Source organism: Helianthus annuus, chromosome 4, assembly GCF_002127325.2.
Source record: "Helianthus annuus cultivar XRQ/B chromosome 4, HanXRQr2.0-SUNRISE, whole genome shotgun sequence".
NCBI classification, from domain to species: Eukaryota; Viridiplantae; Streptophyta; class Magnoliopsida; order Asterales; family Asteraceae; genus Helianthus; species Helianthus annuus.
The window spans coordinates 9,028,847-9,100,935 of NC_035436.2; the positions used below are offsets into that span (position 1 = coordinate 9,028,847).

Consider the following 72,089-nt stretch of genomic DNA (forward strand, 5'->3'; position numbering starts at 1 on the left):
TTTTTTAGTAAAGCAATTTTATTTTTCCGAATCTGTTTTCCCCCCTCAGCTTTAACTCGTAAAGCTTCCCAAACCGACTTTGACGATCCATCATGAGTGAGCAATGCGAATATATCATTTCTGATTGCTGACTGGATTAATGCAATCATTCTTTGTTCGGCAGCAAATTCTGCTTTGTCATCTTTTGTAAAATTCTTGAATGGTAGTTCTTCGTTTTTGTCATTCTTTGGCCTTTCGTATCCAAACTCCAGACAGAACCAACTTTCATGAGCATACACTTTTGCCCAATTGATGAAACGTTATTTCCACCAGATATAGTCTTCAATGCTATCAAGAGTTGGTGGCTTTGAATGCGTTCCATAGAAGTTATCATGCTTGATATTCTCGTTGATGGCTTTCGTAATGGTTTTCGGGGTAACATTTGCAATCTCGGTCGATTCGGACGTGAACGCGTTGAAAAACGTGTTGTAGAATTCCTCAGCCATGATGCTCTTCAATTACCTGAATCACACAAAACAAACAAACAAACACTTATCAGTTCAAACACTATCAAACAACCGAGACAAAATACTCGAACTGGTGAATATTTTTGTGCGGACTGAAGGTTGACAGACTGTGCGAACTGAAGATTGACACACCGTGCGAGCTGAACTTGATGCAAACTGGAATTTAAAATTTTCAAACCGTGCGAAAAAGCTATGACCCAGCAAAATCACACGACCTGGAACAAATTTTAATCTGTACGAGCTGAACCTTTGAGTGATCAAACTGTGCAAGTTGAATTTAAATCCAAATGTCTTTGACAAAATTCAAATGAACTAGCCCCCTCTTTTGGACTAATAAGCTTTGAAATTGGGCCAAATATATCGTTCACATGGGCCGTTTACAACAAAAAATCTAAGTGAGTGAAACACTTTGATTGGGTCAATGTGATTGGGTCAAGTTCCACTATTAGTTAAAAAACCACTAACTGACAACAAATTTCAAGTATTGATATTGGGTCGGTGATTGATCCTCTATTAATGGGACAGCAACTTTGATATTAAATTGCTAGTGGACGGCGACTACTATGATTGGCCCAAACAATTAAATGGGCGGCAACATCTATAATCTTTCATTTGACCACAACAAAAACAAATCAATACACTTTGATTTGGCCGCACTATTCATTCAGTCAAAACACATGAATTTTTTTTATTTAACAAATGACCAACTTTAGTGTACATTAATTCTGATTGAACCATTGAACATCACTAACTGACAATATTTGAATTTATTTAATAGCATGTCAAACATCAAAACACATAATTTGGACTTTTATTATTTGGGCGGCAACCTTTGTTTGGCACATTAACACATGACATTATTTATTGGGTCAAATTTCTAAAATGGCCGACAAGAATGAACAGACAATTTAATGGGCGGATTTTTTTATTGGGCGGTTAAAATTTGATTATTGGGCCGAATTATTAAATGGGGGCGGTGTAAAAACTGTGATTGGGTCTTCACTATAGTGGGGCGGTGTAATAGCTGTTAGTGATTGGGCCTTAAAAGAGGTAGTGGGGCTTGGGCGGTGTAAAGTTGGTTGGCTTGACTTCACGTGAACAACTTTTAGGCCGTAGATTTTGTAGAGCGGTGCCGTCAAAAACAACTTTTTTTTTTTTTTTGAACGGCGAAACTTCTATAAAAATTATAGAAAGGATACAGGCCAGCAAGAAACTGAAGCCCAATTACATGATTATGTCACGGATATTAAAATCACACCACCTATCCCACTGTAGATTATAAAACTTTGATCTACACCTAATCCATAAGAAAGAGTTCTCTTTTACTTGTTCCACCGTTCTTGTGATTGCTATGCTTCTGTCGTTGAAGACCTTTTCGTTTCTCGACTTCCAAATCTCCCACATTGCCGTCATGATTACTACCCCTATCGCCTTTTTCCATTCCTTCGATCCTTTTGCATCTTTCACCATATTGAGTAAACCTTGAGTTGACAATCCATCTTCAGGGAACGGTAATTTTAACCACCTGCAAATTTGCCACCAGATGGCCCTTGCAAACAAGCATCGAGCAATGACATGGTCTGCGTCTTCCTCCACTATGCCGCATCTGTTACAAGATAGATCGTGCATTGTGACACCGCGTCTCACCAACGCTCGTTTTGTTGGAATTTTATTAAGATCAGCTTTCCAACAAAACAAGTTTACTTTTGACAGAACCCAATTGTTCCAATGACTCCATTCTCTTGCATCTTCCATTTTTGTTGCTTCTGCGATCTGCATTCGGACGTCTGCCACCGAAAAGGATCCATTCCTGTTTCCGTCAAAAACAACTACTTGTTTGAAGGTGCTAGTCTGTGAATGGGCCGTTATTTTGAAGGTGGCCGACAACTGTTGCAAGAACAGGCAGTATGAAGAAGATGACACAAAAGCGATCCACTTTGGAACCTTATAAGCTGCCCACAACCATTGACCTATGAGCGAACCAGCTGTTACACAATGAGCGGACCATAATCATTATTTTGGAGCGATCCTCAACAATTACACCAATGAGCGATCCACCATGTGTTCGAAAAAGCGAACTAAACAACTAATATGGAGCGGTCCTGAAACTTTGACCAAAAAGCGGTCCAAATCTGTTCAAATAAGCGAACCAGACATGTTCATACGAGTGGACCTTCAACTTTGACGCGAATTCGAACAAAAAAATCTCGATTTCTCCTAAACGGTTTGGAGTTTCGATCTGAAACTTGGTAGGGTTTTAGATCAGGTATAGGCGCACAACATATCCAAAAATCAGCTGAAACGGACCATGAAAACCTGTTCAATTCGATGAAAAACATTAAAACTGTAAGAAATATGAAAAAGATGAAGAAGAAGATTAAATCGGATCTGATTCTGATGAAATCCTGTGCGAAATCGTGTGAAAGATCAGTGCAATCGAGCTCCTGCTCTGATACCACTTGTTAGGACCGGTTTGACTCCGAAACGATTGCGTAATCGAACGTGTGACATGCGGAATCCGTACACGAACGCGAGCTAACACACGAGACGTAATATAAACGTGATTCTATTAACGAATCTGAAAATGTACAGCACCTGAATCACGAATAACGAACTTTCTCTCTCTAACTTCTAGCTCTCCAAGTTGTGAAAATGACAAAAGCTCCAAAAGTTCTAAACTAGAAGCCCTAGAGATCTATTTATAGGCCAAGGCATTTAATGAGGTTTCCCATTAATTACAGTTATGCCACCTTGCCTTTTTACTAACTAAACTTAAAATATAACAATGTAACTCTCGTTTTCTTCGGTTTTCTGCTACGGACTAGATTGATGGAGGCGATAGACAGATAATGTACTAACACGGGTGCTGAGTCCAAACTGTAGACTATGTTGCTAAGGCAGGTAGACAGCATTCCACGTGTAAACATAACAACAAGCATTCATTTAGTCACGTAATACATGCAATCGGTTAGCGTTCAAATAGTGGCACTGCAGGAATCGGAGAAGACATCATCGGCGTTACCGGTTGAATAGAAGTAGTCATGTTGGTAGCTTCCACAAAGGAAGTGAATGGAAGTGAAGAAGACAATGACAGGAGAGTTACAGATAACTCCAAATTTAGAAGACCTCTGGAATCTGATGGAGCAGAGCTTGATGTAACCGTAACTGAAGCAACTATCGGACTCGAAGACTGAAGATCCGAAACAGTAACGCGTCGTCTCTTATACGTCTTGAGAGGAACGGGCACACGGACAGTATCAGAACCAGGACGACGTCGATCTTCATCATCATCATCAGAAGAAGACGAGCTAAAAACGATTGAATCCAAATCGTTCGCTCTATCATTCCAACTAGCTAAGCATATACTCTAGTCGGAAGAGGGACCGAAAGAAGCAACCTTCGCTCGAAATAACTCAAGTTTTTCCTTTTCAGAAGGTGTAATACGATTTTGAAGCTCCTTCATAACTAACAAGAGGTATGGTTTTTCAGTGAGCATGTCATCCACAGAAACTTCTTCCATAGGACGCTTCTAGGGGTGTTCAAAAAACTCGTGGCTCGCAGCTCGCTCGAAACTCGCTCGAAAAAAGCTCGAAGAAAGCTCGGCTCGAAATTGGCTCGGTTGTAAACGAGCCAGCTCGGCTCGGCTCGGCTCGATTTGTAAACGAGCCGAGCTCGAGCTTGGCCTGGCTCGGCTCGTGAGCTCGTGAGCTTGCTCGATAAGGTTTACATCCTTCATTTTTTTGTCCCACATTGCTTGGAAAACAAAAACTAAGGGAGTATTTCCCCTATAAAAGAAGGTAAAGACAATGTACAAAGTGAATTAACTATTTATTCTTGCATATTTAGCCATATGGTTAAATTAAATTGCAATTATGGCCCTTAGTCTATGAAAAAATTCATTTTTAAAGGCTTTTTAAGTAGTAAATTTTGAGGTTCTTTGTTAGTTCGAGCTAGATCGAGGCGAGCCGAGCTAGCTCGAATTCTAATCAAGTCGAGCTCGAGCCTCAAATCTCAGCTCGATTTGAAATTCGAGCTTGAGCCGAGCCAGCTCGAATCGAGTTCGAGCCAAGCTCGAGCTGGGTCTAGCTCGGCTCGGCTCGGCTCGTTTACAGCCCTAGACGCTTCCCTTTGTCAACTGCACGGGAAGACGGACCCGCTTCTAGAGTCGCATCAAGCTCTAAGATCACTCCATCAGTTTCTACGTCTTCGGCAACAGGAGCCTGAACAAACACAGTTTCTTGAATAGAAGCATCAACAGTTGGTTCAGCAATAACTGGTTCTTCAATGGGTTCAGGTTCCGGAGGATTAACCGGTGGTTGTTGAAGATCAACCTGAGCTTGAACAACCACGGGCTCGTGAACATTATCATCAACTGCTTGCATTCCTCCAAAAAAGATTTGATCAACACCATTTCTAATGTTTAACCAAATTGGATCATTTCCCGGATTGTAGTTCCCTTGAACAATAGCACCACGCAAAGGAGTCGTAATAGGACGAGCATCAGTCCTTTTGGACTCGTTAACCCTGGCACAATCAGTGAAAATACGAGTATGCATGGGCGCTTGAGCGTAGGCAGGTAGAGATGCGTCGAACAAAAGATTCGGCAACAAGTGTCGAATAATAAGCGAAAGAAAACGAGGATACAGAATCATCAATCGCTTATCATTTTCCTTCAGACCAATCTGATGTTTGTAAGCTTGGAGAATCATCAGTGAGAAATTGTAAGGCTGGTTGTAAGTTAACCCAATCATTGCAGAAAGAAGATCATGAGCCATCGTATCCGTTCCCGATTTTTATGCAGACAGACACTGCATTAATACATGAAAGAAGTATCTCCACTGCCCAATAATCAAACCCTTGGCGATCTCCTTCCCGGTAAAAGAACCCACGTAACCGAAAGATCTAACCCCACGTTCACGAATTTGCTTCACATAACACGTGTTTCCATAATCTAAGTCACCAAACCGCAAAGCCGCACGAATAATTGTTTCTATGATGACAATAGGGCTTCCATGAATAGTAGCTTCGATAGAATCATCAACAATCTGAGCCGTACGCCAAAAATCCTCAATATACGCTTGCACTTGGTGAATATTTTCTGAAATCGCGAAACCAATTCTTGAATTTCGAAGAAAACGTATAATATCAGAATATTCCGCTCCACCACGAACGTTTTCGTTTAGCAATGAAATTTGATTGTGATTACGATGAAAATCTCGAACAGGACGAGGCGGTTCTGCCATCTCTGTTGGAAAAACAAAACACGAAACACAAGCATCAGATATAAAAAGCTAGGAAACAACAGTATGCAGTTTACACATAGTAAACTTCAATGGTCAATTTTTGGCAAAGGTACTATCACATAGACTGAAGCAAATTTGAACTACTGAACAGAGACCAAAACAGGTTTTACTTTGAAAAAGATACAAGAATGAACACCCAGACCTGCTGCTAAACCAGACTAGCTAACAGTATGTTCTACATAAATTGGACCACCAAACAGATTATCAATAAACTAAAGCTCGGATTGATACTGTTGAAAACTGTTGAAGTTGTCGAAAACTCGGAACAGTTAACAAAAAGGCCAAAACTCAGACTGTTGAAAACTCGGAACAGTTAACACACCCATTTTAACCTTACTAAAACTCGGAAACACTTTGATAGAGAAAACTCGGACCTCTGTTGAACATTCTTTAATAAAAACTCGGAAGGTTGTTAAAATTCGGAACAGTTGGAAACTCAGAACGGAACAGCTGTAAACTTTAAAACTCGGAGAAAAAAATGCCTAACTGTTTTTTGATTTTAACAAAACTCGGAGCATCTTTATCATGTTTAAAACTCGGGACAAACACATAGTTTGGACCGGTTGAACAGTCAAACTCGGACATGATGGTGAAACTTTGAAACCTTTGAATAGTCAAGCTTGGACAGTTGAAAATTCGGAACATATTTTCTATGAATACAACTCGGATCAAACACACAGACTAAAAACTCGGAAAGATGAAACTGTAAAATATACCAGAACTTTTGCGAAGACTCGGAATTCAACACTTTCAAAACACGGAATGCAACACTTTCAAAACTCGGAATTCTTAAAACTCAGAACAGTCTGACCAAAAAAAATTGGAATGTGAAACTCTCGGAAACAGATTAGAAAACTCGGAACTGTATTAAAAACTCGGAACTAACCATAACAGATCAGAACTGATTTAATAACTGATTTAAAAACTCGGAACAATAACATTATTATACTTGGAACAAAACCGATTGACCAACAGTTTCAAGTTTCAACAGCTAAAACTCGGACCCCCGAAGTTTAAAAACTCGAAGTTTAAAAATTGTAAAAAAACTCGGAACGTTGAGAGATTTAAAAACTCGGAGTTGAGATGACTTGTAAAAAACTCGGACCTTTGAGAGATTTGATAGAACTTTTCAAAAACTCGGACCGTTGAGAGATTTAAAACTCGGACGAAACAGAACCGTTTGAAACTCGGAAGTGAGACTTGAAGACTCTCACTTTCAAACAACACAAACAACAAGAACTAGCAAAATTTATGAAGATCAAACAGTTATAATTCAAACTTCTATCATCTTTTTCCTCAAATTTTAACATCCCAAAAACGGGTTTGGTAATCAAACCACGTTAATAGTAAAGACGGGTAAAATATCGTTAGTGGTAAAAATTAACCCGATAAATATTAGGAATTTAAATAAGTAAACTTAATATTAACTGGAAAGAGGATAAATACTTTGAGAAGACAAAGTTTATAAAAAGGCACCCGAGTTAACGGGACATAAAATAAACGGGTTACAACTCCCGGAACTAACTAAGTTAACTAGGAATAATCAACCTAGTTAATTAAAAGTCTTATAATGGTATGTGAGTGGGTTAAAAACACCTAGAGTAAGAACCTGATAATAGTTGAGGGGCCAAAGGCGTTAAAAAGCAAACTAGTTTTTAATTAAAACAAAAAAAAAATAATAATAATACCACACACTTGTGTGGGGATCGAACAGAACCAGGGGGCGACCATGGGTTCTCTACAAACCCTAATTCTCATAAAATCTTCCAAATTGAAGCTCAAATCAAGCCTGAATCGTCTGCATGATTACAAATTCGTGATCACCTAGTCGTGGGGATCATAAGGTATGTAAAAATTTGATGATTCGTGAAGTTGCAAAATTTGAGTTAGCATCATAATTCACGAATTATCTAAAGGATTAGAGGAGCTATGGCTAAGTTAGTGATGTACACATGCTTAGGAACTAAACCCTAAGTGAAAATTATACATATGATGTTATGACTTGAATGATTTGGTGATTACCTATATGTGTGTGTAATCGGTGTTATAGAATGATGAAGAACACTAGAAATTTGATTATAAATTGAGTGTTATTTATCTACATGAGGTGAATCTAGTTGTTTATTGTGCATACTAGATATATTAAACTTGCAAGAATTGTTTAATCTTGGCTAAATAGTTAGTCATGAAACTTGATTTTGATTTAGTGAAATTATGCCCACTAGGTGTTTGTTAAAATGCCTAAACGAAGCTAAAATATTGAAATTCCATGTGAAGTGTGCATTTGAATATGTTGAGATATCAATTGACTTTTAGGAAGTCAAACTAACTAATGATTTAATCGAGTGATAAAGTCGACATAAGACCCGTTAGATGGAGTAGTCATAATTGATAATGACAAATCTAACTATCTTACGAATTATGATGATAGTTTGACGCCTAACGAGCTAGGTGGAAGCTTGAGGAGTGAGCGGGTCAAACGAATCAAGAATGGAAGGAAAGGCGTAATTTGGATGCGAGGTAAGTAAAGCTTACGCCCCTTTTTATTATTTACAAATTACATAATTGCAAGTATTGTATATGAACGCTACTAAGTGGTTGGTGTAGGATGTTCCGACACGATTCAATGAGAGTCGGAACGAGGGGAAAATAGTAAGAAATCATGAGTTATGGAAAAAGGGGTAAAATGGTAAAATAGTCATGTAATGACGAACCAATAAAAATGGTTTTAAGCAAAACGAGTTCAAGGGAAAATCGGGATAGGTTTAAAGGGATGAAATGGTAATTAAATACCATCTCATGCGGACAAATGGTCAATTTGACTAAATGAGTCAAATGGTGTTGTTAACACCATTTGACAATAACATTTGACAATCACTTGTTGAGTTTTGTAATCACAGGAAATAATAATATAAGCATGCGTTGCTTAAACTAGAAAGATTTAAAGCAAAAGTTATGTAAACGGGTCAATACTTTGACCAGAGCCAGGTACGTATAAATAAGCTTTTAGTTAAACATGCAATTTTGGTCAAATATTTAGCGAAAGTCCTTCGTCATAATGTGAGGGACTAAAGTTGACCAAAACACCCTTGAAGGGTATATTGGGCAAACAATCCATAGGGGTTGTTTAGGAACTTGCGTTAAGATTATGGAATCATTACATATGAATAAAAGTCATGGGAATGCACATTTGTGGGTCAAATGCTCAAAAATGGTCATTTGCGTAAATGACCAACCGATGAGCAAAATTTGGGAAAAAGGGATACATTACGTCAAATCCACCACAAAATAGTTGTGGTGGATTATTTGTAGTTAATTAGACATGGAATTTTTGTAGCGTCAATAGAAAGGCACAGTTCTAGTCTAAAATGCACAAATACCCTTAACGGGTCAAAATAAGCATTTAAGCGTAAACGAGATTTTATTATGTAAGAAACCCGTGATTTGAGATTAATATGATAGGGGATACTGAAATAATGAATTTCATGAGTTTAAAGGTCAAATAAACATGTTGGTGTGATAAAATCATGAACGGGTCAATATATGGTAAAAAGGGTAGTAAGCCGAAGACTTAAAAGTCTGAAATTGTGTTAATCCGGATGTCGGATTTTAACTCCATAAGATGGAGAATTAAATTACAGACGCGTAGGAAAAAGAATTGGGTAAAACGGATCAATAACGAAGAAGTTATGGCCGTTTCCGTGAAATCGGGTTGAGCTGGGTATGTACAGCAACTGATTAAGCATCAGTCTGTGAAAAAGGGGGCCTAGCGTCATGCGACGCCCCCTGTTCCGGAAATAAATTTGTTTTGTTGTTTTTTGGCCCATGTAACTTGTATATATTTGTTATTTAACTATCAAAACTAACTTTTAAGTTGGTTTTGATCATAGGTGATTGCCAAGAGTGCCCGGATGAGATCAAGCTCGATGAGGAACCGAACACGATAAAGTTAAAAGCTTCCGCACGATATATCGTTGTAACGTTTAAATGACGATCTCCTACTCATTATGATGTATATAAACATTCATTTGTAAAAGTTTTAAATTAACCGTATTATTCAAGGTTCATGTGATTATAATCACATTTTCATTACCATAAACCATACGAAAACCTTAAAATAATAACAAGGGTGTTACATAAACCGAAGAATCCCCGCCAAGAACATCACAAAAAATTCACTAAAACATCACACAAACAAACAACATTTTTACCTAACCAAACATATTCAAGAACACATTCACACAGGATTTCAACCAATCGAGGCTCAAAATTAACTCTATCATTCAATATTCTTCAAGATTCAAAACCCCCAACCTCAAGAACATCAAGTTCTTGAAGCCAAACACAAAACCCCTAAAAATTTCTCATAAAACCCTAACTTCAAGATGTTCAAAAGTATCAAATAACATCATCATTCAGCAACAAAGAAGCATTCAAGCAGAAATTACCATGAAATAAGAATACTAAGTTCAACTAAGATGGAAATCCAAGCCCTGAATTCAGGATTCTTACCAAGTTTGAGACAATGGGGATGTAAAGAGTGTAGAGACACATACCTTGAAGAAGACTTAGGGTTCTATATACAAGAACAAGAAATTTGCAAGAAGGATAGAGTGAGAATGGAGGGGCGACCAGAGAAGAAGAGCTTTGTTTGAATGCGAGAATTGATGAGTCTTGTATGGAACGAGAGAAGAAGAAGATTGAGGGTTTATTTAAAAGTCGGACTAGGATAAATTTAAAAGGAACATCGGACCAAGGATTCATTTAAACTCGGACCGGATAAACTCATCTCGCTCAGGTGAAAACGCGGACCGGATAAAATTAAAAAGAATATAGGACCAAAGGATTCGTTTAAAAAAACGCGGACCGAACCCTTAAACTTGGTCCAACTTAAAAACTCGACATAAAATAAAAGTTTGTAAAGCTTTCAAAGAACAAACCTTTCACTTCAAAAACATGAACATCTCGAGACGGAAAAATATTACTGCTTGGAACTAATTTTTATCGAACCCATTAAACTGACGAAGTTTCCCACACACACTTAGATGTATCTTACACGACCGATTTTCCATGAGAAAGACTTATTTTAACTTACCGAAATTTTAATATCTTATTAAATAATTTTCACAACCCTTGGAGTATTCTTAAGAAAGATAACTCGCACATAGAAACAAGAAAGCAAAATCATTTTGTTTTGTTTTTTTTTTGTTTTTGTTTTTTTTTTAATTTTTTTGACTGAAATGGAGGTTAAACCTACGTATGTATTTACATTAATTATCTTTTTGTGAAGTCGGAGCAAAGGAATCATATCGGTTTTTCTGTCAGTATCCGACACAAAAACCATAGCATTTAAGTTTAATCTTTTAGAATGATATTGACAGTTCAAGACGTTCAACGGTATTATGGTCCACTTAAGTTTTAGCACACTTTCGAACATTGTTTTCGAGATATGTGATTAAGTGTATTAATAGCTGACTGTAACTATGTTTACCCACCTCAGAATATACTCTCGTATCAAGGTATGCACGAGAGATCATCTTACTGGTGAGTATACCATTTATCATCTGTTTTGACGTATAAACTGACGGGAGATACTCACTTATTTTGAATTGAAAACAAGTCCTATGTGATAGAATCACTTATTGATGAGGAACTTGATTTTCAGATGCATGGGGGCACAGGAGCAAGTCCGTGAACAGGTTAGTACCATCGTACAGACAAAGAGACGAACTTGACTCCCGCATAAGAGCTTATTTTGTGGGACATGTGATTGTTTATCACTTATTGAGGTCGAATGAATCATGTATTAAGGATATTTACACGTATGTATGGTATCATGGAAGATCTAGACTTGCGTCCCCGTTATTTTCGGTGAAAGAGACAACCATGATACCCAGATGATAAACAACATAAAGACCACGTATCTCTGAACCTCGGCAATCTATCAAACGAAATTACGGTACCAAGACCATACATCCGAGAGATGTGCCACTTAAGTTACGTAGTTCATTATGTTTATATACCAAAAACAAGTTCTTATTGACGCGTAAAACCTACCGAAGCAACGTATAATAAATCTGCCACAGTTAACGGTTAATTTTATATATGACCATAGTCATGCACCAGATACGACTAACCGATGTACTATCATTTCCCTTATATCTCAACACGACTTCATTTTAAATTGTTCATATGTTTTTGTATTTTTATGAAATTTATCCTACAACTAAGTAAAATATTTTTGGAGTTTTTCAATTTTTCGAAAGCGGTAAGAACTGTACAAAAAACATAAGATCGAGTTTCTATGCGAGTTTAGAAAAGCGTTTTACTCGGGGTTGATCATGCCAATCATTCGGACCATATTTTCAAATCTAGCCCAATTGAATGTCTTTGTAAACAGGTCGCAAGATTATCCAAGGTGTCTACCCTAACCACTTCTATTAAACCCTTCTTAGCACAGTCACAAATAAAATGATGCCTAACATCTATGTGCTTAGTGCGTGAGTGATTAACTGGATTGTTAGTTATGGAAATGGTAGAGTTGTTATCGACAAGAATAGGAGTTCGAGTAAAATTCAAACCGTAGTCCCTCATTTGCTGCTGAATCCACAAGACCTGAGCACAACAGCTTGATGCAGCAATGTACTCGGCCTCGCACGTGGATAGAGAAACGGCAACTTGCTTTTTGCATTGCCAAGAGACAAGACGATTCCCAAGAAGTTGTGCGCCGCCAGAGGTTGACTTTCTGTTCATCGGGCATCCTCCGAAGTCTGCGTCAGCATACGCCATCAAATCCAGACCACCTTCAGCTGGATACCACATTCCAAGCTTAGGCGTCCCTTTCAGATATCTGAAGATACGCTTGACCGCTTTCAACTGAGACTCCTTCGGAGTTGATTGGAACCTAGCACACAAACAAACAGAAAACATAATATCTGGTCGTGAAGCAGTAACATACATTAGCGAACCTATCATTGCTCGATATAGAGTCAGGTCCACTTCAGGATCTTTCTCCTTATCAGGTGAAAGCTTGTGATTTGTTGGGAGAGGCGTGTCATAGGGTAAGCTATCTTCCAATCCAAATCTTTTGAGAATCTCGTGTACAGACTTTGTCTGATGAACGTACGTCCCATTTTTTTCTTGAATCACTTGAAGACCTAGAAAGAAGGATAACTCGCCCATCGTGCTCATTTCAAATTTTGACTTCATCACCGCTTCGAACTCACGACACAATTCTTCATATGAAGAACCAAAAATTATGTCATCAACGTAAATTTGCACGATCAGAAAATCTCCCCCTTTCTTCAAAATGAACAGTGTGGAGTCAATCGCACCACACGAGAACCCATGCTCTAATAGATGCTTTGACAAAGTCTCGTACCATGCCCGAGGAGCCTGATGGAGACCGTAGAGGGCCTTGTCCAACAGATAGACTTTGCTGTATGATCCTGGAGCTTCGAAACCCGGTGGTTGGGATACATACACAGTTTCATGCAATTTCCCGTAAAGGCACGCGCTTTTCACATCCAACTGATAGACTTTGAAACGCATGTGTGCAGTAAAAGCTAGAAACAAACGAATAGCTTCCAGTCTTGCCACCGGTGCATAAACTTCTTTATAATCAATCCCTTCCTCTTGATTGAAGCCTTGAACAACCAACCGTGCTTTGTTTCTGAAGACGACACCCTTATCGTCTTTCTTGCAATTGAAAACCCATTTCGTGTTGATTGCATGTTGGCCCTTTGGAAGATCGACCAAATTCCACACCTTTAACTTGTCGAACTGAGCTAACTCTTCTTGCATCGCCTCACACCAAGAATTATCCTTCAGAGCCATTTGATAGTTCTTCGGCTCTATTTGAGAGATAAAACATTCATGCAGGCTAAGATTGTAGATTTCTTCTTTCTTGATAGCAGAGAACAGACACTGCATCTCTGAAATACTCCTTCGCGTTTGCACTCCCGCATTTGGATTCCCAATAATATTATCAACAGGATGATGATTATTTGTTCTAAACTGGAATTCCCGGAGCTTGAAGATTGTTTCCCAAATTCGATTGAATCTCCCCCTCAGCATTTGCATTACTACTAGAAACTTGATCATTTCCAGAAGATGCATTAACATTTGGATATGCTGAAAAGTCAACGTAAAGATCACCACTTGTAGTTTGAGCAGCTGCATTGGGGATCTGCTCAGCAACAACTTCATTTACGATCGAAGAATCAGCGACTGGAACATTCGAAGACACATTAGTAGGATTACTTACTCTCCAGCTCGCATCCACTTCATCTTTGTTCACAAGATGTGTGTATACAACCTCCGAATCTTCTTCTGAAACATCAGGAAGATCAAACGAATCAAATAAATTATCATAATCATAACCGCTTTTGGGACCGAATTAGGACGGTGGAGGATCGTAACTCAAAGGAGTTATATCAAACACGATCTCCACTGTTCGCTTCTTGATGTTATAAACGCGTTTTTTTGGAGTTCCATTGGCATATCCCAAAAAGAACCCAACATCACCAACTTCCCCCATTTTAGGAGTATCCTTGGTGCGTTTAATAACACACTTGATCCCAAAAGGTTGAAAACCAGATAGGTTCGGTTTCCTGTTTTCAAGCAATTCATAACACGTTTTATCTTCTCTTTTGACCGTAAGCACATGATTTAACACATAACATGCAGTGTTTACCGCCTCGGCCCAGAAGAAAATTGGAAATTTTGATTCAGAAAGCATAGTGCGGGTCGCCTCAATCACGGTACGATTCTTCCATTCTGCAACTCCATTCTGTTGAGGAACATATGGAGCGCTGAACTGATGAACTATTCCCATTTCCCGACATAACTCATCCATATAATGATTTTTAAACTCAGTGCCGTTGTCACTTCGGATTTTCTTAATTGGAAGTGAATAATTTTTCTCAAGTTGTTTGAATAAGTCTCTTAAAATACCAGCAGTTTGGTCCTTTGTTTTTAAGAAAAATACCCACGAGTATCGTGAGAAATCGTCAGTGACAACAAGGCAATAAGACATCCCACCAAAGCTAGCAACATGGATCAGGCCGAAAAGATCCATGTGAAGCAATTCAAGTGGTTTTTGGATTGAGTTAATAGTTTTCGGTTTGTGAGGCTTTCGCTTGATTTTTCCTTTTTCACATGATTCACATTTGTTGTGCATATTGAAACTACGTAAAGGAACCCCCAACACTAAGTTGTTTTTCACTAAGTGGTTCATTTTTCGCAGATGCACGTGGCCCATTCTCCTATGCCAGAGATACGATTGATCTTCAGTCGCCTTCGAAAGTAGACATGTCACTGGAGCAGACGAGTTAACCAACAGGCGCATGTCCATGACATATGTGTTATTCACCCTTGGAGGCCTCATTACGATCCAATCTTCAGGAACAACAAATCCCGGACGCAAAACGAAGCAAGCTTTATCAGTGAACAACATCGTGTACTTGTAATCACAAATTTGAGAAACCGACATCAAGTTATGCTTCAATTCTTCAACGTAGTTCACTTTATGCAGCGTAATTTTTCCATTTGACACTGAAACTTCACTGGTGATGTATCCACCCTTCTCACCGGCAAAGTTCACATAACCACCACGAATTTGTTTAAAATTGTTCAATAACTCTTTATTTCCTGTCATGTGTCTGGAACAGCCACTATCAATATACCAAATATAGATAGCCCTCTTCAGCTGCTCCTACACTCCCCAACAAGAAAATTTAGTTAGAGTGTGGGACCCAAGCCATGATGGTCTTGGGTCGTCCCGATTCATCAACATAAGAAAACTCTTTGAAATAACCATCATTGCCTTTGTGTCCTCCATTTCCATTTCGGAAATTGTTGGAATGACTCCCTGCAAATCGTGGATTATACGGAGTTGACGATCTGTTGGTATAACCAGAGTTTCCATAACCTCGGCTTCCATAGTTTTGGTAACTGTAATTTTGATTCCTGGGTGGCTCAAAATTCCTACCAAATCTAGGAAAATCATCGTGTCTTGATGTAACAACTCTCACTAAAATGTATAAATTAAAATAATAATTAGTTAATAAGAACACCCTAATTGAGACACCCAAGTGATTTGGCACTAACCCTGAAATTTCCGGAATAATCAGAATCAGGATCAGGGCCCCTAAAACTCAGGGGGGCTAAACCCTGTTTGATATTTATCTTAATATTTGCGTTGTAAAATTCTGAAATTCGAAAGTAAGTGAATCACCGAAGCTAGGCCACTGAGAAGGCTAGTCTACAAGCCTAAACACACCCCTTACGGATCGTAAGGGTTGTGGCTTACGGACCGTAAGCTAACCAGGCCCCTTACGGACCGTAAAGGTCAAGCCATACGGTCCGTATGAGAGTCGATTTTCGAGCTATAAATAGCCGACCTTGGCATTCACCTGTTGATGTTTACAGTTCGACCAAATTCCCTCTGTGCATCGAATTAGGTTTATAATACCACAATTAACACACACCACACACACGAGGTGCTGCCGCGGAATAGGGTAATTACTCGATCGCTATTACGATTCATTCCGGGATCAATATATCCAAGGAATGTCTAAGTGCCGCCCACATTGGGCTATGCTTTATCGTTTGTCGGTAATCCGATAAATGAGCTGAAGCATTGTACTTTGTCGTTGTCGATAATTCGATACACGAGTTGAAGTACTATACTTTGTCGTTTGTCATTTTGATAAATGAGTTGAAGTATTGCACTTGGTCATTCATTGTAAGAATTGAGCTCGGGACATTATCGTAACTGCTGCATTGATCACTAACTCTGTTTTGTATGCATTATTGTTGAAATTAGGTTAACAGGACTAAATTCATATTCTGTCAGTACTAAATCTGCAATGTGAGTTATTCTTCTTTTATAAAACTCTTTTCTCACCATTTGTGAGTTGTTAAACTATTTTACAATACTCCAAATTCATTTTCCGAGATTATAATATCAGTGATTAAGTTGATGTAATCACCAAATTACAGCCAGTATGTGGGGTATTGTGCACATTACTACAGTTTAAATCATGTTAGGTGGGCGCACCTAATTTAATTGATTTACGTCATTCATTGGGGCAGCCAATGGTGATATGACCACTGTCACAGATCCGGTCGAGTGACAAATACTGTGGGTAGTTGGTTGATATCAGAAACATGCGTAAAAGATCTTTTCACTGTGAATAATCATAAAATGTGTCGTTTTCAGTAACTAGAATAATTCACTCAGTATTTCCCGCTGACAAAATCCTTTTTCAAACATGTTTCAGGTGATCTGCTGTAAATCAGGAAAAGTGCTGAGGAGCATTTCAAGCTTAAAATAGTGGCTCAATATAAAATAAATAAAGATGTTTTGAAATAAGGATTTATCATTAAACTATGTACTGTAAATTATCGGGGTTTTATCCCGAATTGTGAAATAAAAATAATCGGGAAAAGTTTTAGCTTTACAACGATCCTGATGTTTAAAATTTTCCGCTGCTAAACTCAATTAAACAAATATCACGGGGTTTCTGTCTCGCGGCTCTGGAAACAGGTCAAACCAGGTCGTGGGCCGTGACAGAAACAAGGTGGTATCAGAGCCACTGAGTTAAGCTAATTAAGTATTTAAACGATACTTAATTTTCCTGATTACTATTATGTGATTATGTGTTTATGTGTTTTAACTGATTATTTGTTAGTTACAGTATGGGTAAGCAAAAGTTGCGAGATATCTATCTTAAATTAGATAGATCAATTTACGAGGAAGGCAGTTCGTCTAAAACTAAAATTTCAAAGCTCCCTACAATTCCTGAGGAAGGAATATTTGTGCAAAAAGCGAATTATGAAAATCCGCTTTCTCCTAGAAAAAGGAGTATGATTATTAAAGAAAGTAAGGAGCAAATCAGAGAAAAGAAAATTAAAAAGGAAACCCTGGAGTTACTTAAGAAATCACCTTGGGAAGATAAACTTGATGAAAAATGGGCAAATTTGTATATGCTAGCCACTGTGGCAGAACATGCAAATCTCTAGATGCCCTAAATTTAGCAAGCAATACTTCCTAATAAGTAAATAAATAAAAGTGGAATAAATCTGAGTGTGTTTCCTGTATTTTGTACCAATAGTATGCAATAAAACTTTTGTGTTTATTTGTTAAACTTTGTTCCAAAGTTTTAATTTGATATTTTGTGCATTTTGCATATATGCTACACAGCATGAACGAGATATCTGAAGCTTTTCAGAACCTCAATTTGTACCCAGTAAATATTGAAGTTTCTCATGAATTTACGGGATACTTTGCTGATGTGGATCAACCTGTAAAATCTCCTACTCCACCAGTGACCAAACCAAAAAGAAGGCCAAAGAAAAATTATGTTTGGGGAAGCCGTATACGTAAGAAAAAGACAGTTACAAAAACCCCTAGAACTAGTAAATCTTTAGACAAAGGAAAAGCAATTATAATCCAGGGAAACCCTAATCCGCAAGAACAGGAAACTGAAGCTAATAATGAGGTTAGGCAAATGGAGGAGCAGTTTGATCAGTATTGTCAGGAAATAGAAATAGAAATAGGGCAATGTTCTAACCCAAATCAGGTAGAAGTCGGAGAGAGTTCTAATCAAACCAGGAGAGTTACTTTTCAGGATCAGATAGATATTTTACTAGAAAAATGTGAAACTATGCAACCTGCCAACACAGGTATCTTTACTTATCCTATTGAAAACCCAATTCCAATGAATTTTGCACCAACAATCCCTGAACCAATAATACATGACCAACCTGTAGAAATGGAAGAATGGTGGACAAATGATTGGCAATTCCAAAATATTGTCAATAGCCCTTACTCGTTTCTTCCACAATTCGACCCAGAACCCCTACCTAATCCACCAATGAGCAATGAAAACCTGGCTGAACTTCGCCATTTCGGTGAAGAGTTAATGGATGCAGGGAATAGAATTAGGGAAATAGGGGGACAGATTGCTTGGAAGTACGACGAGAGGGAATTCCGTTTCTAGAGTGACAACTAGGAAGATCGGAAAGTTATCTTTGTATAATAGTAGCAGTAAATAGTGAAATCAGTTGTAACATAACGAATAAAACGTTGTAAAATATCGGTGTGTATTGATGCATACTATACTGATATAAAATGGAATCGAGAAATCGATAATTTTGGCTTTATGTGCTATAAATTGTTTAATTATTTGTATAAATTGCTAATTGCTAATTATTCATAATAAATTATCGTCAGATGGCAAATAACGATAACGAACCAGTAAATGAAGTTAATCAATCGGAGCAACACCCAGAAGATCAATATATGACCAAACAAGGTATTGAAAATATGGTTGCCCAAGGGATAGCCAACGCAATTCCAATGTTCGTTGCTGCTATGAAAAATCCAAACGATCCGCAACATATTGTACCTAGCAAACATACCATCGAAGATAATTTCAGTAACAGTATAAACGGGGGCAATGATCATATCAATCATGACAATGAATCTCAGCACACACAGCGCCCTAAAAAGCGAAAGGCTGCAACACCTGGTTGCACTTTCAAAGAATTCCTTGCTTGTAAACCCGCTGAATTTGCAGGCAACGAAGGAGCAACTGCAACACTGCGATGGTTAGAGAAAACCGAAGCAGTAATTGCAATAAGTAAAGGTGTTGAAGAAGATCAAGTCATGTATGCCTCAAACCTGTTCAAAGAAGGGGCACTAGAATGGTGGGACACAGTGCTACAAGCAAAAGGCAGACGGATAGCTTATGCTATGACTTGGGACGAATTTAAAAATCTTGTCGAAAGAAAATTTTGTCCTGAGTATGAGAAGGAACAGATGGCAAATAAGTTCCTCAATCATCGAATGACCGGGGTGGATTGTCGTGGTTATACTTCGACATTCTTCGAATATGCGAGAGTGGTACCTAACCTGGCTTCGCCAGAACCAGTACTCATTTCTCGATATATTTGGGGATTAATTAGTGAAATTCGCAATATCGTTAAGGCTGCGAGACCTCGCACTATTGACGATGCAGTAGAATTAGCTAACACCTTAACGGATGAGCTGATACGCACACGAGATGAAGATAGGAAGAAAGAATTAGCTCAGAAAATTACCCAAGGATTTAAGATGGGTAATAATTTCAAGAAGAAAGGGACAGGGCGATCTGCAACTATGCCATTCTGCAAAATTTGTCGTAAGAACCATTTTGGAAGATGCAATAGAATTTGCAATTTTTGCAAAACAACAGGACATCGTGAGGAAAACTGCAGGAAGAAATCTATAATTTGTTACCATTGTGGGGAAGCTGGCCATTTCAAAACTGAATGTCCTAAGTTAATTAACCCAGCAGACAACAAACCCAAGGCAGCTGAAGGAACTACTAAGAAGAATGTTAGAGCATTTCAGCTGATGACTCAAGAAGCAGAACTTATCCCGGATGTGATCGCCGGTACGTTTTTAGTTCACAACGTCTATGCCAAAGTATTATTTGACTCTGGTGCAAACCAAAGTTTTATAAATACTTCATTCTGTCAAGCTCTTAAGTTACCATTAACTACCGTTAGGCAGATCTTTACAGTCGAAACTGCAGATGGGAATTCAGTTGAAATCAATCAGGTTTTGCAAAAAGTAGACATAGAACTTTTAGGTCATAAATTTACTGCAAACCTATTTCCTATGAAATTAGCTGAATTCGATATTGTGTTAGGAATGGATTGGTTAATAGCCAACCATGCTCAAATCATATGTGATAGAAATTCTATAGAAATTCAAGCACCCACTGGAGACATAATTAAGATTTCAGGAGATAAACCTCGGAAACCATTAAAGTTCATATCAGTAATGAAAGTTGCTAATTATGAACGGAACCAAGGAATAGTATATATGATTTCAGTAATCATTTGTACTAAAGGCAAGGAAATCAAGGAAATTCCTGTAGTTTCAGAATACCCAGATGTATTTCCAGAAGATTTACCTGGGTTACCACCTGATAGAGAGGTAGAATTTAGGATTCATCTAATTCCAGGAACTACACCGATAGCCAAGGCACCTTATCGATTAGCTCCTACCGAAATGCTAGAATTGAAAAAGCAATTAGATGAATTATTAAGCAAAGGATTTATACAACCTAGTTCATCCCCTTGGGGTGCACCAGTGTTGTTTGTGAAAAAGAAAGATGGATCAATGAGAATGTGTATTGATTATAGAGAATTGAATAAGGTTACAATTAAGAATCGATACCCATTACCTAGGATTGATGATCTTTTCGATCAATTACAAGGAGCTAGATATTTCTCTAAGATAGACTTAAGATCCGGATATCATCAATTGAAAGTTCAAGAGGAAGACATACCTAAAACTGCTTTCAGAACTAGGTATGGTCATTATGAGTTTACAGTCATGCCCTTTGGATTAACCAATGCCCCAGCTGCATTCATGGACATGATGAACAGAATCTGTAAACCATATTTGCATAAATTTGTAATCGTATTCATTGACGATATACTCATTTATTCCAAAAGTCATGCCGAGCATTGTCAACATTTGCATGCACTCTTAACTTTGTTATGAAAAGAAAAATTGTACGCTAAATTCTCAATGTGTGAATTTTGGTTACAAGAAGTGCAATTCTTAGGCCATATGGTGAATCACGAAGATATTCACGTAGATCCTGCTAAGATCGAAGCAATTACCAATTGGAAGGTTCCACAAACTGCAATGGAAATTAGAAGTTTTATAGGTTTAGCTGGTTATTATAGACGGTTTATTAAGGATTTTTTCAAGATAGCTGTACCATTAACTAAGCTAACCTGTAAAGCCACTAAGTTTGAGTGGGGACCAAAGCAAGAAGAAGCCTTTAGAATCTTAAAGCAGAAATTAACCAATGCGCCAATCTTAGCCTTACCAGAAGGAACAGAAGATTTTGAAGTATACTGTGATGCTTCAAAACTAGGATACGGATGTGTATTGATGCAACGCAAGAAGGTAATTGCGTATGCCTCCAGACAATTGAAAAAGCATGAAGAAAACTATACGACTCATGATTTAGAGCTAGGAGCTATAATTTTTGCCCTTAAGATTTGGAGACATTATCTGTATGGAAGTAAGTTTACTGTCTATACAGATCATAAGAGTTTAAGATATATATTCGGGCAAAAAGAGTTAAACATGAGGCAAAGAAGATGGATGGAAGTTTTGAGTAATTACGACTGTGATATTCAATATCACGAAGGAAAAGCTAACGTAGTAGCAGATGCCTTAAGTCGTAAGTATCATGAAAAGCAAAAGCGAGTCCGTGCTCTTAGGATAAATCTACAAGTAGATTTGAGGGAACAAGTGAAAGAAATCCAGAAAACAGCAATCAAGGACGACGCCGAAGGAATGAAAGGTTACCTAAAAGAATTGGAACAAGGAAATGATGGAATTTGGAAATTCCACAAAAGCAGAATTTTGGTACCTAAACAAGGAAATTTAAGATCGAAAATTTTAGAAGAAGCCCATAAATCTAGGTATACTGTACACCCAGGAAATAATAAGATGTACCAAGATTTGAGAAAGAATTTCTGGTGGATAGGAATGAAAAAGGATATAGCTGAATACGTATCTAAGTGTTTAACTTGTTCACAAGTTAAAGCCGAACACCAGAAACCCTCAGGCTTACTGCAACAGTTAGAAATGCCGGTATGGAAATGGGAACTCATAACAATGGACTTTGTTACTAAGTTACCCAAAACCAGAAAAGGTAATGATGCAATTTGGGTAATCGTGGACCGATTAACCAAATCAGCTCATTTTCTACCAATAAAGGAAACCTTTAGCATGGAAAGATTAGCCAAGATGTATGTGGATGAAATAGTATCTTTACATGGAGTTCCGCTTTCCATTATATCGGATAGAGATAGTCGTTTCACTTTCCGATTTTGGACAAGTTTCCAAGAATCAATGGGAACTCGACTCAATCTAAGTACTGCATATCATCCACAGACAGACGGACAAAGTGAAAGGACGATTCAAACTATGGAAGACATGCTTCGAGCATGTGTAATTGACTTTGGAGGTAACTGGGATAATCATTTACCATTAATTGAATTCTCCTATAACAATAGTTATCATTCAAGTATTGAAGCCGCTCCATTCGAGGCACTGTATGGACGCAAGTGCAGAACACCCGTATGTTGGGCGGAAATAGGAGAAAGTCAATTATCAGGTCCAGAATTGTGCAAGAAACTACAGACAAGATAACTCAAATCAAGGAAAGATTGAAAACAGCAAGAGATCGCCAAAAGAGCTATGCAGACAACCGTCGCAAACCACTCGAATTCCAAATAGGAGACAAAGTACTACTGAAAGTATCTCCTTGGAAAGGGGTAGTCAGATTCGGTAAGAAAGGAAAATTGAGTCCCCGATATGTTGGACCATTCCCAGTGATTCAACGAATCGGACCAGTTGCTTATCGCTTACAATTACCAGAAGAACTAGCTGGAGTACATGATGTATTTCATGTATCCAACCTTAAGAAAGGGGTAGTCAGATTCGGTAAGAAAGGAAAATTGAGTCCCCGATATGTTGGACCATTCCCAGTGATTCAACGAATCGGACCAGTTGCTTATCGCTTACAATTACCAGAAGAACTAGCTGGAGTACATGATGTATTTCATGTATCCAACCTTAAGAAATGTCTATCAGATGAATCTCTGGTAGTACCTCTCCAAGACATAGAGGTGAATGAGAAATTGAAATTCATAGAAAAACCTTTACAAATAGAAGACCGAAAAGTCAAGTTTCTCAAACACAAACGACTTGTACTGGTGAAAGTCAAATGGAATTCCAAGAGAGGACCAGAATACACTTGGGAACTGGAGTCAGAAATGAAGCGCAAATATCCTCATCTATTCCAGTAAATCTCGAGGACGAGATTTTTCCTAAGGTGGGGAGAATGTAACAACTCTCACTAAAATGTATAAATTAAAACAATAATTAGTTAATAAGAACACCCTAATTGAGACACCCAAGTGATTTGGCACTAACCCTGAAATTTCCGGAATAATCGGAATCAGGATCAGGGCCCCTAAAACTCAGGGGGGCTAAACCCTGTTTGATATTTATCTTAATATTTGCGTTGTAAAATTCTGAAATTCGAAAGTAAGTGAATCACCGAAGCTAGGCCACTGAGAAGGCTAGTCTACAAGCCTAAACACACCCCTTACGGACCGTAAGGGTTGTGGCTTACGGACCGTAAGCTAACCAGGCCCCTTACGGACCATAAAGGTCAAGCCATACGGTCCGTATGAGAGTCGATTTTCGAGCTATAAATAGCCGACCTTGGCATTCACCTGTTGATGTTTACAGTTCGACCAAATTCCCTCTGTGCATCGAATTAGGTTTATAATACCACAATTAACACACACCACACACACGAGGTGCTGCCGCGGAACAGGGTAATTACTCGATCGCTATTACGATTCATTCCGGGATCAATATATCCAAGGAATGTCTAAGTGCCGCCCACATTGGGCTATGCTTTATCGTTTGTCGGTAATCCGATAAATGAGCTGAAGCATTGTACTTTGTCGTTGTCGATAATTCGATACACGAGTTGAAGTAATATACTTTGTCGTTTGTCATTTTGATAAATGAGTTGAAGTATTGCACTTGGTCACTCATTGTAAGAATTGAGCTCGGGACATTATCGTAACTGCTGCATTGATCACTAACTCTGTTTTGTATGCATTATTGTTGAAATTAGGTTAACAGGACTAAATTCATATTCTGTCAGTACTAAATCTGCAATGTGAGTTATTCTTCTTTTATAAAACTCTTTTCTCACCATTTGTGAGTTGTTAAACTATTTTACAATACTCCAAATTCATTTTCCGAGATTATAATATCAGTGATTAAGTTGATGTAATCACCAAATTACAGCCAGTATGTGGGGTATTTGAAACGCCCATATTTTTCACATTTGACGTATAACATAAACTTCCACTTGTGGAACCCAAATTCCTCATTTGATATTTTTTTCTTACAATTTTACCAAAATTTTGACATGACCCGTCCGTAATAGGTACCTTTCTCCCTGTTTTTTAACAATACCATTACTATTAATACTACGACACTTTCCAACATAATCAAAGTTAAGACCGTATATGGTTCGCCATGAACCTTTTGTACAAACTACACAAAGTTTAGTATCCAAACTTCCTACTAACAAACTAGACACTTACAAAATAACATTTACTAATCAAAATGGTAAGTTAACCCATCAAACAAACAACTTGGACCGGAAGCGCTTAGAGTCGACGTTTCGTGTGTGTGTTCGGTTCGGGTGCGCCGCATTCAAGCAAGAGATTTACCTACATTTCATAACGAAAACATTATTAGTTCAAACACATATTACTTCGAAAATGCTTTAATTACCTATCATTGTTCAACCCGTTAACATGTCTTGTTACCTTATTAGCATCCATACTTCCATTCGGAAACATCCAATGTATCGCTTTCCGAATCGTTCACCATGAATCATTAAAGACCATACTTTTCCATATACTTACATCATTCGACCCGTTATGAACCTTTACAATAATTCCATAGAACCAAATACCACTTTTCGTAAAACTACATTAAAGTAAATAAAGTTCATATGAACTTACCGCGATCTTGTGATGATTGTGCCTTTGAGTGACTTGCGCCTTCTTCCTTCTTTGTGCCTATATGTCATAATCTCGTACTTTAGCTTTCTTTTAACATTAATTCCACAATCCTTATTATATGTTATGGCATTTACTAGTCACATATATCATTGTCATGAGAAAGTTGCATCATCTTAACAAGTATTCATGCAAAAGCCATAACTAAACTCATTTAGGCATTTTGTCAAACACATGGTGTGCATATCACTAGACTAGCATAATGTACAAGCATTTTAAGCACAACTTTCATAGTTCACTCCTTGAGTAACATAAACATCCTACCATGTTAGAATCTATCATTCAAATCAAGAGCATACAATTCTAAATCAATATTCATAACAATTTCATGATTCAATCATCAAATTAACATACGAAACTTCACAATTTCTAAGCATTATTTGACATGCAAATGGGTTTTTGCCCTAATCATGTTCATACTAAAAATTAGCCTCTAGTGATGTCTAAATCCCCTTAGAAACCGTTAATCATACTGAATTTAACAAGACATTCACGAATTATACTAAACCCACTAAATCAAACATCACCAAATTGCAAAATTTGACTTACTTGATACAAGAAACACTTAGGTGATCACCATTCTTATCTCATGCATTCAACTAGACCCCGATCTCCCTTTTAATTTGATGGATTTGTGAAGTTAGGGTTTGTTCTTCCTTTGCCCTCTTCCAGTCGCACATACACACACACATATGTCTGATGTGTGTGTTTTGTGTTATGAGTTTTAATTAAATCATCTTTCCAATTGTCCAACTTTGGTCCCTCAAATATTGAGCATTATACTTGATAGTTAAACTTTTATTTTTTATACATTCCTAGTTAATCATATTCATAAATTTATATTTACCATTCTTTGTCATTAAATCCTCACTATTAATTTATTATATTAAGACATACGAAAACTGGGGTGTTACAAGTCCACCCCCCTTATAAAAGGTTTCGTCCCCGAAACCTGACTACGTACCAAATAATTCCGGGTAGTGCCTTTGCATGTCATCCTCCGCTTCCCAAGTGAGATCCGATCCCTTTCGATGTTGCCATTGAACCAACACTTGCCGAATGGATTTGTTGCGGAGTCGCTTTACTTTAGAATCTTTTATTTCCGCCGGCTTTTCAACATAATTTAACTTCTCATCTACTTCGATATCATCCAAAGGTACGTACGCCGTCTCATCCGCTAGGCACTTTCGCAATTGCGATACATGAAAGGTGTTATGTATTCCATCCAACGCGGGTGGTAGTTCCAATCGATATGCCACCGTCCCAACCCGGGCGAGTATTTTGAAAGGCCCAATGTATCGAGGGCCTAGCTTCCCGCGTTTACGAAAACGGATTATTCCTTTCCATGGAGAGACCTTTAATAACACATGATCTCCCACTTGAAATTCTATTGGTCGCTTTCGTCGATCCGCATAAGACTTTTGCCTATCTTGTGCTGCTTTTAATCTTGACCTAACCATATCAATCTTTTCATTCGTCTTGGTCACTACTTCTTTTGGCGCGATCTCTCGTTGACCCACTTCCCCCCAACAAACCGGGGTTCTACATTTCCTTCCATAAAGCATTTCGTAGGGGGCCATTTTTATGCTGTTATGATAGCTATTATTATATGAGAATTCTACCAAAGGTGGTTGATCATCCCAGCTTCCTCCGAATTCCATAACACACGCCCTTAACATATCAACTAATGTTTGAATAGTTCGTTCTGACTGACCATCGGTTTGTGGGTGGTAGGCGGTGCTGATGTGTAATTGGGTCCCCAATTCATCGTGAAACCTCCTCCAAAAACGAGATGTGAACCGGGTATCCCGATCGGATACTATAGACACCGGAACCCCATGTCGGGATATGATCTCGTTCATGTAGACTTCCGCCATCTTTTCTGAATTAAAATTTTCCCGAATAGGTAGGAAATGTGCACTTTTGGTCAGTCGGTCAACGACCACCCATATTACATCGTGCCCTTTTCTTGTCTTGGGAAGCTTAGTCACCAAATCCATCGTTACATGTTCCCACTTCCACACTGGGATCTCCAAGGGTTGTAGCTTTCCATACGGCTTTTGGTGTTCGGCCTTTACTTGGGAACACGTCAAACACTTAGCAACATACTTGACAATGTCTCTTTTCATCCCCGGCCACCAATAATTCATCCTCAAGTCTCGATACATCTTTGTAGCCCCCGGATGAACGGAGTATCGAGACTTGTGAGTCTCATTCAACAATAATTCTTTCACCTCACAATGCCGAGGTATCCAAATTCGGTCGTACCTCGTTTTCATACCATTTGCATTCTCTTCTAATTCATGAATAAACCCTTTTGTTCTTTCTTTCTTTGGGTCAACAGCATTTAAAGATTTCGTCTGAGCTTCTCGAATTTCATCAAGGAGTTTAGGGGTGACTACCATCTTCATGGATTTTACCCGAATCGGGGATGGGTACTCCTTTCGACTTAGAGCGTCCGCCACTACATTAGCCTTCCCGGGATGGTAATGAATGTCACAATCGTAATCCTTAATGAGTTCCAACCATCTTCGTTGCCTCATATTGAGATCTTTCTGCTCGAAAAAATATTTGAGGCTTTTATGATCCGAGAAAATTGTACATTTCACTCCATAAAGGTAGTGCCTCCATATTTTCAAGGCGAACACAACCGCCGCCAATTCAAGATCATGAGTCGGATAATTGCCTTCATGTTGCTTGAGTTGTCTCGAAGCGTAAGCAACGACTTTACCCCTTTGCATTAACACACAACCTAAACCTTGACGGGAGGCGTCAGTATACACTACCAAACCATCCGTTCCATCCGGTAATGTCAACACCGGAGAATTTGAGAGCTTTTCTTTTAAAGTTTGAAACGCTTTTTCTTGCTCTTCGCCCCATATAAACTTTTCACTCTTTTTAGTTAACTTTGTCATAGGAGAGGCTATCTTGGAGAAATCTTGGATAAATCTCCTATAATACCCAGCCAAGCCTAGAAAACTTTTTATTTCGCTTGGATTCTTCGGGGGTACCCAATTCATTACCGCATCCACCTTGGACGGATCCACATGGACACCATTCGCATCGATCACATGACCCAAAATTGTACCTCTCTAAGCCAAAAGGCACACTTTGAGAACTTTGCATATAACTTTTCCTTGCGAAGCGTTTCTAATACATCACGTAAATGGGAAGCATGCTCTGCTTCACTGCGGGAGTATATTAGGATATCGTCGATAAAAACGATTACATACTTATCAAGCATATGTCGGCACACCCGATTCATTAAATCCATAAACGCAGCTGGCGCGTTCGTCAGTCCAAAGGACATTACTAAAAACTCGTAATGTCCGTACCGCGTTCGAAACGCAGTCTTTGGCACATCCTCTTCTCGTACGCGTAGTTGGTGATAACCCGACCGCAGATCGATTTTTGAAAACCAACTCGCCCCTTGTAACTGATCAAATAGATCATCAATTCTGGGCAACGGGTATCGATTCTTCACCGTTAATTTGTTCAACTCTCGATAGTCGATGCACATTCGCATCGAACCATCTTTCTTCTTCACGAAAAGTACGGGTGCTCCCCATGGTGAAACATTGGGTCTAATAAAACCCTTAACGAGCAACTCTTGAAGTTGCGTCATCAATTCTTTCATTTCGGTTGGGGCCAACCGATAAGGAGCCTTAGCTACCGGTTTTGCACTCGGATTAAGATCTATTTTGAATTCTACTTCTCGTTCAGGCGGAAGGCCTGGTAGGTCTTCCGGAAACACATCCGGATATTCATTCACCACGTTCACATCTTCAAGCTTTGGGACACCTCGATTGGTGTCAATCACATAAGATAGATAAGCTCTACCCCCGTTCCTCACATGTTTAACAGCTTTGACTAGAGAACACAATTTCGACTTGATGACTCTATCTCCTTGAACACTTACCCGTCCCCCCCCCCCCCGAGGTTAATATATGAATGACTTTCTTTTCACATTGAATTTCAGCGTGGTTTTGGGCAAGCCAATCCATTCCTACAACTACTTTGAATTCCCCCATGTACATCGGGACAAGATCTATACTAAATTCCTCATCTTCGATTAAGATCTTACAGTTTCTACAAATATCATGTAACAAATAGCTCTTACTATCAGCAACTTCTACTTCTAAGGGTACTATCATCTTTTCAAGCTTAAACGATGGGTGGGCTAACAATTCATTAGAAATGAACGACCTACTAGCCCCGGAATCAAATAAAACATTCATAGGCATGGAATTCACCAAAAATATACCTGAAACCACGTCCGGGCTAGCTTTAGCTTCATCCGAGGTTAACTGAAACATCCTTCCGCGAGCCTTGGGGGGGCTCGTCCTTCTTTCCATCTCTCTTTGCCCCTTGTTGGAGTTTCGGACATTCCGCTTTAATGTGCCCCGGTTCATTGCAATTGTAACACGCCTTTGAGTTTTCTGGGCACCTATAAAACGGATGTCCTTCTCGCCCACATTTGTAGCACCCCTTCTTTCCCGACAAACATTCACCCGAATAATGCTTCCCACACGTCTTGCAGGTCGGGATTTCACCACTTGCTTTCCCTTTCTTGCTTTGATCTTGGTGTCTTGCCTTTTTCGATGGGCTTGCGTTGGTAGGCTTCTCCGCTACTCTTTTCTCTCCCCGTTCAACCTGCCTTTTTATTTCAATTTCTCTATCTCTTGCCCAATCAATTAGTTCATTCAACGTTGCACACTTGGAGGGATTTACAAATTCCCGATATTCGGCCTTTAGCATAGCATGGTAACGTACAATCCTTTGCCTCTCCGTCCCCGCTATCTCCTCACAGAACTTCACCCTTTCAAGGAACTTGTTTGTTATCTCGTCAATCGTTTCATCCTTCTGTCTGAGACGCAAGAAGTCTTCCTGAATCTTATCAATTGCGGATTGTGGACTATAATATTTCAGGAATGACTCCTTGAATTCTTGCCATGTTAACGACTGTACTTTATCATCCCCCAATTCCTTCGAGTATGCATCCCACCAATCTTTTGCTCGAAATTGTAGGAGGCCCGTGGCAAACATTACTTGATCTTCCACTTCACATCTACTTCGTGTAAACACGGCTTCAGTGCTTGAAATCCACCTTTGGCAAGCTATCGGATCAACATCCCCTTTGTATGGTAAGGGATTACATGCCATGAACTCTTTGTACGTACATCTCCGTTTGCTTTTCTTCACTTGCAGTTCACTAATCATTTCTTTCAATTCTTCCACCTTAGATGTTACCATGGTATTAGCTACCTCCAATACTTGCCCCTCGACTTCCTGAGCTAGTCGGGGTATACTAGCCTCAATTGCTTTCTTTACCTCTTCCACAACCATAGTTCTTATTTCATTTCGGCGTGCTTCATCGTCGTCATTCACGTTCACTCTATCAGCCATCTACATAAAACATTCATTACATTCATTAGATTTCATTTCATACTTGCCATCGTCATATTTCAACATCATTTTTTTTTGACATTTCCCATTCATTATTCGTACTTCATGCCTTGTCGTCGTTGACAATCGCATCGTGTCGTTCTTATCTTAGACATTCTTTCATTCTTTTCTATCGTAACATATATTTCTTCTCAACATTCACATGTACTTTCCCTCGAGTCTAATTCACCTGACACATTTAATTTCATGCATTCTCGTTGTATATCGAGCTATCCTTGTGACTTGATAAGCATTATTAGAGTTTGAGGGTTTAAATTAAAGTTTTCGTTACTACATGCGGTCTCGGTAAGCTTTGGTTGCCCTTCCCTAGCTCACGATGCAAGAAAAAAAAGGAAAAATTTATGTCTGGTCGCCACCGTAAGCTACGGTGGAAGAAGAAAGCTTACGGTGATGATTTACTGTCTTACGGCAGAATTTTGCAGCCGCACGGTCGTGCGTCTGTTTGCACTACCGTGCATAACCTAGAACGTTGGGAACCCTGGCAGTGCACAAGCCCGTGCACTGTCTTACTCGGAAACGCACGTTCGTGCGACCAGTGCACGACCGTGCACCGTGCCCAGTTGCTTAATTGTTGCTGAAAATTTCCAGCCAACCTAGGATCCCACATTTAGGTACCATATTACTACATATTCTCTAGGATCCCACATTTAGGTACCATATTACTACATATTCCCTAGGATCCCACATTTAGGTACCATATTACTACATATTCTTTAGGATCCCACATTTAGGTACCATATTACTACATATTCTTTAGGATCCCACATTTATACGCAAACGGCTTATAAACCCCCTTATACATTATTTGACCCGTTCTAACCCCAAATTGAAACGATTCATTCCCTAACATTCAATGACATTTCGAAACTAATTATTCATACTACAAAAGAAAATTTTCAACTTTTAAAAATACTTACTTGCTTTGCGCCGCGAAACGAACACACACTTCCTCACGAGCTTTCAGTTTGAGTTCAAGCACTTGATGCTTAAATCCCTCAAACCTAGGCTCTGATACCAACTTGAAACGCCCATATTTTTCACATTTGACGTATAACATAAACTTCCACTTGTGGAACCCAAATTCCTCATTTGATATTTTTTTCTTACAATTTTACCAAAATTTTGACATGACCCGTCCGTAATAGGTACCTTTCTCCCTGTTTTTTAACAATACCATTACTATTAATACTACGACACTTTCCAACATAATCAAAGTTAAGACCGTATATGGTTCGCCATGAACCTTTTGTACAAACTACACAAAGTTTAGTATCCAAACTTCCTACTAACAAACTAGACACTTACAAAATAACATTTACTAATCAAAATGGTAAGTTAACCCATCAAACAAACAACTTGGACCGGAAGCGCTTAGAGTCGACGTTTCGTGTGTGTGTTCGGTTCGGGTGCGCCGCATTCAAGCAAGAGATTTACCTACATTTCATAACGGAAACATTATTAGTTCAAACACATATTACTTCGAAAATGCTTTAATTACCTATCATTGTTCAACCCGTTAACATGTCTTGTTACCTTATTAGCATCCATACTTCCATTCGGAAACATCCAATGTATCGCTTTCCGAATCGTTCACCGTGAATCATTAAAGACCATACTTTTCCATATACTTACATCATTCGACCCGTTATGAACCTTTACAATAATTCCATAGAACCAAATACCACTTTTCGTAAAACTACATTAAAGTAAATAAAGTTCATATGAACTTACCGCGATCTTGTGATGATTGTGCCTTTGAGTGACTTGCGCCTTCTTCCTTCTTTGTGCCTATATGTCATAATCTCGTACTTTAGCTTTCTTTTAACATTAATTCCACAATCCTTATTATATGTTATGGCATTTACTAGTCACATATATCATTGTCATGAGAAAGTTGCATCATCTTAACAAGTATTCATGCAAAAGCCATAACTAAACTCATTTAGGCATTTTGTCAAACACATGGTGTGCATATCACTAGACTAGCATAATGTACAAGCATTTTAAGCACAACTTTCATAGTTCACTCCTTGAGTAACATAAACATCCTACCATGTTAGAATCTATCATTCAAATCAAGAGCATACAATTCTAAATCAATATTCATAACAATTTCATGATTCAATCATCAAATTAACATACGAAACTTCACAATTTCTAAGCATTATTTGACATGCAAATGGGTTTTTGCCCTAATCATGTTCATACTAAAAATTAGCCTCTAGTGATGTCTAAATCCCCTTAGAAACCGTTAATCATACTGAATTTAACAAGACATTCGCGAATTATACTAAACCCACTAAATCAAACATCACCAAATTGCAAAATTTGACTTACTTGATACAAGAAACACTTAGGTGATCACCATTCTTATCTCATGCATTCAACTAGACCCCGATCTCCCTTTTAATTTGATGGATTTGTGAAGTTAGGGTTTGTTCTTCCTTTGCCCTCTTCCAGTCGCACATACACACACACATATGTCTGATGTGTGTGTTTTGTGTTATGAGTTTTAATTAAATCATCTTTCCAATTGTCCAACTTTGGTCCCTCAAATATTGAGCATTATACTTGATAGTTAAACTTTTATTTTTTATACATTCCTAGTTAATCATATTCATAAATTTATATTTACCATTCTTTGTCATTAAATCCTCACTATTAATTTATTATATTAAGACATACGAAAACTGGGGTGTTACAAGTCCAACCCCCTTATAAAAGGTTTCGTCCCCGAAACCTGACTACGTACCAAATAATTCCGGGTAGTGCCTTTGCATGTCATCCTCCGCTTCCCAAGTGAGATCCGATCCCTTTCGATGTTGCCATTGAACCAACACTTGCCGAATGGATTTGTTGCGGAGTCGCTTTACTTTAGAATCTTTTATTGCCGCCGGCTTTTCAACATAATTTAACTTCTCATCTACTTCGATATCATCCAAAGGTACGTACGCCGTCTCATCCGCTAGGCACTTTCGCAATTGCGATACATGAAAGGTGTTATGTATTCCATCCAACGCGGGTGGTAGTTCCAATCGATATGCCACCGTCCCAACCCGGGCGAGTATTTTGAAAGGCCCAATGTATCGAGGGCCTAGCTTCCCGCGTTTACGAAAACGGATTATTCCTTTCCATGGAGAGACCTTTAATAACACATGATCTCCCACTTGAAATTCTATTGGTCGCTTTCGTCGATCCGCATAAGACTTTTGCCTATCTTGTGCTGCTTTTAATCTTGACCTAACCATATCAATCTTTTCATTCGTCTTGGTCACTACTTCTTTTGGCGCGATCTCTCGTTGACCCACTTCCCCCCAACAAACCGGGGTTCTACATTTCCTTCCATAAAGCATTTCGTAGGGGGCCATTTTTATGCTGTTATGATAGCTATTATTATATGAGAATTCTACCAAAGGTGGTTGATCATCCCAGCTTCCTCCGAATTCCATAACACACGCCCTTAACATATCAACTAATGTTTGAATAGTTCGTTCTGACTGACCATCGGTTTGTGGGTGGTAGGCGGTGCTGATGTGTAATTGGGTCCCCAATTCATCGTGAAACCTCCTCCAAAAACGAGATGTGAACCGGGTATCCCGATCGGATACTATAGACACCGGAACCCCATGTCGGGATATGATCTCGTTCATGTAGACTTCCGCCATCTTTTCTGAATTAAAATTTTCCCGAATAGGTAGGAAATGTGCACTTTTGGTCAGTCGGTCAACGACCACCCATATTACATCGTGCCCTTTTCTTGTCTTGGGAAGCTTAGTCACCAAATCCATCGTTACATGTTCCCACTTCCACACTGGGATCTCCAAGGGTTGTAGCTTTCCATGCGGCTTTTGGTGTTCGGCCTTTACTTGGGAACACGTCAAACACTTAGCAACATACTTGACAATGTCTCTTTTCATCCCCGGCCACCAATAATTCATCCTCAAGTCTCGATACATCTTTGTAGCCCCCGGATGAACGGAGTATCGAGACTTGTGAGTCTCATTCAACAATAATTCTTTCACCTCACAATGCCGAGGTATCCAAATTCGGTCGTACCTCGTTTTCATACCATTTGCATTCTCTTCCAATTCATGAATAAACCCTTTTGTTCTTTCTTTCTTTGGGTCAACAGCATTTAAAGATTTCGTCTGAGCTTCTCGAATTTCATCAAGGAGTTTAGGGGTGACTACCATCTTCATGGATTTTACCCGAATCGGGGATGGGTACTCCTTTCGACTTAGAGCGTCCGCCACTACATTAGCCTTCCCGGGATGGTAATGAATGTCACAATCGTAATCCTTAATGAGTTCCAACCATCTTCGTTGCCTCATATTGAGATCTTTCTGCTCGAAAAAATATTTGAGGCTTTTATGATCCGAGAAAATTGTACATTTCACTCCATAAAGGTAGTGCCTCCATATTTTCAAGGCGAACACAACCGCCGCCAATTCAAGATCATGAGTCGGATAATTGCCTTCATGTTGCTTGAGTTGTCTCGAAGCGTAAGCAACGACTTTACCCCTTTGCATTAACACACAACCTAAACCTTGACGGGAGGCGTCAGTATACACTACCAAACCATCCGTTCCATCCGGTAATGTCAACACCGGAGAATTTGAGAGCTTTTCTTTTAAAGTTTGAAACGCTTTTTCTTGCTCTTCGCCCCATATAAACTTTTCACTCTTTTTAGTTAACTTTGTCATAGGAGAGGCTATCTTGGAGAAATCTTGGATAAATCTCCTATAATACCCAGCCAAGCCTAGAAAACTTTTTATTTCGCTTGGATTCTTCGGGGGTACCCAATTCATTACCGCATCCACCTTGGACGGATCCACATGGACACCATTCGCATCGATCACATGACCCAAAATTGTACCTCTCTAAGCCAAAAGGCACACTTTGAGAACTTTGCATATAACTTTTCCTTGCGAAGCGTTTCTAATACATCACGTAAATGGGAAGCATGCTCTGCTTCACTGCGGGAGTATATTAGGATATCGTCGATAAAAACGATTACATACTTATCAAGCATATGTCGGCACACCCGATTCATTAAATCCATAAACGCAGCTGGCGCGTTCGTCAGTCCAAAGGACATTACTAAAAACTCGTAATGTCCGTACCGCGTTCGAAACGCAGTCTTTGGCACATCCTCTTCTCGTACGCGTAGTTGGTGATAACCCGACCGCAGATCGATTTTTGAAAACCAACTCGCCCCTTGTAACTGATCAAATAGATCATCAATTCTGGGCAACGGGTATCGATTCTTCACCGTTAATTTGTTCAACTCTCGATAGTCGATGCACATTCGCATCGAACCATCTTTCTTCTTCACGAAAAGTACGGGTGCTCCCCATGGTGAAACACTGGGTCTAATAAAACCCTTAACGAGCAACTCTTGAAGTTGCGTCATCAATTCTTTCATTTCGGTTGGGGCCAACCGATAAGGAGCCTTAGCTACCGGTTTTGCACTCGGATTAAGATCTATTTTGAATTCTACTTCTCGTTCAGGCGGAAGGCCTGGTAGGTCTTCCGGAAACACATCCGGATATTCATTCACCACGTTCACATCTTCAAGCTTTGGGACACCTCGATTGGTGTCAATCACATAAGATAGATAAGCTCTACCCCCGTTCCTCACATGTTTAACAGCTTTGACTAGAGAACACAATTTCGACTTGATGACTCTATCTCCTTGAACACTTACCCGTTCCCCCCCCCCCCCCCCGAGGTTAATATATGAATGACTTTCTTTTCACATTGAATTTCAGCGTGGTTTTGGGCAAGCCAATCCATTCCTACAACTACTTTGAATTCCCCCATGTACATCGGGACAAGATCTATACTAAATTCCTCATCTTCGATTAAGATCTTACAGTTTCTACAAATATCATGTAACAAATAGCTCTTACTATCAGCAACTTCTACTTCTAAGGGTACTATCATCTTTTCAAGCTTAAACGATGGGTGGGCTAACAATTCATTAGAAATGAACGACCTACTAGCCCCGGAATCAAATAAAACATTCATAGGCATGGAATTCACCAAAAATATACCTGAAACCACGTCCGGGCTAGCTTTAGCTTCATCCGAGGTTAACTGAAACATCCTTCCGCGAGCCTTGGGGGGGCTCGTCCTTCTTTCCATCTCTCTTTGCCCCTTGTTGGAGTTTCGGACATTCCGCTTTAATGTGCCCCGGTTCATTGCAATTGTAACACGCCTTTGAGTTTTCTGGGCACCTATAAAACGGATGTCCTTCTCGCCCACATTTGTAGCACCCCTTCTTTCCCGACAAACATTCACCCGAATAATGCTTCCCACACGTCTTGCAGGTCGGGATTTCACCACTTGCTTTCCCTTTCTTGCTTTGATCTTGGTGTCTTGCCTTTTTCGATGGGCTTGCGTTGGTAGGCTTCTCCGCTACTCTTTTCTCTCCCCGTTCAACCTGCCTTTTTATTTCAATTTCTCTATCTCTTGCCCAATCAATTAGTTCATTCAACGTTGCACACTTGGAGGGATTTACAAATTCCCGATATTCGGCCTTTAGCATAGCATGGTAACGTACAATCCTTTGCCTCTCCGTCCCCGCTATCTCCTCACAGAACTTCACCCTTTCAAGGAACTTGTTTGTTATCTCGTCAATCGTTTCATCCTTCTGTCTGAGACGCAAGAAGTCTTCCTGAATCTTATCAATTGCGGATTGTGGACTATAATATTTCAGGAATGACTCCTTGAATTCTTGCCATGTTAACGACTGTACTTTATCATCCCCCAATTCCTTCGAGTATGCATCCCACCAATCTTTTGCTCGAAATTGTAGGAGGCCCGTGGCAAACATTACTTGATCTTCCACTTCACATCTACTTCGTGTAAACACGGCTTCAGTGCTTGAAATCCACCTTTGGCAAGCTATCGGATCAACATCCCCTTTGTATGGTAAGGGATTACATGCCATGAACTCTTTGTACGTACATCTCCGTTTGCTTTTCTTCACTTGCAGTTCACTAATCATTTCTTTCAATTCTTCCACCTTAGATGTTACCATGGTATTAGCTACCTCCAATACTTGCCCCTCGACTTCCTGAGCTAGTCGGGGTATACTAGCCTCAATTGCTTTCTTTACCTCTTCCACAACCATAGTTCTTATTTCATTTCGGCGTGCTTCATCGTCGTCATTCACGTTCACTCTATCAGCCATCTACATAAAACATTCATTACATTCATTAGATTTCATTTCATACTTGCCATCGTCATATTTCAACATCATTTTTTTTTTGACATTTCCCATTCATTATTCGTACTTCATGCCTTGTCGTCGTTGACAATCGCATCGTGTCGTTCTTATCTTAGACATTCTTTCATTCTTTTCTATCGTAACATATATTTCTTCTCAACATTCACATGTACTTTCCCTCGAGTCTAATTCACCTGACACATTTAATTTCATGCATTCTCGTTGTATATCGAGCTATCCTTGTGACTTGATAAGCATTATTAGAGTTTGAGGGTTTAAATTAAAGTTTTCGTTACTACATGCGGTCTCGGTAAGCTTTGGTTGCCCTTCCCTAGCTCACGATGCAAGAAAAAAAAGGAAAAATTTATGTCTGGTCGCCACCGTAAGCTACGGTGGAAGAAGAAAGCTTACGGTGATGATTTACTGTCTTACGGCAGAATTTTGCAGCCGCACGGTCGTGCGTCTGTTTGCACTACCGTGCATAACCTAGAACGTTGGGAACCCTGGCAGTGCACAAGCCCGTGCACTGTCTTACTCGGAAACGCACGTTCGTGCGACCAGTGCACGACCGTGCACCGTGCCCAGTTGCTTAATTGTTGCTGAAAATTTCCAGCCAACCTAGGATCCCACATTTAGGTACCATATTACTACATATTCTCTAGGATCCCACATTTAGGTACCATATTACTACATATTCCCTAGGATCCCACATTTAGGTACCATATTACTACATATTCTTTAGGATCCCACATTTAGGTACCATATTACTACATATTCTTTAGGATCCCACATTTATACGCAAACGGCTTATAAACCCCCTTATACATTATTTGACCCGTTCTAACCCCAAATTGAAACGATTCATTCCCTAACATTCAATGACATTTCGAAACTAATTATTCATACTACAAAAGAAAATTTTCAACTTTTAAAAATACTTACTTGCTTTGCGCCGCGAAACGAACACACACTTCCTCACGAGCTTTCAGTTTGAGTTCAAGCACTTGATGCTTAAATCCCTCAAACCTAGGCTCTGATACCAACTTGAAACGCCCATATTTTTCACATTTGACGTATAACATAAACTTCCACTTGTGGAACCCAAATTCCTCATTTGATATTTTTTTCTTACAATTTTACCAAAATTTTGACATGACCCGTCCGTAATAGGTACCTTTCTCCCTGTTTTTTAACAATACCATTACTATTAATACTACGACACTTTCCAACATAATCAAAGTTAAGACCGTATATGGTTCGCCATGAACCTTTTGTACAAACTACACAAAGTTTAGTATCCAAACTTCCTACTAACAAACTAGACACTTACAAAATAACATTTACTAATCAAAATGGTAAGTTAACCCATCAAACAAACAACTTGGACCGGAAGCGCTTAGAGTCGACGTTTCGTGTGTGTGTTCGGTTCGGGTGCGCCGCATTCAAGCAAGAGATTTACCTACATTTCATAACGGAAACATTATTAGTTCAAACACATATTACTTCGAAAATGCTTTAATTACCTATCATTGTTCAACCCGTTAACATGTCTTGTTACCTTATTAGCATCCATACTTCCATTCGGAAACATCCAATGTATCGCTTTCCGAATCGTTCACCGTGAATCATTAAAGACCATACTTTTCCATATACTTACATCATTCGACCCGTTATGAACCTTTACAATAATTCCATAGAACCAAATACCACTTTTCGTAAAACTACATTAAAGTAAATAAAGTTCATATGAACTTACCGCGATCTTGTGATGATTGTGCCTTTGAGTGACTTGCGCCTTCTTCCTTCTTTGTGCCTATATGTCATAATCTCGTACTTTAGCTTTCTTTTAACATTAATTCCACAATCCTTATTATATGTTATGGCATTTACTAGTCACATATATCATTGTCATGAGAAAGTTGCATCATCTTAACAAGTATTCATGCAAAAGCCATAACTAAACTCATTTAGGCATTTTGTCAAACACATGGTGTGCATATCACTAGACTAGCATAATGTACAAGCATTTTAAGCACAACTTTCATAGTTCACTCCTTGAGTAACATAAACATCCTACCATGTTAGAATCTATCATTCAAATCAAGAGCATACAATTCTAAATCAATATTCATAACAATTTCATGATTCAATCATCAAATTAACATACGAAACTTCACAATTTCTAAGCATTATTTGACATGCAAATGGGTTTTTGCCCTAATCATGTTCATACTAAAAATTAGCCTCTAGTGATGTCTAAATCCCCTTAGAAACCGTTAATCATACTGAATTTAACAAGACATTCGCGAATTATACTAAACCCACTAAATCAAACATCACCAAATTGCAAAATTTGACTTACTTGATACAAGAAACACTTAGGTGATCACCATTCTTATCTCATGCATTCAACTAGACCCCGATCTCCCTTTTAATTTGATGGATTTGTGAAGTTAGGGTTTGTTCTTCCTTTGCCCTCTTCCAGTCGCACATACACACACACATATGTCTGATGTGTGTGTTTTGTGTTATGAGTTTTAATTAAATCATCTTTCCAATTGTCCAACTTTGGTCCCTCAAATATTGAGCATTATACTTGATAGTTAAACTTTTATTTTTTATACATTCCTAGTTAATCATATTCATAAATTTATATTTACCATTCTTTGTCATTAAATCCTCACTATTAATTTATTATATTAAGACATACGAAAACTGGGGTGTTACAAGTCCAACCCCCTTATAAAAGGTTTCGTCCCCGAAACCTGACTACGTACCAAATAATTCCGGGTAGTGCCTTTGCATGTCATCCTCCGCTTCCCAAGTGAGATCCGATCCCTTTCGATGTTGCCATTGAACCAACACTTGCCGAATGGATTTGTTGCGGAGTCGCTTTACTTTAGAATCTTTTATTGCCGCCGGCTTTTCAACATAATTTAACTTCTCATCTACTTCGATATCATCCAAAGGTACGTACGCCGTCTCATCCGCTAGGCACTTTCGCAATTGCGATACATGAAAGGTGTTATGTATTCCATCCAACGCGGGTGGTAGTTCCAATCGATATGCCACCGTCCCAACCCGGGCGAGTATTTTGAAAGGCCCAATGTATCGAGGGCCTAGCTTCCCGCGTTTACGAAAACGGATTATTCCTTTCCATGGAGAGACCTTTAATAACACATGATCTCCCACTTGAAATTCTATTGGTCGCTTTCGTCGATCCGCATAAGACTTTTGCCTATCTTGTGCTGCTTTTAATCTTGACCTAACCATATCAATCTTTTCATTCGTCTTGGTCACTACTTCTTTTGGCGCGATCTCTCGTTGACCCACTTCCCCCCAACAAACCGGGGTTCTACATTTCCTTCCATAAAGCATTTCGTAGGGGGCCATTTTTATGCTGTTATGATAGCTATTATTATATGAGAATTCTACCAAAGGTGGTTGATCATCCCAGCTTCCTCCGAATTCCATAACACACGCCCTTAACATATCAACTAATGTTTGAATAGTTCGTTCTGACTGACCATCGGTTTGTGGGTGGTAGGCGGTGCTGATGTGTAATTGGGTCCCCAATTCATCGTGAAACCTCCTCCAAAAACGAGATGTGAACCGGGTATCCCGATCGGATACTATAGACACCGGAACCCCATGTCGGGATATGATCTCGTTCATGTAGACTTCCGCCATCTTTTCTGAATTAAAATTTTCCCGAATAGGTAGGAAATGTGCACTTTTGGTCAGTCGGTCAACGACCACCCATATTACATCGTGCCCTTTTCTTGTCTTGGGAAGCTTAGTCACCAAATCCATCGTTACATGTTCCCACTTCCACACTGGGATCTCCAAGGGTTGTAGCTTTCCATGCGGCTTTTGGTGTTCGGCCTTTACTTGGGAACACGTCAAACACTTAGCAACATACTTGACAATGTCTCTTTTCATCCCCGGCCACCAATAATTCATCCTCAAGTCTCGATACATCTTTGTAGCCCCCGGATGAACGGAGTATCGAGACTTGTGAGTCTCATTCAACAATAATTCTTTCACCTCACAATGCCGAGGTATCCAAATTCGGTCGTACCTCGTTTTCATACCATTTGCATTCTCTTCCAATTCATGAATAAACCCTTTTGTTCTTTCTTTCTTTGGGTCAACAGCATTTAAAGATTTCGTCTGAGCTTCTCGAATTTCATCAAGGAGTTTAGGGGTGACTACCATCTTCATGGATTTTACCCGAATCGGGGATGGGTACTCCTTTCGACTTAGAGCGTCCGCCACTACATTAGCCTTCCCGGGATGGTAATGAATGTCACAATCGTAATCCTTAATGAGTTCCAACCATCTTCGTTGCCTCATATTGAGATCTTTCTGCTCGAAAAAATATTTGAGGCTTTTATGATCCGAGAAAATTGTACATTTCACTCCATAAAGGTAGTGCCTCCATATTTTCAAGGCGAACACAACCGCCGCCAATTCAAGATCATGAGTCGGATAATTGCCTTCATGTTGCTTGAGTTGTCTCGAAGCGTAAGCAACGACTTTACCCCTTTGCATTAACACACAACCTAAACCTTGACGGGAGGCGTCAGTATACACTACCAAACCATCCGTTCCATCCGGTAATGTCAACACCGGAGAATTTGAGAGCTTTTCTTTTAAAGTTTGAAACGCTTTTTCTTGCTCTTCGCCCCATATAAACTTTTCACTCTTTTTAGTTAACTTTGTCATAGGAGAGGCTATCTTGGAGAAATCTTGGATAAATCTCCTATAATACCCAGCCAAGCCTAGAAAACTTTTTATTTCGCTTGGATTCTTCGGGGGTACCCAATTCATTACCGCATCCACCTTGGACGGATCCACATGGACACCATTCGCATCGATCACATGACCCAAAATTGTACCTCTCTAAGCCAAAAGGCACACTTTGAGAACTTTGCATATAACTTTTCCTTGCGAAGCGTTTCTAATACATCACGTAAATGGGAAGCATGCTCTGCTTCACTGCGGGAGTATATTAGGATATCGTCGATAAAAACGATTACATACTTATCAAGCATATGTCGGCACACCCGATTCATTAAATCCATAAACGCAGTTGGCGCGTTCGTCAGTCCAAAGGACATTACTAAAAACTCGTAATGTCCGTACCGCGTTCGAAACGCAGTCTTTGGCACATCCTCTTCTCGTACGCGTAGTTGGTGATAACCCGACCGCAGATCGATTTTTGAAAACCAACTCGCCCCTTGTAACTGATCAAATAGATCATCAATTCTGGGCAACGGGTATCGATTCTTCACCGTTAATTTGTTCAACTCTCGATAGTCGATGCACATTCGCATCGAACCATCTTTCTTCTTCACGAAAAGTACGGGTGCTCCCCATGGTGAAACACTGGGTCTAATAAAACCCTTAACGAGCAACTCTTGAAGTTGCGTCATCAATTCTTTCATTTCGGTTGGGGCCAACCGATAAGGAGCCTTAGCTACCGGTTTTGCACTCGGATTAAGATCTATTTTGAATTCTACTTCTCGTTCAGGCGGAAGGCCTGGTAGGTCTTCCGGAAACACATCCGGATATTCATTCACCACGTTCACATCTTCAAGCTTTGGGACACCTCGATTGGTGTCAATCACATAAGATAGATAAGCTCTACCCCCGTTCCTCACATGTTTAACAGCTTTGACTAGAGAACACAATTTCGACTTGATGACTCTATCTCCTTGAACACTTACCCGTTCCCCCCCCCCCCCCCCCCGAGGTTAATATATGAATGACTTTCTTTTCACATTGAATTTCAGCGTGGTTTTGGGCAAGCCAATCCATTCCTACAACTACTTTGAATTCCCCCATGTACATCGGGACAAGATCTATACTAAATTCCTCATCTTCGATTAAGATCTTACAGTTTCTACAAATATCATGTAACAAATAGCTCTTACTATCAGCAACTTCTACTTCTAAGGGTACTATCATCTTTTCAAGCTTAAACGATGGGTGGGCTAACAATTCATTAGAAATGAACGACCTACTAGCCCCGGAATCAAATAAAACATTCATAGGCATGGAATTCACCAAAAATATACCTGAAACCACGTCCGGGCTAGCTTTAGCTTCATCCGAGGTTAACTGAAACATCCTTCCGCGAGCCTTGGGGGGGCTCGTCCTTCTTTCCATCTCTCTTTGCCCCTTGTTGGAGTTTCGGACATTCCGCTTTAATGTGCCCCGGTTCATTGCAATTGTAACACGCCTTTGAGTTTTCTGGGCACCTATAAAACGGATGTCCTTCTCGCCCACATTTGTAGCACCCCTTCTTTCCCGACAAACATTCACCCGAATAATGCTTCCCACACGTCTTGCAGGTCGGGATTTCACCACTTGCTTTCCCTTTCTTGCTTTGATCTTGGTGTCTTGCCTTTTTCGATGGGCTTGCGTTGGTAGGCTTCTCCGCTACTCTTTTCTCTCCCCGTTCAACCTGCCTTTTTATTTCAATTTCTCTATCTCTTGCCCAATCAATTAGTTCATTCAACGTTGCACACTTGGAGGGATTTACAAATTCCCGATATTCGGCCTTTAGCATAGCATGGTAACGTACAATCCTTTGCCTCACCGTCCCCGCTATCTCCTCACAGAACTTCACCCTTTCAAGGAACTTGTTTGTTATCTCGTCAATCGTTTCATCCTTCTGTCTGAGACGCAAGAAGTCTTCCTGAATCTTATCAATTGCGGATTGTGGACTATAATATTTCAGGAATGACTCCTTGAATTCTTGCCATGTTAACGACTGTACTTTATCATCCCCCAATTCCTTCGAGTATGCATCCCACCAATCTTTTGCTCGAAATTGTAGGAGGCCCGTGGCAAACATTACTTGATCTTCCACTTCACATCTACTTCGTGTAAACACGGCTTCAGTGCTTGAAATCCACCTTTGGCAAGCTATCGGATCAACATCCCCTTTGTATGGTAAGGGATTACATGCCATGAACTCTTTGTACGTACATCTCCGTTTGCTTTTCTTCACTTGCAGTTCACTAATCATTTCTTTCAATTCTTCCACCTTAGATGTTACCATGGTATTAGCTACCTCCAATACTTGCCCCTCGACTTCCTGAGCTAGTCGGGGTATACTAGCCTCAATTGCTTTCTTTACCTCTTCCACAACCATAGTTCTTATTTCATTTCGGCGTGCTTCATCGTCGTCATTCACGTTCACTCTATCAGCCATCTACATAAAACATTCATCACATTCATTAGATTTCATTTCATACTTGCCATCGTCATATTTCAACATCATTTTTTTTTTGACATTTCCCATTCATTATTCGTACTTCATGCCTTGTCGTCGTTGACAATCGCATCGTGTCGTTCTTATCTTAGACATTCTTTCATTCTTTTCTATCGTAACATATATTTCTTCTCAACATTCACATGTACTTTCCCTCGAGTCTAATTCACCTGACACATTTAATTTCATGCATTCTCGTTGTATATCGAGCTATCCTTGTGACTTGATAAGCATTATTAGAGTTTGAGGGTTTAAATTAAAGTTTTCGTTACTACATGCGGTCTCGGTAAGCTTTGGTTGCCCTTCCCTAGCTCACGATGCAAGAAAAAAAAGGAAAAATTTATGTCTGGTCGCCACCGTAAGCTACGGTGGAAGAAGAAAGCTTACGGTGATGATTTACTGTCTTACGGCAGAATTTTGCAGCCGCACGGTCGTGCGTCTGTTTGCACTACCGTGCATAACCTAGAACGTTGGGAACCCTGGCAGTGCACAAGCCCGTGCACTGTCTTACTCGGAAACGCACGTTCGTGCGACCAGTGCACGACCGTGCACCGTGCCCAGTTGCTTAATTGTTGCTGAAAATTTCCAGCCAACCTAGGATCCCACATTTAGGTACCATATTACTACATATTCTCTAGGATCCCACATTTAGGTACCATATTACTACATATTCCCTAGGATCCCACATTTAGGTACCATATTACTACATATTCTTTAGGATCCCACATTTAGGTACCATATTACTACATATTCTTTAGGATCCCACATTTATACGCAAACGGCTTATAAACCCCCTTATACATTATTTGACCCGTTCTAACCCCAAATTGAAACGATTCATTCCCTAACATTCAATGACATTTCGAAACTAATTATTCATACTACAAAAGAAAATTTTCAACTTTTAAAAATACTTACTTGCTTTGCGCCGCGAAACGAACACACACTTCCTCACGAGCTTTCAGTTTGAGTTCAAGCACTTGATGCTTAAATCCCTCAAACCTAGGCTCTGATACCAACTTGAAACGCCCATATTTTTCACATTTGACGTATAACATAAACTTCCACTTGTGGAACCCAAATTCCTCATTTGATATTTTTTTCTTACAATTTTACCAAAATTTTGACATGACCCGTCCGTAATAGGTACCTTTCTCCCTGTTTTTTAACAATACCATTACTATTAATACTACGACACTTTCCAACATAATCAAAGTTAAGACCGTATATGGTTCGCCATGAACCTTTTGTACAAACTACACAAAGTTTAGTATCCAAACTTCCTACTAACAAACTAGACACTTACAAAATAACATTTACTAATCAAAATGGTAAGTTAACCCATCAAACAAACAACTTGGACCGGAAGCGCTTAGAGTCGACGTTTCGTGTGTGTGTTCGGTTCGGGTGCGCCGCATTCAAGCAAGAGATTTACCTACATTTCATAACGGAAACATTATTAGTTCAAACACATATTACTTCGAAAATGCTTTAATTACCTATCATTGTTCAACCCGTTAACATGTCTTGTTACCTTATTAGCATCCATACTTCCATTCGGAAACATCCAATGTATCGCTTTCCGAATCGTTCACCGTGAATCATTAAAGACCATACTTTTCCATATACTTACATCATTCGACCCGTTATGAACCTTTACAATAATTCCATAGAACCAAATACCACTTTTCGTAAAACTACATTAAAGTAAATAAAGTTCATATGAACTTACCGCGATCTTGTGATGATTGTGCCTTTGAGTGACTTGCGCCTTCTTCCTTCTTTGTGCCTATATGTCATAATCTCGTACTTTAGCTTTCTTTTAACATTAATTCCACAATCCTTATTATATGTTATGGCATTTACTAGTCACATATATCATTGTCATGAGAAAGTTGCATCATCTTAACAAGTATTCATGCAAAAGCCATAACTAAACTCATTTAGGCATTTTGTCAAACACATGGTGTGCATATCACTAGACTAGCATAATGTACAAGCATTTTAAGCACAACTTTCATAGTTCACTCCTTGAGTAACATAAACATCCTACCATGTTAGAATCTATCATTCAAATCAAGAGCATACAATTCTAAATCAATATTCATAACAATTTCATGATTCAATCATCAAATTAACATACGAAACTTCACAATTTCTAAGCATTATTTGACATGCAAATGGGTTTTTGCCCTAATCATGTTCATACTAAAAATTAGCCTCTAGTGATGTCTAAATCCCCTTAGAAACCGTTAATCATACTGAATTTAACAAGACATTCGCGAATTATACTAAACCCACTAAATCAAACATCACCAAATTGCAAAATTTGACTTACTTGATACAAGAAACACTTAGGTGATCACCATTCTTATCTCATGCATTCAACTAGACCCCGATCTCCCTTTTAATTTGATGGATTTGTGAAGTTAGGGTTTGTTCTTCCTTTGCCCTCTTCCAGTCGCACATACACACACACATATGTCTGATGTGTGTGTTTTGTGTTATGAGTTTTAATTAAATCATCTTTCCAATTGTCCAACTTTGGTCCCTCAAATATTGAGCATTATACTTGATAGTTAAACTTTTATTTTTTATACATTCCTAGTTAATCATATTCATAAATTTATATTTACCATTCTTTGTCATTAAATCCTCACTATTAATTTATTATGTTAAGACATACGAAAACTGGGGTGTTACAGTATTGTGCACATTACTACAGTTTAAATCATGTTAGGTGGGCGAACCTAATTTAATTGATTTACGTCATTCATTGGGGCAGCCAATGGTGATATGACCACTGTCACAGATCCGGTCGAGTGAAAAATACTGTGGGTAGTTGGTTGATATCAGAAACATGCGTAAAAGATCTTCACACTGTGAATAATCATAAAATGTGTCGTTTTCAGTAACTAGAATAATTCACTCAGTATTTCCCGCTGACAAAATCCTTTTTCAAACATGTTTCAGGTGATCTGCTGTAAATCAGGAAAAGTGCTGAGGAGCATTTCAAGCTTAAAATAGTGGCTCAATATAAAATAAATAAAGATGTTTTGAAATAAGGATTTATCATTAAACTATGTACTGTAAATTATCGGGGTTTTATCCCGAATTGTGAAATAAAAATAATCGGGAAAAGTTGTAGCTTTACAACGATCCTGATGTTTAAAATTTTCCGCTGCTAAACTCAATTAAACAAATATCACGGGGTTTCTGTCTCGCGGCTCTGGAAACGGGTCAAACCGGGTCGTGGGCCGTGACACTTGAGAATGATCGTGGATGATTATCTGAATGCGGTCTTTGATTTGGAAATCAGGGGGGGGGGTGATGCATTTCGATCATTCACGAATCTGTTATGTGCATGAGGTCTAACATAGTTGTTGTTCGAACCTCCAGAACGTTGGTCATTCTCAAGTTCTTGGAAAGTAACATGATTTTGTCGTCTGTGAGGGGTTTTCTCACGAGTATCATATCTTTGAGATGAACATTCTGATCTTTCCCCACGGTTAATATCAACTGGTTTCTCCCCATGATCCTTATTTTGTTGTGATTTAACATTTGTTTTGACAACTGGTTTTACTTCTTGTTTAATCACTTTATTTTTCGCAACCTTCTGATTTTTACCGTTTTTCTTTTCAACATTAACTGCTTCATTTTGTGGTTTTTCAACAAAAGGTTTCTTTTGATCAGGATCAACAAGAGATTTACCCCTGTCATCTGGACAATCTGTTGCTAAGTGTCCTTTCCAACGACACTTGTAACATTTGCGAACTTTTGCAGCATTCTTTGGACGTTCCTCATTACTGGTCGAAGATGATGAGGCGTTAGTGGGATTTTTCAAAATTTGGTTGACAAACTGAGAGTTTGAACCTGTTTCGATTTTCTCTTCTTCTTTGATAAAATCTTCCCCTTTAACAAACTCAGTTTTAGGGATATTTTTCAAATGCTTTTTGGGTTTCCCACGTGACTTTGGTTTTGACTTCACATTTTGAACTTGATTAAAAATTTCCAAAATTTTATTACTTATCAAATTCTCAATGTTATCAAAATTTAGCTCGTTTTTCTTTGTAACTTCACTCACCTTCGACTGTTCTGAGTCAGAAGCCTCATCTGGCTCAGATTCTGACTCACTTTGCGGTTCAACCGTCAGAGGGGTCTTTGGCACAAAATTTTCCAATTCAGGATCAATGCTTGGCATCGATGTATAATTATGGTTTGCCGGTGGTGGCACTTTATTATAACCGATGCCGAACATTTCTTCCTCAGATTCTTTGAGACGTTGGCTGTTAATACAGAAGTTCATCACTTCGGATGAATCCCCGAACTTTTCAATTTTTCGTTGCAAATCTAAAATCAGATTATCTTTTTCCAAAATGGTTTTGTTCTTTTCCAAAACACAATTTTGGTTCATTTCAAGTTCAGATCTTAATTCCTGATTTTTAACAGTTCCCTGAGCCACATGTCTCTCAAATTCAGAGATATCATTCTTCAGTGCTTTTATCTTAATTCGGTGTTCTTTATCCGAATTAGACAAAACAGCAATGAGTTCTCTGGATTTTTCTAAATCTGCAATTAAGTTTGTGTTATGAAGTGCATATCTATCAATCTTGGTGACAAACTCAACACATCTAGCACATCGCTTATCTACAGAAGATGATTTTACCTCAATGCCAGCCATGAATGCACATGCTTCGTTTTCTCCGGAGTTTTCTTCCAACCTTTTAGCTTCTGCATCCGCAAATTGCTGCATTTCAGCTGTGGAGATGTTGAACTCAAAGCATTCTCCTTTTTCTTCATCTTCTGTTTTGTTAGACTTCTCAACAGACTCTTCATTCAGGTTATCTTCATTCTCAGCAACATTGCCCGAATCCAACTCTTCCCCAAAAACCTCAGCTACAACCGCAAGTTCCTCAATGCTAGTCTCTTCGACAACCTCTTCACATACTTCTTCGTTCACAATTTCAGCTTTGAATGCTTGTGACACAATAGCTCCTGAAATGTCTTCCAAAGCACAACCCCAGTCGTAAGGCTCAGTCACACTTTGTAGAGGTTGAGCCACCATAGCATTGTTTATCGAAGGTGTAAGATTTTCAGAACCACTTGAACGAGTACTTGAGTTAGAGGTAGCAGTTGATGCATTATTGTGAGGTCTTGAATTGTTTCCTCGAGAGTTGTTTTCTCTATCAGTTCTTTCCATTTTCGGCTTTCAACAATCACGTGCGAAATGCCCGTAGATGCCGCAGTTGTAACATTTTACCTTTGACATGTCGACCCCATTCGAGTCTTTGTCTGACCTCCTATGAACTTCCTACCCGTTCTCAACAGAAATTTCTTCGCTCTACGGACTAAGAGTGCCATATTGAGTTGTGGATCAAGTTCTTCTATTTCGTCTTGGTCTATCTGGTCAAAGTCCTCATCGAGACTTGACGGTTCAACGAGCTTTCCAAGACAGAAGTTCTTGTAGGCAGTCATAAAGGACGCCAAAAGACTCATGTTTTCTTCAATCAACTTCAAACAGCTTGCATCTACCTTTGGAATGTTCAAGCTTGTTCCTTGAGATTTCTGAGCTCCACCAGAAGAGTACATTCCTTGATTGGAATTGGTTGTTCCACTTGAACTGACATTGTTGCTTATAAAGGCGTGTTCACTTGCAGGAATTTCATTCTCTGAATATAGGGCAACACCGGCTCCACCATTACTACCTTTATCCATCAGTTTTGAAGCTTTATATAACTGAGGATCTTGGATCTTCTCAAAATCAGATGCTTGATCTTCCATATTCCAAGCATAACCGTTTAGTTTTTGAACAGCTTCTTCCAATGAGAGCTCTTCGTAGAGAACACCTTCTCTAATCAACGCAGTGTACATATTCCATTCTTTGGAAAGGCAATTCAGAAACTTCTCAACCTTCTCAAATTCAGTGTAAATACCCTCTTGACTTCTATCAAGTTCGCTCAACAAATGATAAAATCGGTTCACCGTGTCATCAAATGGTTCATTTCTTAAAGCTTTAAACACAACAAATTGAGTCTTCAAATGTTCGAGTCGTCGTTTCTTGTACATTGCATTTCCTTCATAGTGCTCGATCATGCTATCCCACAATTCCTTCGAGCTACTTCTCTTACGGAAAGTATGAAGTATAGATTGCGTCATAGCCACAGTAATCATTGACACAGATTTCTCTTCACAATCATAAAATTTCTTCTAGTTGTCGGTGAGTGCCAAATAAGTATCAATCATTAACGTACGTACTGGAGTAGCTCCACATCCTTTAACAATGCACAACCAGATCTTGATGTCTTTCGCTCTTACATACCTTTCGAAGCGCTCCTTCCACTCAGGAAAATCAAGCTCGTTTATCAACAAAGGAGGTTTTTCGTTACTCCCTACCTCAGCATTGTGCTTGAGGTTTCGCACCATTGCAGTCAGATTGTTGTTTGCCATTTCTAGGTAGTTGTGAAAGAAACAGTGAGTTTAACAGAAAACAACAGTAGGTTTCCAAGCAAGAACTGTGTCACTGGGAAGGTTTTCTAAGTCCAAACTCGGAGAGAAAACACGGAGTGAAGTGTCTGAGGCTTTAATCAGAGTGTAAAACCCGGATCAAAACCTGAAATGAAACACAAACCTCGGACACAACACTAGAGTTTTAAAATCGGACAAGCAGGATTCGTATAACACACTAAACTCAGAATAGATTTACGTACTAAAACTCGGATCAACACTAAGAGTTAAAACTCAGTCTCAGACACAGAATTTTAAAACTCGGACCAAGGAAATAGAAAAAAAATCGGAACCTTATAAACTATTAACAAACTCGAAAATGAAACTCGGTGTTTGACTAAACTCGGACACTTCAAATTTTTAACAAAATTCGGACTAACAAAATTCGGACTCTATGAAAAAGAAAGCAAACTCGGACTCAACAAGGAACATAAAGAAACTCAGACTGAATAAGGAAACTCGGATACAAGGCATACGCTTAAACTCGGACCTAGTAAGAGTTTCTAGACACAAACTCGGACCTAGGATTCTTAGACTTAAACTCGGATCTTCTGATAAAATGATCTAAAATTCGGACTAATGAGGTGTAAAGAAACTCAGACTTAATGGATTCAGTAACCAGTCTCCGGACTATCTCCCCAATGTGACTTCACACTGGTTCAACAATACCCCGGAAACACAAACACCAAATTTAAACCACGGACAATACTTCCAAATATCAAACTTAGGAATCTTTTTCAACCTTCAACACTGTATGTACAAAAACCAAAACCCCTGTAAACCCAGATGAAGATCAACACTAAGAATCACCAAACTACTCAAAATCCATCACCAATTCACTAGAAATGAATGAAGAATCATGAATAAAACACAAAAACTCACTAAACACTCACTAAACCCTATCAAAGATTGAACTTTCCTCACAAAAACCTTCAAACTAAGAAACACCTACAGTAGTATGAGCACACTGCTCTGATACCACTTGTAAGGCCTCCAAACCAAGATCTCACTCAGCTAATGCAACCAACAGGTGTGCGAAATCCACCTGATGATCAACCACTGTAGATGAAAAACTAGAATGTAAAGATTTATGAGAGAAATCAAGAATACATAGAGTATTTTTGATGAGGAAGATGAATGACGTCACACACACAGTAGCCGCCAGACAAAACACACACAATGATTAGGGTTAGAAAGGTGCACAGAATTTCACAAAGAATCGCCGCCTTGTCTATTCCACATAAAGGTATATATACAAGGCAAACCCCGGACTTCCAAGACAAACTAAAAGCCCGGACAAAACATACTACACAAAACCCTGACTTTTGTCCTAAACATAAACTCTGACAAAAGTCTAGACTAAAACTTGGACAAAATGTCCAAGGTTAAAACTTGGACTAAGTTTCAATACATATCCAATAAAGACCCTACAAAATGGAAGGCATGCACTTATCACCCAAAGTGCATTAACACAATTCGGTCATTTTATATAGCCGGATTGCCCTTTTGGTCAACAGAATTACATATAAAATGATCGAATTGTCCTTATCATTAACAGAAAAAATGGATGAAGTTAACTCATTGGACTAAAATGGCAACGGTGAAACTTTTTTGAACCAACTTACAAAAAAAATAAAATCTTTAAACTAAATTGACAAAATAAACCAAACCAAATCAAACGGATTAAAATGACATTTAACTCTATTATTTAAACTAAAAAAACCCCTCTTATAATCCTGCTTCCACAGAATCTGCAATGTAATCCTCATATCTCAAAATCCGAAAAAAAAAACGATGCATAAGCAGCTTCATAAGGTTAAAAACTAAGAACATACAAATCCTACCATCGGCTGCAGTGGCGGAACTAGAAGAAAAATTCAGGGGTATCCTGATTTTTTTGAACTAGAGTTGTCCATGAGAATTCAAGAGCCCTTAGTCTTGTATAGCTAGTAAAAATAGGCCTTTAAAATTTTCTTTTGCCAGGTCATCCATGCTAGTAAATATATAATTACTAAGTTACAAAGCTATGGGTTAAATAAAAAATTATCAAACACTTAGTAATAAGATTTAGAAATTATAATATGATATTTTGAGATAAGGTGAAATTACGTATTAATTATGTATAGATACATGTGTTGTGAAACTACTTTTAGATGCAAAATTGTTAATCAACCTTTGCTAATACATACTTTTTAATATAGTGTCACTGGTGGCGGTGATGAGGGTTTGCGGGGAGGACCACCACACATGGCTTGTGATTTCGAGGGCACATGTTTCTTTTTTAAATTTATATATATATATATATATATATATATATATATATATAGGAAGGATGTATAGAAAACCCACTTTAATTTAGAAAACCCGGGAAACTCAAAGCTCCCGATGTTTTTTTTTTCTTGAAAAAATTTACACATGTTATATACATGTTTTTAAGGGTTTTGGGCAAAAAAATTCAAAAAAGCGCCGAATAGATATTTTTTAAAAAAATAAACAATTTTTGGTGTAACACATGTTACATTCATCTGACATATTTGTAACATGTGTTACACCAAAACTTGTTTATTTTTTAAAAAAATACCTACTCGGCGCTTTTTTGATTTTTTTTACCCAAAACCCTTAAAAACATGTATATAACATGTGTAAATTTTTTCAAGAAAAAAAAACATCGGGAGCTTTGAGTTTCCCGGGTTTTCTAAATTAAAGTGGGTTTTCTATAGATACTTACATTATATATATATGTATATGTATATATGTATATATGTATATATATATATATGTTAATTTTCTAAAAAAATATATATACCCATACCAACTCCAAGATAGACTCATTTACAAAACATTTTAATGGTTTAAAAGTTAACTTATTGGCATTAGTTTAACGAGTCCAATACCCATTTTATTTAAAATAATACTAAAAATGAAACATTATGAAAAGGCACATTTTTTTCAAGCTCGAATAAGGTATAGGAATTCTCAAAGACACCCGTGAATGTCATTCTCTATAAAAAAAATAGACGTTCAAGAAAAAAAAAAGTTAAAGAAAACCAAAGTTAATATATAAAAAAAAGTAACACGTGGCAACCAACTTTCAAAACTAACATAGTCAAACTACATTTAAGAATATAAACTAGTTTTTTTATACCGCGCGTTGCGACGAAACCGAGTAAATGATAATGTAAAACAAACGTGATTTGAAAATAAAGCATGTTGTTTAGAAAGTCAAATCATTAGAACGATTTAGTTTATCATCGTACCGTTTTATGATAACAAATAAATACTTTATTTTAAGTATAACCTCGTTTTTAACAAAATTATAACGGAATGTCAGGGAAAGAAATCAAACACAACTACGTACTTAAGTTTTTAGAAAAAAATTTATAAACGTAACTTATTAAAGAAGTATCAAATTAATGAATAAATTAATATATGTTAAAAAAAGAAAAAAAAACAATTGTTAAAAAAAGGTAAAGGAAATATATGTTTAAAAAAAGAAAAGTATGTAACTAAAAGTAAATATAATAATAAAATAATATAATATATTAAGTAATAATTAAATAATAAAATAATAAAAACTATATATTATTATAAAAATAAAGTTACTATCCATCATCCCTCGAAAACAATATATATATATATATATATATATATAGAAAGTATAATGTACAAAAAGGCTTATCCTACATTATCATACGCGACAGAGTTATAACGTGCGTAATTAGTATCCCATGCGTGATTATCACTTTTTTCGATCAACATAACTTGCGTGATTAGGTCAAAAAAAATTGATCACATGCGTGATTAATTGCTCCCATGCGTGATTACCTGGCTCCCATGCGTGATTAACTGATTCATGCGTGATTTTTGGCCTGATCCAAGGGTTACGCGCGTCGCGTACATTTTGTACGATAAGCCTTTTTGTATGTTAACATTTCCCTATATGTATCTATATATATATATAATGTAGAATTACGTAATTATTGCTTTTTCATTCACTTCCCAATGCACAATATATATAACTATTTTCATCTTCTTCAAAGTTGCCGTTGCAATTCTTCAAAGTTGCCGCTGCAAGTTTGGTCGACCGGAATTTTTGTTGCCGAAAACCGCAAAATATCATTTCATCTCATTTTCATCAATATTTAGGGTATCCTAATATATGCTCAGAGGTATCTCAATAGATAAAACGAAAAATGAAAAAAAAAATTATAGTTCACCAAGAAAGTTGAGGGGTATTTCGGGCTACCCCTAGCTCCCACGTAGATCCGCCCCTGATCGGCTGGCGCCACTTCTGGATCGGGTAAACCCTAGTTACATGTTTATGTTTATCAACAACTTCTAGGGCTTTAAAAGCTTGCCTAATTTCTATTATGCAATCATTTCACTGTTTTACTGTTTGATCGTTGTTATATATATGATGTGGATTTTGCTCAATTTACCCTAGATATGCTGTATTTAGTTTGAATATGATGTTTTACTTTTTTTTTTTTTTTTGCAAATTGGATTTAAATAATCTCAACTCACTGTTATTGGTCAATAATAATTCCAACTTATTTAATCACCAATAATAATCCGAACTATTCACTTTTGTTTGTAAAATACTCCCAGTTAAAAAAAATACTAACTAGGTTAAAAATTTGCTGATGTGGCCCTTTTAGTTGATGTGTCATATGACATGGCAATTGATGTGGCATTTTTGATGATGTGGCAGCTGATGTGGCAGTCTACATGGCATTTTTTAATGGCATGGCAGGTGATGTGGCAGTTGATGTGGCATTTTTTGATGACGTGGCAACTGATGTGGCAGGTGATGTGGCAAGCCACGTCAGCAAATTTTTAACATAGTTAGTGTTTTTTTAACTGGGAGTATTTTACAAACAAAAGTGAATAGTTCGGATTATTATTGATGATTAAATGAGTTGGGATTATTATTGGCCAATAACAGTGAGTTGAGATTATTTAAATCCAATTTGCCTTTTTTTGTGAAATTGCCGATTTTTCTGATGCAAAACTGTGTCGTTTTACTGGTAATTGACGATTCTGCTATGCAAATTTGATGTATCTGGTTTGCTGTTTGTTAGTGTTGCCTTTTAGTTTAAGATTTGCTCAAAATTGTTGCTAGTGTAACATGTTATTGGCCACCAGATGACCACATTTGATGGTTGATTCTTTATGATCTATTCCTAAAACAACTAATCTTAAAATCAAGAAAGTACACCATAAGATCATGTGTAGTGGGTTGGCGCCTGGTGCCAAGTAAGTTGGAATGGTCATGAAACACCGCCGCAAGGGACATGACCTGGGCGTTAAGCTGTTAACGAGCTTGCCCACCAAAGTCACATCGAAAGCCAATAGAAACTTGACACATCACTACCTTTTTCTTTTTTTGTTTATTAAATTGAAGCTTTATTTTAATTAAAGTGGACAACTGAAACCGTTACGCACTTTTGAGGGAAAAGTAAGTGAGAGCCTCCTGCTTACGTGGTAGTCGGTTTTTCACTTTCGAGTTAAACCACTACACATAGTTAAGTAATATAAGTTTTGGAGATAACCGATCAGGTTGATCTTGTGGACCAAATAGCGGCCTTTGTGATAACCGGTTATTTTGTCTTTGGGACCCATAGAGGAGCCTACAGGTGGGTCAGTGTTAAATGATGCAACCATTCAAGCTTCTTCTATTGATCACACATTCATTGCAATTGTTCATAAAAAGATAACTAAAACCAGTGGCGGACCCAGGATTTTTTTTCTGGGGTTGCGAAATTTTTTTGAATATTTTAGACCCCTAGATATATAAAAAAATTGGTTCATAGTGGGCCGGGTCGGGTCATGTAAAACAAGTAAACACAAACAAACATAGTTTCATAGCGGGTCGAATTAGATCGGGTCGGGTCCATTTCAATTTTCAAACAATCAAACCCTAGTTCCTAACTTCCTATCACATTAACAAACAAAAAAGCATCAACATTCAAATCATCCCTACTTCTATTTTGAATTTCAAGCCCTAGTATTGTTATTTACCAACCAAAAATCATATAATCAACAAAACCACCAACGATTTGGGTTTTTTTATTACGTGGACTGATTTTTGTTTAACAAAACTAGTAGTTGGAATGGGGCTTGAATGGGTATTAAGTTATTGGGCTTGATGGATTGAATTTAAGTTTTATTAAAGGGGTTAGTGGGCTAACTTTTTTACATAATTTGATCAGGTTTCAATCTGTGTTCACAATTTTTTTATATAAATTCCTAACATTTTTTCTAATTGGTGCGGACGAAAATTTCCAAGGGGTGGGGTCGAGATTTTTCACGAAAAATACCACTAATTTTTTTTTTGTCAAGGAGTGTGGCCGCCCACCCACCCCATAAAGTAGGTCCGCCCATGACTAAAACCGGATTCCGCATTATAAATTTGACGCACAAAGTCACATGTATTCAGCTATTGACTTTCTCAACATATAAGAAAGTGAGAACGTCGAGTAACGGGCCAAGCCGCTAAAATATCTAAATTAGTGATAAATCCTCTTAATGTAACGAATCCTATAGACAGTCCATCTACAGAGCCGGCCTTGAAGGAGGGCGGGGAAGACAACCGAACAGGGCCCGTGATTTCGTAGGGCACGTAATTTTTAAAAAAAAAAATCCGATATTATATATGTAAAAAAAATTAATAGGGTATAACCAAAAAAATATTAACATAGGCCCACATAAAAAAATCATATTGTTTAAACTATTTAGCCCATTAGGTTAGTGAGTCCAATACCCAAATATTTTCTAAAAACTAATTAAAAAAAGAAGTCTGGGCGGCAATAGAGGAACAGAAACGTCGCAGTTGCAGACTCTGGGTTCGATCATCATTCATTCATCATCATTCTGCTGCTTTAGTGCTTCTACAACTAAAAATCATTTGTAGGGTGATCGGTGTAGGATAAAGGTTAGCAATAGCATCCTTCTATTTTTTAATTAGGAGGTAACCAAGAAATATCCCATCTATCATTATTAGTATGCTTCCACTTGCTGATTTATATGAAAATTAAATTAATAGAATAATACGGCCGATTCCAATATTCCATATGCCATCAGGAACTTGTCAATGTCTATTACACTTGATTTAGAATTATAAACAATATTTATTATCACCTTTTGATTGATTAAACCTTAAAATGTCTAAGTTGTTCCAAGATATATAATTTCGTTTACTCGTATATAGGGCTGCAAACGAACCTTATTTAGGCGTTAACTTAATTTGATAAAAACTTTGTCGATTATATTTAGGCGTTAATGGCTCCTAAACAAGCATCCGGATGCCAAAAACGTCAAAAGAGGAAATGACAAGATGAATTGGTGAAGTCACAAAAGGATTCTATGCAAAAAATTTTGACGCCTAATCCGCCTATTGTTGATGTGGAAAAACCACAAGAGCATGTTGAATATGAAAGGGTCACATCAAGGAGTCCAAACGAGATTTTTAAAAGAAGATCCAAGAGCATTTTACACTCCTTGTGGTAGCCATTCACTTAACCTTACATTATGTGATATGGCTTATAGTTGTGTTAAAGGAAAGAGTTTTTTTGGACACGTCCAACGAATTTATACTAATTTTGCAAATTCTGTCAATCATTGGCAAATTTTGAAAGATAATGTGAAAAACTGGAGTCTAAATTCATTGTCTCAAACTTGTTGGGAAAGTCGTTTTGAGAGTGTTAAGGCAATCAAATTGTAACTTGATGATGTGCGGGAAGCTTTGTTTGAAGTTGGAGAGACAGATAGTGATGTTGCAATTGCAGAGGAAGCATTAGCTTTAGCAGAAAATCAACTTAGTGGATTTGATTTTTTGGTATCAGTTGTCATTTGATTTGGTATGAAGTGTTAAACCGGGTGAATATTGTGAGCAAAAAAATACAAGCAAAGGAGATGCATCTTGAAATTGCTATTCAAGAAATAAACAATTTGATTGAGTACTTTAAGGATTATAGAGAAACAGGTTTTCCTAAAGCGATTGAAGAAGCTACGGAGATTGCTAGTGAAATGGAAATTGATCCCATATTTAAAGAAAAACGTAAGATTAAAAGGAAAAAAAAAAGATGAGACTTCTAGTAACGAAGAAGTTGCATTTACAGTAGAAGAGAATTTCAGAGTAAACTTTTTCTTATATATTGTGGATCAAGCTATTGCTTCTTTAGAGAAAAGATTTGAACAATTTAAATGGTACGAGGGTTTATTTGGTTTTTTGTTTCCACGTACGTTGAGGATTATGAAAGATGAAGATCTTAAGTCGTCTTGTCATCATCTTGAAATTGCACTCAAGTTTAAAGAAAAATCGGATATTGATGGTGAGGCACTTTATACAGAGCTTAATTTATTTCGTGACTCACTAACCAATAAATTTAGCAGTCCTGTAGATGTTTTGGAGTATATGAAAGAAGACGGTTATTCCCCAGAAGCATGCATTGCATATAGAATATTGTTGACTATTCCAATCACTGTGGCATCTGCAGAAAGAAGTTTTTCGAAGACTTATTGAAATCTTACCTACGATCTTCAATGTCCCAAGAAAGACTTAGTGGGTTGGTGATGATTGCTATCGAGAACGAAGTCTTAGATGATATAAATTGTGAAGAGTTGATTCACCAATTTGCTGTCAAGAATGCAAGGAGAGCTTCACGAATCATTGGTTAGCTATTAGCTTATTAATTTTTACGGTATGTCATTCATTCGAATACTATATTTTGTATTTTGTTAATTGCATTATTTATAGAATGCTATATTGTGACACCTCGAAAATTCCTGTCCACTAGAATAAAAACACGTGTTATGTGTGACAGACGTGTCAGAGAAACCAGAATAAAATAATGAGATACATGGTAGGATTTCTAATAAAAAGGGCGTCATGTATTTAAAATACCGCTGAATGACCCAAGGGTGTCATGTATTAAGATTACCTCTGAACAACCCGCAAATTTTATAAATCCCAAGATCCTTAAATAATTATCTCATTCGGTAACCGGTTGCTCTCAAATAAGTAAAGTCTCATCTTTATTAAGGGACATGGAATTATGAGTGTTATCACTCCTAATCTAAATAAAAACATTGGTAAATAATATAGTTAGCCAAATTCTATAAAATTCAAGACCCAAATTGGAATCTCCGTCAAAACCCAAGCTCCTTTATGAGTTGAATTTAATGGGGACATGTAAGGGAAAGGAGGACATGCAATGACTGATCTTGAAGGCCCCACATCTGAAAAGTGAAGGCATGTTTCGGTTTTTGTGGAATGCATGGTCAAGACTTAAAAGTTTGTGAGTTTTTGCTTTCTGACCATCGCTTACGGACCGCAAGGTCGATGGCTTACGGTCCGTAAGCATGGCGCTTAAATTTTTGGTCCGCCTGGGTTGGTTACGGACCGCAAAGCCTTAGGCTTACGGTCCGTAAGATAGGCACCTGAACTATGTTTCAGTAAGGTCGGTTACGGACCGCAAAGCAAGTGGTATACGGTCCGCAAGAGGTCCTTACGGACCGTAAGGCCTAAAGCTTACGGTCCGTAAGACCGTCGCTGGCAGTCTGTTTTGGACAGCTGCCTGTCCAGCCCTTCTAACCGACTTAAACAAATGGTTTTCGAAACCATGGCCTTCCTAGGCAGTATATAGCTCACTAGGAACACTTGGAATGATCCCCCATCATTTGTAGACTTGCTTGTTGCAATCTTGAGCCTCTTGGTTCACTATAAAAGGAACCTCAGTGTGACCATTTGGGACTTGCTCATTCTTATTGCACTCAAGGGCACTTGGAGCTATTCTCTGGTCACCAACTCTTCTTCTTAGGCTTCCTAATCCTTCTTAGGACTCTTGTAAGTGTCCTTATCCATGTTTAATCCTTTCTAGCTTAGCTAATTAAGTAAAAGTCAAACCGTCGTAATTAAGGTTTGACTTCGTGATTAAGCATAATGTAGTTTGTCTAATCACGAATTAAAGATACCTTTAGGAAGGTAATTAAGTGGGTAACAAACCCTTAAAAGGGTGTTTCCAGATTCCCACTCTAAACATGTTAATTGTTGAGTCAAAGCTTCTTGTAAAAAGTCAACAGAACGCTTAATTGCGAATTAACGTATAATTAGTAATGTAGGGTGCATGCAACCTGTTTAATCCTCAATATAACTTTGAAAATAATATAAGAACATGTTCCAACATGTTCAACTCGACAATTTTCTGTTTAGACCCGGTTCGGAACCGAAAGTCGCATAGTTTGACTTTCGCTTTGACTTTCAGTTCTGACCCGTTTTGGTCAGAATTAGGATTGCCTTAGAGCTTCTTATGAACATATATTCATGTTAGTATAACTCCCTGAGATTATACAACCCGGTTCATAAGATATCCTATTCATATGCATGTTTCCGTTAATAGCTTATATGTTGACCATTATGCCCAATCGACCTTAAAAAGGGATTTTTCAAAATGTGAAAGGGTAAATACCTTAGCTACTGATTTATAAACTTGCACCTAAAGATTGAAGTCAGTTCGAGGTCTAGATTGAAAGATATGCTTGATAGCGTAATTAAGAGCTTCCTTACTAGTTAATTAGCGTAAATTACGTATGGCCTATTAGAACCCAAATTTTATACCAAACCTTTTACCCTCTGTTATAAAATAATAAATTAGGATTTTTGGAGATTTTTATTTATTTTTAGGCTGAGCTTAACCTAGTGTTCTAAGATTTATTCGGTTTATGTCGATTATACCCTTTTTAGCCATAAAATGAGTTTTACTAATCCTTTTGACCTCAAACCAATTTCTACTGATTAGTTATGATAAATAAATTATTTTGTGCCTTCTGGAATATTAAAAATATCAGCTTTTTACAGAAAACCCGGAAATGGCCCGAATCGCCCTTTTTAGGCATTTTTAGCGCATAGGCGTGCTTTAGAACTTCATTAGGCTTAATGATTTCAACCTACTGATATAAATAATGAATTTTTATATTTTAAACAGTAGGTAAATATCTTAAACTCAGATTATCATTTAAACCCTTTTTACACCTTGTAAAATGACCAAAACGCCCTTGTAAGGCATAATTTTGGTTTAAATCCATTTGGGACATAATGGAAGATATTATTCTGATATCACAACATATATTAAGCATATTAACTTCAGAAACTTGTATTTGACTCTTATGGTTACTCGTTACGCATTATACGCGTTCGGATCGGCTTATATGACTAGTTTGGCCATTTTAGCCGAAACGGGTCAAACCATATCATTTTGGTTTCAAAATCCAGAATGTGGTTATATTACCCATATTAAACAAGTATGCAAGCTTGTTGGGTCAAAGCCACATTCTAAAACGGTCTTCGCCTTATTATGCGTTTAAACCGTAATCTTCCTTTACAACTAACCGGTCAAAGCTTAAGACCCGTTAGGATTCTAATAGGTTATTAAAAACTTAATTTCCAGATCTAGGAGCCCAGTAAAAGCTACATGCACTTGTTATATTTGGTTTATACTTGCTCAGGTAAATACGTTTAACTTATTTTCCCTATACGGGCTTGGGGTACGGTATATAAAATACCGCTTGGTCGGGAAGTTGACCATAACCGGTCTTGGTTATGTGCAGTCAAATGAACCCGTTTAAAAATGCTGTTTTGTTTGTTTAAAGCCTTTGGGGGCTTAATGACCATGTCCCGGATATCCTTGGCATCATTCAAAGAATGGCCACGACCCTAGCACTCGGGTGTAGGCGTACACCCGTAGCGCTGTATAACTTGTATAATCGTCGGTACGAGAGAAGTCTCGCGGCGAAATTATATTAAGTGGTGTGTCTATTAATCCTTAACCCGGTATGCACCCGGGTTACTGAACGCAGAATAAACATGTAATTCTTTTACAAGATTATTAAGCAAAATAATTGTCCCAAGTTATAAAAATGTTTTGTGCCACGTGCATTCAAATCAATTTTTAAAACCTTTTTCAAAATGAGTCAGTTAAATTGTATTTACCAGTGCAAACTGACGTATTTTCCCAAAAGACTAAGTGCAGGTACTAAGCGTAATAGGCTGGTCACTCCTTAAGCATCCATAGAAGTCTCGCAAGCTTAGGATGCATGAAGTCTGTTGAAATGAAGTTTCCTTTTTGTTTGATTCCGCCTGTGGATTTTATTTTGACAATATGTGATACTTTGATATTACAATATTAATAAGTTGAAATAAATCTATTTTTGCTTCCGCTGTGCATTTTAATTTGTGTTGTTTGACATATGATGATATCAACTACGTCACGTACTCCCCCACCGGGCCCACCGGTGACACGTGGAAATTAGGGGTGTGACAGGTTGGTATCAGAGCCAACACTGAGTGAATTAAACACTAGTCTTTTGTGTTTAATCTCAGTGCACAAATTTGCACATTCTTCGAGTTCCAAGTCTAGACTTTGAACATAGGACAAACTCTGAATTGTTTTATTTTGGGTCTTTTATTATATTGCTGTTATCTAAATATTTTATGCAGGTCATCATGCCACTCAGATTCCTTCGCGGTCGAGGCAAAGGACACATGACAGGCCATGATCACGAGGCCGGGCCGTCACATCGACGCACTCCTTCCATCACCATGAGCACCAGCCCGCAAGAGCCATGGAGGCTCTATGTCGAACCCGGGAGGCGATCAGTATCACTTAGCTCCTCTCCTTCATACCAACACTCGTTTGGGCCCAATTCTGAAAACGAGCCCAATAACCAGCCTCCAGCATTCATACCTCTCCAAAGATCCAATTCTCACCATTCTTTTGGCAGCCCAACACCTGTTTTCCAAAGCCGGTTTAACCCGGCTAACCTCTTACCTGAACCCGTGGGTTTTAATCCACTTAGACTGGGAGATCACTTTTTGGAGGAGAACGACATGGATGAGGACACCGACCCCGTGGAACCTGCATCGGGAACACCAAATCATCCAATTGAAATATCAGATGGGTCATCCTTTCATGGATCACCGTACCGAGGACCGGACAGTTTTATGGAGAGATTCAACCAGCACGATTGGTATTTTACCCCATCTGAGCACTCGCATCATGAGCAGCAACAGGATCCTTCAGTGGGTCAACAGTTTGTGGCAGTCACGCCACCACCGCCAGTAGAGCCGCAACAGCCGCCTCCAGAACCACCGAGGCGAAGAAGGTCTAATGCACGGATGTCCGTGCGAGGTGGAGTTCGGATTGCTACTCCCCAGCCATCAAGTGGCAGCCATTATCCGCCACTTCAGGAGGAAGAAGATCCATATAATGGTGGTCCGTCAAGCCCTCTCCCAGATGTTAACTCAGTACCAGTAGTGCCACCTTTGGGTTTCGATAACCCGATTCCTGCGTATGCTGGGTCAGCGGCATACAACCCATTTGAGCAGCCGGCACACACCCACTACAACTACAACTATGGATATGCAGAGGTAGACCCATACCAAGTAGCACGGGATTACAATGCCCTTCATCCTGAAGGACCATATGGAGGGCCATGGACTACTGGTTACCCGACTTATGGGTACCAGCATCAGCCGCCTCCTCCGCCGGTGTATCAGCCACCTCAGCCACCGATTCAGCAGGAAGTCCTTGAGAGGCTAAACCAGGTCGAGCAAGAAGTTCGTGAAGACCGCAGAGAGCGACAAGGTTTCTTCAAAGGGCTGTCAGACTTGCTCAAGGGGAAGTCAAAGAGAAGGGGTCATTGAACACCCTTGTTGTTATTACTTAGAAGTAATCAGTCCCTGCGTGGACTTGTTGTTTCTGTATTCAGCTCCTGCGAGAGCTTGTCTTTTAGTATTCCGCCCCTGCGTGGGCATGTCTTTCAGTTGACCCCTGCGTGGGTTTGTGTGTTGTTTTGTTATTGATAGTTGTATTTCGCCCCTGCGTGGGCATTTGCATTTATTTTGTAGAAGTCCCGTTTGGGCAATTATTGTACTCGTCTAAAACAATTTGTGGGATATTTTAAATTAAGTTTCATTTTAATAAATGCATAAATCATGAAAATAAATGAAATAATTACAAGATCTGCCATTATAATTAATTGGTAAAGTCTAAAAGTGAACTTAGACCTAGCTTTATAAATCAAAGCCAAGATGGTAGTTCCATAATTAGGTTAAGATCCATAATTAACATCTCAACTTAGGATTGATCTGCGTGATAAAGAGAATCTAAGGGGTAAAACCTAGCCTCATGTCGTCGCAGACATGGCCAACATGGTAGAACCTGTCTAAAAGATTCCAAATCCTGTTAGCATCAGTAAGTATGTTAACATACTGGGCAATTGTGACACAGTAGATGTCGCAGAAGCCAATATTGAAAATTGGGTTAATTTAAAATTCCCTGTAAGTAAATATCCATTCCTTGGGAATGAAGTGCCTATGGGTAATAAATAATGTCCTAGGGAGTAAGGGACAGTTTGAGTCTGCAACTCACTGTCTACAGGGGCATTGAACTGTGATTCAAACCCCAATACCTCGATTATGTAAAAATCTTGGTTAAAATATAAAGCTTGTTTGTATAACTAGGCCCTTAGGTGCCAGCATTAGAGTTAACATAGGATTTTAATAAAGGTCCTGTATAAATGATTAACTAGCAAATTAACCAGTAATGGCTATTTAAAACCATGGTTAAATAAAACTCATAAAACGCTGTGTTAGCTGTCAAATAAAACCTTGCCCATTATTATATATAGCAGTGAAGCTACATGGCTAGGTCAGACGAAGTAAGTAGTCGTCCAAAGGAGAATAATGATGATGCAAAGATACAAATATCTAGCGCAGAGCTAAAAGCACTTGTGAACGAAGCAGTTGCTAAGGCACTAGAAAGACAGTGCAGCGATTACAGTGAGACACAAAGTAGAACCTTGTCTTCACCCCATACCAAAACCAAGACTCAGTCGAAATCTCGTGGCAAGCCGCCATCTGTCCAACCCAAACCTAAAAAGGAAGAAACTAAGAAGGATGATGATAGACATTCTTCAAATGAAAATGATAATTATTCCGAGAAAATCATGCTTAAGGATACCCCGCGTGCTAAGGGTTGCACATATAAATACTCTGTTTCATGTAAACCCCGAGATTTCACAGGGGAGAAGGGGGCAGTAGACTGCATGATTTGGCTTGATGAGATGGAGACAGTAGTGGATATAAGTGGTTGTGCTGAGAAAGATATTGTGAAGTTTGTGACACAATCTTTCAAGGGTGATGCATTGCAGTGGTGGAAGTCCTTGATTCAAGCCATCGGGAAGATACCTCTATATAGCATGACTTGGGAACAGTTAGTTGCCCTAATCAAGGAGAATTACTGCCCTCAGCACGAGGTTGAGGGAATTGAGTCTGAGTTCCTATCCCTGGTAATGAAAAATTTAGATTGCCAAGCTTACCTCACAACCTTCAACACCCTGTCAAGGCTAGTTCCCTACCTGGTTACTCCCGAGCCAAAGAGGATAGCCCGTTTCATTGGGGGTCTGGCCCCAGAAATTAAAGCTAGCGTCAAGGCTTCTCGGCCCACTACGTTTAGATCAGTGGCTGACATATCTCTGTCCCTCACGAAGGACGTAGTTAGACAGAGGTCACTGAGGGCCTCAGATGCCGAGAAACGAAAACGCGAAGATGATGGTTCGCGACGTTCAGATAAGAAACATAAGGGCAATGAAGACCGCAGGAAAGGGTCGGGATCTAAGAAAGATCAACAGTCGGGTGAGAAACCCAGGTGCAAGATATGCAGGAAACATCATTTCGGGAAATGCAGACAAGAGTCGAGGTCTCAATCCCAGCAGAAGCTATGTGGGATTTGTAAGTCCCCAGATCACAAAGCTTTGGATTGTAAGAAGCTTAAAGATGCTACCTGCTACAATTGTAATGAGAAGGGACATATTAGGCCCAACTGCCCGAAGCTTGCCAAGAAAGCGGATGAAGGGAAAAAGACTAATGCGAGGGTCTTTCGCATGGACGCAAAGGAAGCTATTCAAGACGATAACGTCATAACAGGTACTTTTCTCATTAATGATATCTACGCAAGGGTATTGTTTGACTCTGGGGCAGATAGGTCCTTTGTAGATAATAAGTTCTGTGAACTATTGAAATTACCTGTTAAAACTCTAAGTATGAAATATGAAGTGGAATTAGCTGATGGATCAATAGAAACAGTTTCGACTGTGTTAGATGGATGTGTCCTATCCATTAGGAACCACTCTTTTCCTTTGTCCTTATTACCCTTCAAGTTAGCAGGCTTTCATGTAGTATTAGGGATGGATTGGTTGTCACGCAACCAAGCCCAGATCATGTGCAGTAAGAAGCAAGTGGTAGTCAAGACCCCATCCGGTGAGTCACTCGCAATTCAGGGAGACACTCGGCACGGTGTGCCAGAGCGTGTGGCCATGCTTAAGGCATCCGGATGTACGAGCAAAGGTTGTGTCATTTATATGGCACGAGTAACCATTGACGAGAAGAAGCCCAGGATCGAAGATATACCAGTCATTTCCGACTACCCCGAAGTTTTCCCGGAAGAACTACCTGGTTTGCCACCAGATAGACAAGTGGAATTTAGGATTGACATCATCCCCGGAACTGCACCTGTGGCTAGAGCACCGTATAGATTAGCGCCGACAGAGATGAAGGAATTAAGGGCACAGCTAGATGATTTACTAGCTAAAGGTTTTATTCGACCTAGTTCATCTCCATGGGGAGCGCCAATTCTGTTTGTCAAAAAGAAAGATGGATCAATGCGTCTGTGCATTGATTATCGTGAGCTAAACAAGGTTACTATCAAGAACAGATATCCCTTGCCTAGGATCGATGATCTATTCGACCAACTTCAGGGAGCAAGTTACTTTTCTAAGATAGATCTCAGATCAGGCTATCATCAACTAAAGGTCAGGGAGGAGGACGTTCATAAGACAGCGTTTAGGACTCGCTATGGTCATTACGAGTTCCTAGTGATGCCTTTCGGGCTCACTAACGCACCTGCCGCATTCATGGATCTCATGAATCGCGTATGCAAGCCTTATTTGGATAAATTTGTTATTGTCTTCATCGATGATATCCTTATTTATTCAAAGAATCAAGCTGACCATGAGAAGCATCTTCGGTGCATCCTTGAACTGCTCCATCAAGAGAAGCTCTACGCCAAGTTTTCAAAGTGCGAGTTTTGGCTTCGCGAAGTCCAGTTCCTTGGACACGTTGTGAGCGAACGTGGAATTCAGGTAGATCCCGTGAAAATAGAAGCTATTATGAATTGGCAAGAGCCGAAAACGCCCTCAGAGATCCGTAGCTTCCTAGGCTTGGCTGGATATTATAGGCGTTTTATTGAAAACTTCTCAAGGATTGCTGCACCCTTAACGTCGTTAACACGTAAGAACATTAAGTTCAATTGGGGTCCTAAGCAGCAAGAATCTTTTGATATCTTGAAGCAGAAGCTGAGTAACGCTCCAGTGCTTACTCTACCTGAAGGCATTGAAAAGTTTGTAGTGTACTGTGATGCCTCACACACAGGAATGGGTTGTGTGTTAATGCAAAAAGGGAAGGTCATCGCCTATGCTTCGCGCCAATTAAAAGTGCACGAAAGGAATTACACCACCCACGACTTGGAGTTGGGTGCCGTTGTATTTGCACTTAAGCTATGGAGGCATTATCTGTATGGGACGAAGTGTGTGATCTATTCTGATCACAAGAGCCTCCAACACTTGTTCAACCAGAAAGAATTGAACATGAGGCAGCGACGATGGATGGAAACTTTGAATGATTATGATTGTGAAATAAAATACCATCCAGGTAAGGCCAATGTAGTCGCAGATGCCCTCAGCCGAAAGGAAAGGATAAAACCAATCAGAATCAATGCCAAAAGCATTGAGGTCAGGAATAGTCTGCATGAAAGGTTGTTAGCTGTACAGAAAGAAGCAGTGCTGGAAGCCAATTACCCTAGTGAGAACTTAGGAGTAACTGAAGAACAGTTGTCCTACGATAAAAGCGGAATGTTAAGGTTGAATGGACGAATATGGGTTCCTGTATTTGGAGGACTTCGAGATGTTATCCTCAAGGAAGCCCACAGTTCTAAATATTCTGTCCACCCTGGAGCTGATAAGATGTATCAAGATTTAAAGGCAAATTACTGGTGGATAGGCTTGAAAAAGTCTATAGCCACCCATGTGGCTAAATGTCTGACGTGTGCTCAAGTTAAAGCTGAGCATCAGAAACCGACAGGTTTGCTACAACAACCTGAGATTCCCACCTGGAAATGGGAAATGGTAACGATGGATTTTATTACCAAGTTGCCTAAAACGCCAAAGGGAAATGATACTATTTGGGTGATAGTTGATCGACTGACTAAGTCAGCTCATTTCTTACCTATTAGGGAAACCTTCAGTTCTGACATGTTAGCCCAATTGTATGTGGATAAAATAGTAGCCCTGCATGGCGTGCCAGTATCTATCATCTCTGATAGGGATACCAGGTATACATCTCACTTCTGGAAAAGCTTCCAAACGTCTCTGGGTACGCAGCTAAACTTTAGTACAGATTATCATCCTCAGACGGATGGGCAAAGTGAGCGTACTATTCAAACCCTGGAAGACATGCTTCGTGCATGTGTAATTGATCTAGGAGGAAGTTGGGATAGACACCTGCCTCTAATCGAGTTCTCATACAATAATAACTACCACACCAGCATTAAGGTTGCGCCTTTCGAGGCACTATATGGTAGGAAATGCAGAACACCCATTTGTTGGGCAGAGGTAGGAGACATTCAAGTATCAGGACCTGAGTTAGTCCTGGAAACGACTGACAAAATTACCCAAATTACTGAGCACCTAAAAGCTGCCCGTGATAGGCAAAAGAGCTATGCTGATGGTAAGCGAAAGTCCCTCAAGTTTGAGGTTGGCGATAAAGTTTTGCTCAAAGTGTCGCCTTGGAAAGGGGTAATGAGATTCGGCAAGAAAGGTAAGTTAAGCCCAAGGTACATTGGACCATTCGAGATCATCGAATGTGTAGGATCAGTGGCTTATAAGTTAAACTTACCAGAAGAGCTTAGTGGTATCCACAATGTGTTCCACATCTGTAATCTGAAGAAATGTCTGGCGGATGAATCGCTAGTCATCCCGCATACAGATGTGCATATTGATGAAAGCTTGAAGTTTATAGAAAAACCTGTGTCAATAGAGGACCGACAGGTAAAGAAACTCCGGAGAAAGCATGTACCCATCGTCAAGGTCAAATGGGAGGGCCGCAGAGGTCCTGACTATACTTGGGAGTTAGAATCCACAATGAAGGAGAAATACCCTCAGTTATTTCAATAAATCTCGAGGTCGAGATTTCTTTAAGGGGGTGAGGATGTGACACCTCGAAAATTCCTGTCCACTAGAATAAAAACACGTGTTATGTGTGACAGACGTGTCAGAGAAACCAGAATAAAATAATGAGATACATGGTAGGATTTCTAATAAAAAGGGCGTCATGTATTTAAAATACCGCTGAATGACCCAAGGGTGTCATGTATTAAGATTACCTCTGAACAACCCGCAAATTTTATAAATCCCAAGATCCTTAAATAATTATCTCATTCGGTAACCGGTTGCTCTCAAATAAGTAAAGTCTCATCTTTATTAAGGGACATGGAATTATGAGTGTTATCACTCCTAATCTAAATAAAAACATTGGTAAATAATATAGTTAGCCAAATTCTATAAAATTCAAGACCCAAATTGGAATCTCCGTCAAAACCCAAGCTCCTTTATGAGTTGAATTTAATGGGGACATGTAAGGGAAAGGAGGACATGCAATGACTGATCTTGAAGGCCCCACATCTGAAAAGTGAAGGCATGTTTCGGTTTTTGTGGAATGCATGGTCAAGACTTAAAAGTTTGTGAGTTTTTGCTTTCTGACCATCGCTTACGGACCGCAAGGTCCATGGCTTACGGTCCGTAAGCATGGCGCTTAAATTTTTGGTCCGCCTGGGTTGTTTACGGACCGCAAAGCCTTAGGCTTACGGTCCGTAAGATAGGCACCTGAACTATGTTTCAGTAAGGTCGGTTACGGACCGCAAAGCAAGTGGTATACGGTCCGCAAGAGGTCCTTACGGACTGTAAGGCCTAAAGCTTAC

The 72,089-nt window shown here is 38.9% G+C and overlaps 4 protein-coding genes and 4 long non-coding RNA genes across 8 annotated transcripts in view; all 8 read right to left on the reverse strand.

Annotated features, from left to right (window-relative positions):
* Positions 1 to 485, reverse strand: part of LOC110932879 — a 669-nt gene extending 184 nt beyond the window's left edge. The window contains exons 1-2 of the mRNA XM_022176131.1: positions 310 to 485; positions 1 to 261 (exon numbers count right to left, since the gene is read on the reverse strand). The exon at positions 1 to 261 is cut by the window's left edge and continues 184 nt beyond it. Coding sequence (XP_022031823.1) covers positions 1 to 261; positions 310 to 485 — 437 coding nt within the window. The remainder of the gene's footprint in view (positions 262 to 309) is intronic.
* Positions 486 to 24,898: 24,413 nt separating this feature from the next.
* LOC110934350 lies at positions 24,899 to 25,511 on the reverse strand. The gene is made up of 2 exons (XR_002588257.2): positions 25,454 to 25,511; positions 24,899 to 25,156 (listed from the first exon to the last, which is right to left on the reverse strand). It is a non-coding gene; the product is annotated as an uncharacterized LOC110934350 (long non-coding RNA).
* A 4,292-nt stretch (positions 25,512 to 29,803) lies between these two features.
* Positions 29,804 to 30,916, reverse strand: LOC110932881. The gene has a single exon (XM_022176133.1). It carries the CDS (start codon positions 30,914 to 30,916, stop codon positions 29,804 to 29,806), a length of 1,113 nt encoding a protein of 370 aa, XP_022031825.1.
* Positions 30,917 to 32,152: 1,236 nt separating this feature from the next.
* Positions 32,153 to 32,765, reverse strand: LOC110934352. Its single transcript, XR_002588258.2, has 2 exons — positions 32,708 to 32,765; positions 32,153 to 32,410 (listed from the first exon to the last, which is right to left on the reverse strand). It is a non-coding gene; the product is annotated as an uncharacterized LOC110934352 (long non-coding RNA).
* Positions 32,766 to 37,061: 4,296 nt separating this feature from the next.
* LOC118491424 lies at positions 37,062 to 38,174 on the reverse strand. The gene has a single exon (XM_035989200.1). The coding sequence runs from the start codon at positions 38,172 to 38,174 to the stop codon at positions 37,062 to 37,064; it is 1,113 nt and encodes a 370-aa protein (XP_035845093.1).
* A 1,237-nt stretch (positions 38,175 to 39,411) lies between these two features.
* LOC118491704 lies at positions 39,412 to 40,024 on the reverse strand. Its single transcript, XR_004891983.1, has 2 exons — positions 39,967 to 40,024; positions 39,412 to 39,669 (listed from the first exon to the last, which is right to left on the reverse strand). It is a non-coding gene; the product is annotated as an uncharacterized LOC118491704 (long non-coding RNA).
* A 4,298-nt stretch (positions 40,025 to 44,322) lies between these two features.
* Positions 44,323 to 45,435, reverse strand: LOC110932882. The gene has a single exon (XM_022176135.1). It carries the CDS (start codon positions 45,433 to 45,435, stop codon positions 44,323 to 44,325), a length of 1,113 nt encoding a protein of 370 aa, XP_022031827.1.
* Positions 45,436 to 46,672: 1,237 nt separating this feature from the next.
* LOC110934353 lies at positions 46,673 to 47,285 on the reverse strand. The gene is made up of 2 exons (XR_002588259.2): positions 47,228 to 47,285; positions 46,673 to 46,930 (listed from the first exon to the last, which is right to left on the reverse strand). It is a non-coding gene; the product is annotated as an uncharacterized LOC110934353 (long non-coding RNA).
* Positions 47,286 to 72,089: the final 24,804 nt, after the last annotated feature.

What these genes read in the sequence shown, in the direction of transcription:
- LOC110932881 (XM_022176133.1), bottom strand. Translation starts at nt 30,916, where the DNA reads ATGGCTGATAGAGTGAACGTGAATGACGACGATGAAGCACGCCGAAAT.
- LOC118491424 (XM_035989200.1), bottom strand. Translation starts at nt 38,174, where the DNA reads ATGGCTGATAGAGTGAACGTGAATGACGACGATGAAGCACGCCGAAAT.
- LOC110932882 (XM_022176135.1), bottom strand. Translation starts at nt 45,435, where the DNA reads ATGGCTGATAGAGTGAACGTGAATGACGACGATGAAGCACGCCGAAAT.